The sequence below is a fragment of the Chrysemys picta genome, chromosome 15 (genome assembly GCF_011386835.1).
Source record: "Chrysemys picta bellii isolate R12L10 chromosome 15, ASM1138683v2, whole genome shotgun sequence".
Lineage (NCBI taxonomy): Eukaryota > Metazoa > Chordata > Testudines > Emydidae > Chrysemys > Chrysemys picta.
Window position 1 is genome coordinate 14,434,761 of NC_088805.1, and position 69,937 is coordinate 14,504,697.

Consider the following 69,937-nt stretch of genomic DNA (forward strand, 5'->3'; position numbering starts at 1 on the left):
CTCGGGTAGGGTAGAAAGTTGCCCCTGATTCTCTGCTCTGAGATGCTGGCAGCGGCTCAGCCCCTCTCACAGGTTTCACACAGGCAGAGCCACATTTCAGTTCTTTCCTATCTCGTTCCAGGTTCCAGCTCGCAGCCTGTGCTGACTCAGACGCTCTCGGTGTCCGTGTCCCCCGGAGAGAATGTGAGACTGGCCTGCACCATGTCCTCAGGGTACAGCATTGCCAGCTACAGGGTGCGATGGCTCCAGCAGAAGCCGGGCAGTGCCCCGCGGTCAGTGTACCACTATAAAACTAGCAGTGACCAGGGCAGGGGCACAGGGATCCCAGAGCGATTCACCGTCTCCCCTGACACCTCCAACAACCTCTGGAATTTAGTCATCTCTGGGGTCCAAGCAGAGGATGAGGCTGATTATTACTGTGCCGTATGGGATGACAGTAGTAAAACTTATCACAGTGATACAGTGAGATAGAGAACTGAGACCAAAACTCTCCATCACAGCTTGTCTGCCTGTGCCCACGTGAGGGTCAGACCATGAACTCCCTAGAGACACCGTCAGACAATAGAGGGAGAGACTCGCTGACAAACAGAGAGAGACGCCTTTGATCATTCCTTGAGGAGTCACTGTCCCCTGCACCCAGGCACTGTCTGCCTGCCCTGCCCTGGGGCCTGCTTCACATTGATCTCCACATTGCCCCTTCTCTTGCAAACCCTGTTGAGTGAGGGGCTGGTAGATGGTGACCCAGGTTGGTTCGAAGTGCTGGGGCTATGTGAGTTGTAACTCATATACGCTTTCTGTAAAGAGCGGGGAGTGCAGTGGGGGAAGGGAATCTTTCACATGTTGCTACTATTTAGTGCACCCGTGGGTGCTATGAAATGACAGCTAAATCATCGCAAATCACCGCAAGGACCCACAACCCATGGAGAAGAGAATTTAAAAATGCCCCTACACCTCAGCGATCTCCTCTCATAGCCTCCCAGAAACCTGGTGCCCTGTCTATACAGCTCTCCCCGCACTCCCCATGTTCCATGTTACAGAACTCGTTATAACTATAATCCAAGCCTCGGCAAGTAAACAAAGGACATTTTAATACTATTATTAATGAATGTCTTGTTATTTTAAATAAGAGCATAAGGTCATTGAGCCCAGGATCCTGTCTTCTGACAGTGGCCAGTGCCAGATGTTTAACGGCAAATGAACAGAACAGGACAAATATGGAGTGATCTCTCCTCTGTCATCCAGAATCAGGTTCTGGCAGTCAGAGGTTTAGGGTCACCCAGATCATGGGGTGGCATCCCTGTCTGTCTTAGCTAATAGGCATTGATGGGCCTAGCCTCCATGAACTGATCTAATTTCTTGTTTGAACCCAATTATCCTTTTGGCCTTCACAACATCCCCTGGCAACCAGTTCCACAGGTTGACTGTGCGTTGTGTGAAGAAATATTTCCTTGTGTTTGTTTTAAACCTGCTGTCTATTAATTTCATTGGGTGACCCCTGGTTCTTGTGTTATGTGAAGGGGTAAATAACATTTCCTTATTCACTTTCTCCACATCATTCCTGATTTTATTGATCTCTATCAGATCTCCCCTTAGTCGTCTCTCTTTGAAGCTGAACAGTCCCAGTCTCCGTGCGGAAGCTGTTCCATACCCCTCAGCATTTTTTGTTGCCCTTCTCTGCATCTTGTCCAATTCTAATGTGGGGTTTTTCTAGCTGGAGTGAAGTAGTTATACTGACGTAAATTGGTACTTTAGACCAAGCCTAAATCCAGCACGATCCATCTCATCCAGCAAACCTGCCAGCAGCGAAGGGCCCAATATCCCTAAAGTACCGACAGCAGGAGACTGTGAGACAATAATTGCAGCCAAGGGCTCTTTTAAAATTCTGGAACTAGCTAAAGATCCAAGGCAGCGGGACCAGGGGAGCGGAGTCTTGGCCATGTCTGTGTTTGGGGTGGGCGGGGGCAGCCTCAATCCAGATCCAGCCATGAGGAATTCTGTGTAAATCCACTATATTAATAGTCTGATTGGGAAGCACAAACCCTTTGGAGCTACGGAGACCTTCATTTCCTTATGACAGTTTTAACCCCCGCCTTCAAAGCCTGAGGAGGGTTCAATGTGAGCACTTTGGTGGACAGCTCCACTCTCCTCTCCTCCCTGGAATGTGAGCCCCAAAACCTTTTCCTCCCGAACGCGGATGGGATGACACTGGAGCAGAAAGAGGAATCCAGGACAGTGATTTGTATCCTGGCCTCCCTAAAGGTGGCTGTAGAGCACAATACCCCAAGAGAGCTTACTGCTGGGGAGAGTGGGCTGAGCAGAGGGGGATTTGGCTGAGTCAACAAACTTGTAGGGAGAGGAAAGAACTGGGGCTAGAAGGGACAGAGGCTCGAGTGTAGCGGGGAGTCTGAGAGAGCTCGGGGATGTTGTCCTTTATGTTTCCTTCATACTGCACCTTACACTGGGATCAGCCAGTTTCCCATTTGTGTTCACTAAGCACCTTCCTTCTCCTTCATACAGCTGCTAACGACCCACAGGTTCAGTGAAACATTCCAGCTGTAACACCCACCCAGCACTGTGTGTTTCTCCTGTTTCACCTTTGCTCTCTTGCACTGCCTCGTGCCTCCAGGCTGTCGCCTGTCTGGGGCAGGGCTGTGTTCTTTGTTTGCTAGATATCACTAGTGTGTGACGTCAGGTACACCAGCAGCACTGTGTGAACAAAACTAATAATACTTTAGTATGTGTATAATTATATTTCCTGCCTGCCCTTTCTTTGCCCATCCCCTACGATTTTCTGCTGAAACAAAACATGAAAAGGGCCACTTTTCCCTGTGAGGCCTTTGTTTGTGCACATGCAATGTATCACGCACCATCATTTGGACTCATATTTTTGAACACTGTCACTTACACACACAAGTGATCGGATTTTCTCACGTATGTCCAAATATTATGGAAACTGGGTCTGCAGAGATCATGCACAAAGCTAGTGGGCACACACAGAAAGTGGACTGAGCCCATTTTAATCTGGCCATTAAGAAAACAAAATCAGAAGTTCTGTGAAGCACGTTATCTAATTTGTATCCAATACTAAGCACAAGGCAGCAGGAACTAAGTCACTTACATCTCAACAGCTGGACTCTCCCTGGGGAACCTCTGTGGTCTGAGGAAGGTAAACTTGTGCAGGCCGATCAATGCACAAATTGACCAGGTGCACAAACAGGAAAGTGCAGTGAAGAAGGGAAAGAAAATACTGTTTCCGATCACTAGATGGGGCGATTGTATTAGTCTGGTGGCCAAGACCTCAAAAACTAGTTGAGGGAGAAGTGATGAAATTCTCTGTCAGAGCTGCAGGCTGGGCTAGGGCTCAACATGGGTTTTCTCGGGTCAGTTGGGGTCTTTAGTACACACCTGGGTTGGGCTTTGGAAGACAAACCCATAGTTCAGCTTTTCCCGTTTCTCCCATGCAAATCCTCTTACTGCTGGGGAAATAAGGGCCAGCAGAGTGATTAATTGGCAGAAAAAGTCAAATGTGCTAAATAATTATGACAAGATCCCAGTGAGCAGCTGGCCAGGTTGGAGAGCACCACAGCTCATTTGCATTCTAGCTTTCCCAGGCCTGCCCCCCAGGGCTCATTTGCATGTGGCCTACCTCTTATGGCTCTAAAAGCTGCTACAGGATTTCACAAAGGCAGGAACCAGTTGAAAGCCAAGGACAGGGTTGGCTCCTTCTCTCCCTCTGTCCATCTCCTCCCTGCACCATGGCCCGGTGCGCTCTGCCTCTCTGTCTCCTGGGGCTGTTCCTGGCAGGTAATTCCCCACCAGGATGACTTTTGGGGGGCAGGTAAATGAGCTAATGAGGAGTTTAGCACAAGCCGTGCAGCACTAACAGATCTGAGTTTTGTCTCTGGCAGGTTCTTGTGCCCAGCACGTGGTGACGCAGCCGCCCTCAATGTCAGCGTCTCCAGGGCAGACAGTGAAACTCTCGTGCAGCGTCAGTGGAGGATACAACATCAGCAGCTATGGAATAGGCTGGTACCAACAGACCCCCGGGAATCCTCCCAGATACCTGCTCTATTATTTCAGTGATTCTAGCACAGACAGGGGCTCTGGGGTCCCAGACTGGTTCTCTGTCTCTGCCTCCGGCAGTGTTGGCTACTTAACCATCTCTGGGCTCCAAGCCGAGGATGACGCTGATTATTACTGTCTGACTTGGGACGACAGCGCTAAGATGCTCACAGTGGTGTAATGAGAGAGGGAACCGAGACAAAAACCTTTCACATTTCACTGACCAACACCGAGTGAGATTCTGAGGAAGAGCTTTGAGGCTAGTGGGGCACAGATGTAGCCAGAGAGAGGCTCCCTTGGACGTGTTGTACCCGGCCTTTGCTGAAGGGATATCTTTTCCCTCACAGTACATCCCCCTCCTCCTAGACAGATCTCCTGGCACTGCATGGGGGAAGGTGAGGGGTGGGCGGGAGCTGCCCGCAGATTGGGAGCGCTGGGATCCTCTGCGCAATGGGGCTGTTCCAGCGTCCATGGCAGGCTGAGGACTGTCATGTTCTCTACACCCTCCCCATCTCCTGCTACACGGGCCACATGTTCCCATCTGCTCCTCCACCCCCTGCACTTCTAGAAGTGACCCAGGCGTGTCTGAAGCTGATACCTGCCACAGGAGAGCTGTGAAATCATGTGTGTGGGTGGAGGTCTGGTGCCAGTGAGCCCATCAGTGACAGGAAGGGTTTGGTAGCCAGGATCTGAATAGCCAAATCTCACACAAAGTGAACCCAGTCACTTGGATTCCGTACTATCCTGAGGGCCCAGAGGGGCCTGATCCAAGATGGCCGCTACTCTGTGTTCCTGTCTTCATCAGAGACTAAATCCAGCGTCATCCAATGAATGTGTCAGCAGGGAATGGCCCAATATCCCTAGAGTACCGACAGCAGGAGACGCTGAGAGAATAACTCCAGCCAAGGGCTCTGTATAACAGTTGGAAATAGCAAAAATCCAAGGCAGTGGAGGACGGGGAGAGGAGTCTTGGCCACGTGTGTGTGATGTGGGGTGGGTGCGACCTCAGTCCAGATCCATCCGTGTGGAATTCTGTGTAAATCCATTATCTGAATGGTATCACGGGGCTGCTCACACCCTCCTGTAGCGACGGTTTGCACGTGAGTACTTGGCTGGGCAGCTCCGCTTTCCCCTCATCCCTGCAATGTGAACCCCAAAGCCTTTTGCTCCCTAAAACTAATAGGGTGACACGGGGCAGGAAGAGGAGGCAGGACAGGTAGATGAACTGGAACTCAGTGATTTGTATCCTGGCCTCCCTAGAGGTGGCTGCAGAGCACAATGCACCGTCTCCCTGCTCCCCTAGCCCAGCCATGGCAGAGCAGACACCAGTCCAGCAGAGATACATCGCTGTGTGCAGGATTTACACACTGTCAAATCAGGGTCACAGAGCAAGTGCAGCGTGGGGCCATGGGCCCAGTAGCTCTGAGTCCGCACATGGGGCAGTTGGTATCTCCCCAAATGGAGGTAGAGTCCAAAGCCATCAGGGCGGCAGTCCAGGCAGATGAGAAGGATAAATCCTCAGCAGGGTGCTCCCCTGCCCCTGTTCCCCTTGAAATCACCATCCCCTGTTTCCCTAACACACTCTGCACATATATTGCAGTCTGAGCACGTCCCCCCAGCACTGAGTGCCCCCAGCTGGCCTGGCCACGGAGTCTGAAGCACGTTCGGCGTGCGGGGGAGGGGACACACACTGCATCTCAGCCCTGTGAATTGCTCACCCCAGGCAAGGGGGTGAATAGAGTTTTGCAGGCTGTATTGTGGGTGTTAAACTGTAAAAGGGAAATCCCCGTCCTGGAGCAGGGTCTGAGCTGCTTTGATCTAGATCCCACATGCTCTGTCTGTGGGGATGAACCTGCATTTGCTGAGCTGACAGAAGTCAGCTGATGGGGGCGGGTTTGGTGGGAGTTGAGAGGGTGGTTGGTGAGCAGGGGCAGTGAGGCAGGGGGTCTGGGAACCTTGGCAGGAGCACGTCACTGCTGTAATACAAATAATAACGATAATCATTAAAGAATTGCCAGTTTTGTTGGCGTCATTTCAGCTGTGTAATTAAGCAGCATTAGGCTCTGACTGTTTAAAGTTGAATCAGGTGTGAAGGCCAATATCCTGCATTTCCACTCTGCCATGAGTCTGGGATTGGCCAAAGGAAAAGCACATCCAGTGACTTTGCCTTTCACAGTCTTTGTTGTCAGGGTCCCTGGTGAAAGGTGGAGCAGGCAGGATACTGCGATGGCACCTCTCACCCCGAGAGATCCCAAAGTGCCTCGCAAAGGATATGTCCTGTAGACAACCTGCATGAAATGCAGTCAGCTGTGGGGGACGGGGGTGAATATGGAAAGTCACACAGCCCCATTAGTTGGGGGACGGAAGAGAGGAATTTTCACTGAGGACACTGGGGCAAACTTCTGCTGTGATGAAATGTCTGTGGGATCTGTAATGGTCCTGCAGAGCCGACAGGAGTTCTGTTTTTAAGGTCTAACCTCTGTGACGGGCTCGGTCACAGAGATCCCGCTTGGGACTGTCACCTGACGTGCTGAGACTACCTCTCTGCCAGTTCGGGTGCAGCCAGGACCAGGGGAAGGAGGGTCATTAACACTGGCTGGCCCTCAGGGTGTTAAAGGAGTCATCCAGGCGGCTTAGCCCAGTTTGTGTTTGTCTGTGTGGCCGCCTGACCTTAAACCTGCAAAATCCCTTCCAGGCCATTGGCGTGAGAGAAGCCAGAGGAGGCGGAATGGTCACATGCTGCACAAGGGCCGAGTGTGTCCCTACGGGGATTGCTCATTTCCTGTGACCAGGAGAGCAGGGTCATTATAAACTGGACACTCACATAGCAAGGCTTGTACACAGGCAGTGCTATAGCACCCAGTCCCCACTAGAGGGCAGTACATTCCAACACCTGAGTTCATGCTGCTTGCTCCTGTCTCCGCAGGTCGCTGCTGCATTCAGAGATGGGAGAGGATGATGATGAATTGCATTAGTGCCCAGAGGCCCCAGTCAGGACCAGAGCGCCCTTGTGCAGAGGAAACCCTTGAAAGCAAAGAAGGGTTTGCTTTCTCAGCGTCTCCCAGGGGGCAGAGCCAGCTCTGCCTCCCATCTGTATGGAGTTTTAGTAAAGTTATGTCACTTGGGTCTACACCAGATTACGGGGCTGGTGCAGTAGGTTGGAGAACCCTTTGGTTCGATGACTATTGCAAGCCCAGTTGACAGCATTGCTTGCCCACTAGCAGCCTCAATAACACTGTCTTTGCTTCCTGCAGACGTACAGACCCAGCCTGTCCTGACCCAGGAGCCCTCTGTGTCTATCGCATCCGGGGAATCAGTCACTCTGAAATGTGTCATGAGTGCGGCCAAGTTTAAGGATTATTGTGTAGACTGGTACCAGCAAAAATCTGGCAGTGCCCCCAGTATCATTCTGGAGTACTGTGCAAAAAGTGGTTTAAAGAGAGGAGAGGGGGTTCCGGAGAGATTCTCGGGCTCCAAAGATCACAGCCTCGACAAAGGGTATTTAAACATTTCACGGGTGCAGCCCGAGGATGAGGCTGATTATTATTGTTCAATTTGGGACAAAACCCACAAGGTGCACAGTGCTATAGTCACATAGAGAACCAGCGTGGAACCCCTTAGTAGCTTCACAGCACACAGTGTGTAGGACAGTGCTCAGCCCCTCAGCCATGACCAGCAATGGCATCTCTCCTCGTCTCATCTCATTTCACCTTCCTGTACATTTTACTCTCTCTTTTCTTTCTCTGAATCACTGTTGCAGGCTTGGAAATCCCTCCATTCCCTTCCCCAATGACACCCTCCGCAGGTGTCCCAGCACTGCGATCTCCAGAGCCGCCACTGACCCACTGCCGTTCGTTTGACGTCAAAGGTGGGATTCGATTCAATCATATCAGGAAATGGAGCTGAGCTTCCCTTCCAGCCAGGACCCATTTCTCCTCTTCACTGACCCCTGGCATTATTGCTCATTTCCACGTGCCCCTCACATGGGCAGGTCCTGTGCACACGTCCTCCTCACAACTGCACCAACGCCCCCCGATCCTGACCTATGGCATCTGCTGCTATTTCAGCCTTGGGGTCTCCTGAGGAGATGCTGACTGTGCCAAACGGTGCAGCATAAGTGACCTAGACCAGCATCTCCTTGGCAGTAGTGACGAGTGACCCCCAAAATGCTGGATGATTCAATTTTAAGTGTGGTGCTTATCCGAACCTCCAGACCTGTGAAAATCCCTCATCCCTCTGCTCTTCCCCACGAATGTCCATCAGAACCTTCTCCCATACTCCAGGGGCTACTCATCCCCAGTTAAGCTTGTTTGGTCTGGCTAAGCCAGGCCCTCTATCAAACCTTCTTCCCCTCTACATCCAGAGCCCTGGCTGGCCGGCCTGCTGTCTGCTGATGCCTCCGTTTAAAAGATTTGCAAGCCCAGGAATTTCTTTCCAGTTCCTTACCCTGCAAGTGTAGAGAGTGCGTCACTGATACTTGAGATGTGGCCTTTAAATCATTACAGGAAGCTACAGGCCAATCCTCTGAATTACCATAGGTAGCATTCCCGTATTGATTTACCTGTCCAATAACATCTGAGGGCCTGGAGCTAATTTGCCTAATGATCTCCCATGTCACTCTAAAGCCTGTTGGAGCCATGGGGCTTTGGCCTTTGACTGCTGCAGAATGTCCCTGTGGTGTCTCTCTCTGGGCCTCTCCTGGTGGTGCCAGTACCATGTAGGATGCAGGATTTCCCCTCTGGGGCCTGATGTGGCTGGGGATGTGTCTTATCATGTGTGATGTTGGCAGTCCCTTTTCTCCTCCGCTTCCAGATCCCGCAGACACTCTCCATGTCACTGTCTCCTGGGCCTGGGCGTGTCCCTAGGTGTATTTATGTGCTGCTATTATTACAGCAGCAGCCATAGCAGAGAGACCAGGTTCCTAGACCGATCCTCTGGTTCCACACACACTTGCAGCAGGGCTGCTGCAGCGCTGGCGTCCAGGCAGAAGGCCGGGCAGGTTGTTCCTGTGTTCCACGGCCGAGCAGCAGTAGCTCTTGTCACGGTGATTTAGTCTCAGGAACAGCCCCGGGTCCATCTGTGGTCTGTGTCTGTGATTAGACAGCAGCCTGGGGAAAGGCTCCTGCACTTTGACACCTAGCGCAGGGACCGGCTCTGGATGGATCTCCAGTCTCTGAAGGAAAGCGGCTTGCTCTGCCCAGAAAGGAGCCTGGTCTTAGATTCTCCTCCCGTAGCACTTTCCATCTGAGCATTTCTCAAATATGGATGAGTTCAGCCTCCCAGCTCTTGTGGGGGAGGTGGGTTGTATTATCCCTGCTTTATAAGTGGGGAAACGGAGACCCAGAGAGAGGACGTGAGCTACCTAGGGGCACATGGGAGGTCTGTGGGCAGAGCTGGAATAGAACCCGGCTCCATGTCTCATGCGCACGGCACCTGCAGGGGGGAGGGGGACAGACAAGAGGAGGAGGTTGGATTCAGCAGCAAATGCCATAGCCCAAAACACAGCCGGGTTGTCAGCCCTGAATCCGTTCTTCCCTGCGGTGACTGAAGCTTCATCCTCAAGTGTCGGCCTTGTGGCTGAATAGTGCAGAGAGCAGCCGATAGTCACCTGATCAGCTGCTGGAGTCCCTGAGCCCCAGGGCTCATTTGCATAGACCACCTGGCTTGCCTGGCGCCCCAGGGCTCTAAAGCTGCTGCAGGTTTGCACAGAGCCAGGGGCCCGGCTGCACAGCGGCTGCCGATTCCTTTCCCTCTGGCTCCCTCCAAGGCCTTCGCCATGGTGCTGCGCCTCCTGGCTCTCCTCCTCCCAGGGGTTTTGGTGCCAGGTAGGTTCCCGTGGGAGGCGGAGGCGATCAGGGAGTTCTGCAGAGGGAGGGACCCAAGGGCGAGGCTCCTGTGCTGAGCTATCGCTGCGCTGCAGACAGGGCCGGGCGGGGCAGGCAGGTGTGGTCAGGTGGGCTGCCGGAGGTGTGGCACGCGAGAGGTTAACCTATAGCTGGTGCGGAGGCGACGCCGGAGGGGATAATGTCACAGTTCAGCCACTGGGGGTGGGATTGGCACATTCCGTCCGTAACTGCGCCCTTGTTTCGTTCAGCTTCCAGGGCGCAGCCGGTGCTGACTCAGCCGGCCTCCATTTTAGTGTTGCCGGGACAAACGGTGAAACTCTCTTGTGCCCTGAATCCTGGGTACAACATCCGGGAGTTCGGGGTCTCCTGGTACCAGCAGAGACCTGGCAGCCCTCCGAGGTACCTGCTCTATTATAACTCGGAGGTGGACAAGGACAAGCCCTCTGGGATTCCGGACCGCTTCTCTGCGTCCAAAGACCCTGCCAGCAACGCCTGCGTTCTGACCATCGCCGCGGTCCAGGCCGAGGACCATGCTGACTATTACTGCGCGGTCGCGTATCCCATCTACTATCTCTAGAAATGTGGAACCAAAACCTGTGCTGGCCCCCGGGGGACTCTGAAGAGCCCCTGCTTGCAGAGCCTCGTGCCGAAGGAACCGCAGCCCTATAAGGAACGGAAAAAAGAAACGGCTCATGTTCTCCACCCTTGAATTAGCCTAGAGGTGAGGCCCCCCCCGGTCAGTTATGCTCAGAGAGCTGTGACGGATGGTGGCTTCCTGTTTGACGCATGTCACCTGGTGGAGTGCAGAATGCTATGAGACACGCAGGGCCAGATCCTGCCAGGTGCTGGCACCTGCAGCTCCCACTGCACAGAGACTCTACCTAACGGAGCTGGTCTTTCACGCCCGCAGGCCCCTGTCCATCTGCTCAGATCCCCGTCAGCTGCATGTGGGGCACCCAGTACAGCTTGACAGAAAAGCCAGATTTCTAAAGCACTAGTTCTGATGTTCAGGAGTATGTTATCTGCCTTTCCCACATACAGTGGGCCGGGTTCTCACTTACTCTGCTTCTGGGGCTTGGGACAGGAACAAAGGATGCTGATGGCCGTGGAGAGAGACAGTCCCTTTAAGCGACCTGTGCACTTCCTGTATCCGGGGCCCATTCAGGGCCCTGCCTAGTGCCTGATGTAAGTTAAAGCAGTCTTGGGGCTTCTCTGATTTATACTCAGCATAAGTGTTTGCCAGCTACTGATGCCTTCTTTCTCAGTTCTGAGGTTCTGAGGAAGTGTTTTTGTTTAAATGGGAAGACAAATAAATTCCTGGTCTCTCATCCCGGCTCTCTTCAAGGCCATTGGCCCATGGGGCTGAGAGAGAGAACTTGGTGGGGGCTTTTCCGTAAGATGATGGCAGCACATCACTGCCCACGGCCGCACTCACCATGAAACCGTGGCCATCAGCTAGCAGAATGCACATGTTCCAGGGGGTTGAACCACCAGTCCTTAGCTCAGACTCACAGGACCCAGAGGGAAGAACGAAGAGCTCCGTGAGTTGAGTTCAGCTAGGGTTACCATATTTCAGCAAGCAAAAAAGAGGACGGGAGGAGCCCCGCCCTAGCCCCTCCCACTTCCCGCCCCCCCAGAACCTCCAACCCTCCCCCCGTTCCTTGTCCCCTGACTGCCCCCTCCTGGGACCCCTGCCCCTAACTGCCCCCCAGGACTCCACTCCCTATCTAAGCCTCCCTGCCTCTTGTCCCCTGACTGCCCTAACCCTTATCCACACCCCCACCCCCAGACAGACCCCTGGGACTCCCACGCCCCATCCAACCACTCCCCACCCCCTGACAGCCCCCCCCAGAACTCCCAACCCATCTAAACCCCTCTGCTCCCTGTCCCCTGACTGCTCCGATCCCTCTCCGCACTCCTGCCCCCTGACAGCCCCCCCCAGAACTCCCAACCCATCTAAACCCCTCTGCTCCCTGTCCCCTGACTGCTCCGATCCCTCTCCGCACTCCTGCCCCCTGACAGCCCCCCCCAGAACTCCCAACCCCCCACCCCCCCGCTCCTTGTCCCCTAACTGCCCCCTCCTAAGACCCCCGCAACTGCCCCCCAGGACCCTACCCCCTACCTGTACCCTGACTGCCCAAAACTTTCTCCACTCCCCCCAAAAAGCCCCCCCCCGTTTCTTGACTGCCCCCTCCAGAACCTCCCTGCCCCTTCTCCTGCCCCCTGGCCCCCTTACCCTGCTGCTCAGAACAGGGTGTTGGGCTCTGTGCGAGCCGAGCCGGACACGTGGCTGCGCTCCCCAGCACAACAAAACCCGGTCCCTGGCCCTGCACAGTGCTGCTGGACTGGGCTGCAGGGGAGAGCTGCCTCTGGCTCAGAATGCAGGGCGGATCCGGCTCCTCTACAGCTGCTCTGGAGTCCAGCCTGGGACTTTCCTGCAGCCCTCCCAGCTGCTCGCTCTGCTCTGCCGGGGGAGGGGGGAAATCCCGGACATTTTGAGTGCTTTACAAATTCCCCCCCGACGCTATTTTTAGAACAAAAAGGAGGACATGTCCGGGTAAATCCGGATGAATGGTAACCCTAGTTCAGCCATCGCCAAGACAGCAGCTGAGATATTCAGACAGATTGTTAGAGTGGCTGGGCAGGGGGAGCGAGTGCCCTGCACACTCTGGTGCTGGGTAAATAATAAACATGAATGATAACTTTCCATCACAGCTGGCCTGGCCTTGGGGCCCTCAGCGGACCTGCCTGCCAATCTTTGGGAACAGCCGCTCTCTCTGGTGTGTACCAGGGAATGGGTGATTAGCTAACTCTGAGCACCACCACAATTGCTGAGCACGGGGCATTCCATTCAATGTATTCCCAAGTCCAAACCAGAGAAAAACAGCCCCCCAAGAGGCTCCTTTTATTGGACCAACGACACCCAGAATGAACGGCAATGGGGCTGCTCAGGAGAGGAAAGTTTTGCCTGTGTTTAAGTGAGTGCAGGTTTGGAGCCAAAATGAGCCTGTTTTGACAATCCCGGGGCCCGATTTTCAGGTCTCTGCTTGTGCTTTTGGGGCCTTACTTTGCTGTAATACATTCTTCGCTCAAGCGTTGTACACTGGAGGGGTTTGGTGTATGGGACACCCACGGAGGGTGACTCAGCTGTCACTGTTATCTAGTAACTGCGTCCTGCCCTTAGGGCATGTCCAGCAACGTTCTGATGATGTGACGCGCCTCCCTTGCGTGTCACTTGCTATGCAGAACACCCAGCGTGATGGGGGCTGGATCCTGGTTGAGGCTTTTGTGAGATTCTGCAATACAAACAATAAATGCTAATAATTAGCTGCATGTCTTGTATCCTGTGCAGCGTGGAGCTCATTGGGACACTTGGAACAGTCTCTCTTTAACCTCTCCCAATTGTTATTTTTTCTAAACTGCAGTTGGATGCGTCGCTGCCATTGGTTCAGACACAACACAGAGTTAGAGCTCTTTTACTGACGCTGCTGGTCTGAATCTCAGACTGCCTGGTTCCTGTGACGCTCCCCAGGGGCACCCGGGGTTGTGAGGCACCTCACCACGACCTGCCCTTAGCGTGAAGCCGGCGTGGCTGTGCCGGCCGTAGCTCAGCTGCCTGAAACCAACAGCCTCTGGCAACACAGCCCTGCCTCCCAGGCCCCCGCAGGCCTTGCTGGCTCTGGGCAGGCAGTGCTCGGCACACACCGACTCCCAGATCCGTGGAGCGCTCCCGGTAGTGTCCAGCCCCTGTCACTGGACACTCCCAGACCTTACCAGGCTTGCTGTCCCCAAGGGGCAGTGGACACACTGGCTTCTTTGAGTCAGCAGAGGATCAGCTCCATTATCACCTCACAGCACTGAGATAGCTGCGTAGTGACAACTATTGCACGTCTCTATCAAAGGCTCAGAGTTTTGGGTTAGTGGGTAAGGATACTAATGGAAACAGAAATGGTTACAGACAAAACAAAAGGTGTAAAACGGTTTCTAGAGTCTAAATGTAACTCTAACAGGCTAAACCCTTGTCTGAAGTAGTGTCTCAATGGAACATAAGAGCCCAGTATGATGCTGTGGCCAAAAAAGCTAATGCAATCCTGGGATGCAAAACCAGGGAAATCTTGCATTGGAGTAGAGCGGTTATTTCACCTCTGTATCTGGCACTGCTGGAATCCTGTGTCCAGCTCTGGTGCCCACAATTCATGAAGGCCGTTGATAAATTGGAGAGGGGTCAGCAATGAGAATGATTAATGGATTCGAACACCTGCCTCATAGCGATAGACTCAAGCAGTTCAATCGATTTAGCTTACCAAAACGAGACAGTTAAGGGGTGACTTGATTACAGTCTATAAGTACGTACATGGGGAACAAATATATAATAATGGGCTCTTCAGTCTAGCAAAAGTACAAGATCCACTGGCTAGAAGCTGAAGCTAGACAAATTCAGATTGGAAAAAAGGTGTACATTTTTAAGGTGAGTGTTACCGAGCTTCCTGGTGGAGTCTCCATCAGGGATGTTTTACTAAAAGCTCTGCTCTAGGAATTATTGTGGGGAACTTCTATGGCCTGAGTTCTACAGGAGACCAGACTAATGGTCACAATGGTCCCTTCTGGCCTTAGAATCTATGCACCTTCTCTACAAACGCGCCTTCTGTTGTCTACCCCTGTCATTGTCATTCACTCTCACTTAGATTCAGAAGGGCCAGAAGGGACCATCATATCATCTAGCCTGACTTCCTGTACATCACAGGCCACTAATCCCTACCCAGCACCTGCACACGGAACACAACAACCAAAACACGGAACCCAACAACCTCGGGAGGCTAGACTGGCCTGTGCCGCAGGCAGAGAACAGGAGGGACGGAGGTGCACCAGTAGCAGGGCAATGGTTAAGTGAGATGTACCCAGATACTTATCCTGCCGAGTGCCCCACACCCACACACTCAGGGGGAGGCTTCATCCGTTCCCAAGGACACATCCAGAGCAAAAAGTCATCGGGATCGTTGCAGAATTGTTCAGTAAGGGGGTGGAACTCCTTACTCTGGCCACTTCTGGAGCCAGGAAACTGTGGCTGGAGCGTTGGTCTAACCAGGGGCGGCAGGGCTGAGAACTGAGGGCTTCTGGATCATGAAAAGAGCACGATGTCTGACCTCCACCCCTGAGTCTCATTTGCATACTGGGCTGCACCAGCTTGACCCTGGAGGGCTCATTTGCATACGTGGCTGCCCTACCCCTGCCCATAAGGGCTCTAAAGGCTGCCACAGGGTTTCACAAAGGCAGGGAACAGGCTGCAAACCAGCAGAAACCCAGCTCCTGTGACCTCTCCCCATCTCCCTGCACCATGGCCCAGCCCACGCTGCCTCTCTGTCTCCTGGGGCTTTTCCTGACAGGTAACGGCTACAGCAGATTGACGTCTGACCACGCCTGGAAACCGAGGTCAGCCGAAAACGTGGCAGTAATAGCGGTGCTCACCCCCCTGCTCTTTGCTTTCTGCAGGTTGCTACGCTCAGGTGACTCAGCCGCCCTCCGAGTTCGTGTCTCCTGGGGGGAATGTCCAGCTCTCCTGCACGCTAGAGGGCAGTTACACCGTCAGCGCCAACCGTGTCATTTGGATACAGCAGAGACCCGGCAGCGTCCCCAGATACCTGATGTATTTTTACACTGAATCTAACAAAGGCATGGGCTCGGGGGTCCCCAGCCGGTTCGCTGGCTCTCGCTCTGGCTCCGACAAGATTGGCTATTTAACCATCACTGGGGCCCAGGCAGAGGACGATGCCATCTATTACTGTGTTACGTGGACTGGGAGTGCTTGCACAGTGCTACCGTCCTATGGGGAAGTGAGACAAAAACCTTCTCACTCCACTGCAGCCCTGCGGCAAGGCTGCACCTGCTCTGAGCACCAGCCTGCTTTTTACACGGGGGGCGTTGGCTCCTGCTCCCCTCACAGCTCCTCATGCGGGAGACGCACCCTCAGCACTGAAATACCCTGTGAGTTCAGGCCTGGTCACTGCTCACGGGTCTCTTGGTTTCCGATACTCGTCTTGTCACTCAAGAGCTGAGGCAGCCGTACTCCGCGGCAGGGTCCCCAGGAAACACTGTCCGTTCTCCTGCACCACAAAGAGTGAAATCCACACCCCATGTAAAAGATGGGACCCGGAAGGGCTTATCCACCACGCCTTCCGGGCCTCTGCGATACGTGCGAGGGACCCCCACAGAGCACGAACACATCACTGCCCAGTAGATGGCAGCAGAGCACAGCTACTGCAGGTCTATGGCCCTGACAGGGCTGGGGTGGATTGGAAGGGAGGCTCAGGGAAGCCCCTGATAACATGCGGCCTAATGGTGCAGGGCACCTAGGCAACAAGGAGAGTGAGCCCCTGCCAGCCCCTTCCTGCTCCCTTCGTCCCACCACCCCTCCTGGCTCTGCATCAACCTTCCTCCAGACGGGTGCCCTGGTTCCAGCGTCATTGTATGCGGGGCACATTTAGCTCTCAAAGACACCCAGAATCCTTTGCACTGACCGCAGCATGGCCAATGCAGTTCTAAGGACTGAGAGGGGTAGCCGGGAACAGTATTTACCTGCTGCTCTTGCCTGAGCAGAAACAGCCTCTCCCCTTTGGTGGGAGATGGGGGTGGGCAGAGACTGCACAGGTGGGGAAGAGCAGAAAACACAACTGCTAAGGCTGGGATACACTGAAGAATACTGAGAATCCTGTAGCACTAATATAGCACTTATCATCCACACATCTGTGACATGCCCAGGGTACAGTCCAGACTACTGAGTAGCTGTGTTATCCCTGCCCTCAACCTGAGGTGCCCTGTACAATGCCTTGCTGCTGTAGCCTCCAGCCTGGATTGCTCACAAACAGCCTCCGGCATGTAGGTCACTCCCAGTTGTGTCTCTGTGTGTGCTGCAGCCAGCCAGCCACACCTTGGCTCTTACTAGCCTGAATTATACTGCAGGGTGACCCCAACACACTCCCACTCCCTGATTTCCCCCCAGGAATGTATGTCCTGCACTGCCCAGCCCTCTCCTGGACAATACAAGCTTATATAAAGTCCGTCATTTTATCTGATGATATGTATACATCTTATTACCTTCAATGGAGTTTCCCAAACACTTCAATTCAAACACACTAGAATAAATACAACAATAAATACAACAGAATAAATACAAACACACTAGAATAAATACAACAAATAGCCAATCCGAGTCGTTCCAAGTTTATTAACTACAAAGAGAGAGATTTGAAGGGAGTATAAGTAATGAGGCACAAAAATGAGAAATGGTTACAAGGAAAATAAAGATGAAAGACAGTTAGTGCCTAACTCAATAACTATGTTAAACAGAAAACAAAGTTTTCTCATCTCAGGCTCTCAACAGACTCTTAGTGGCCACACTTCTCAGGGCAGGACCCTGTCTCCAGTTGAATGGCTGCTCCCTGTGTTCCTTCTGGGGCACTGAATCAATGGGCAGAGAGAGAGAGAGAGAGGAGAAGGGGGAGCTTTTGGGTGTCTCCCCTTTCTTTGTATAGTCCTCTTCCCCCTTTGAGAAGCATCTCCAGCTGGGAGCATGGCAACAGGCAGACTGTGTGGACAGGAACTCCATGCTGTTTCTTTGCTAAGATGTAGATTTTTCACCCATGCCCCTTTTCCTACCAATGAAGAGCCACTGAGCAGGTAATGGCCCATTGGTCTTGTTTACCCCTGGCTAAGGTGTGAGCTTGCCCTTACATACAGTGGAATCTTCTAACTTTACATACAATGGTGACACACATATTTTACCAGGACAATAATGAGGTTATTATTATGAGGTTTTAAGAGATACCTCCCAAGAAATACTTTGTAGAAAGATTAATCCATGTGTGTGTGTGTGCACGACAATAGGTTTTGCAGGTCCAAATATTAACCCTTACCTTCATGCCTTGGTTTTGAGAACATGACCTATGAAGGAAGGCTGAAAGAATTGGGTTTGTTTAGTTTGGAAAAGAGAAGACTGAGAGGGGACATGATAGCAGTTTTCAGGTATCTAAAAGGGTGTCATAAGGAGGAGGGAGAGAACTTGTTCACCTTAGCCTCTAAGGATAGAACCAGAAACAATGGGTTTAAATTGCAGCAAGGGAGGTCTAGGTTGGACATTAGGAAAAAGTTCCTAACTGTCAGGGTGGTTAAACACTGGAACAAATTGCCTAGGGAGGTTGTGGAATCTCCGTCTCTGGAGATATTTAAGAGTAGGTTAGATAAATGTCTATCAGGGATGGTCTAGACAGTATTTGGTCCTGCCATGCGGGCAGGGGACTGGACTCGATGACCTCTCGAGGTCCCTTCCAGTCCTATAATCTATGAATCTATGAATCCATGCAGGCGTTAAGCTATTTAAAGAGTGTGTGCAAGTGTTAGAATTAGTAGCAGGGGTCCAGAAGTGCCCAAGTGTTTTTGCCGACACACCAGTCAGGTGTTTATAGAGAATTTGTCTCTCTACAATGAAGCTCTCATTGGATGAGAAACCATCTCTTCATGTTTGACCCCTTAGTTGCCCAGTCCCTGCTCCCTCTCCAGCCACACTGGGGTGTGTGTTTGGGTGGATGCTTGTAAAAGGCGCGTCTCTGATTCCTTTTGGTTTTCCCATGGTGCAATGGTGCCACGTGACAATTCTTACCCGTAAGCACGCGCGAGCTCTGGCCACTGGGAGACTCAGTCCGAGTCGTTCCAGTTCTCTTTACTCCTCCTCTCCTTTTGTTCCCGGTTTTCAATACGCTGTGATTCTAGACAAGGTGGTCGTGCTGCTGCAATACAGATGGCGCAACAGCTCTGCAGCATTTCAGTTACCATCTGTGCTGCCGTTAGTCCCTTCTCTGCATTTGAATTTTCAAATTGGACGTTTCTAACCTTTGCCTAACTGGGGCAGGTCCGACAGGGAGATGCTGTGACCCTGGGGAAGGACGGGGGATCAGGTCTTCACGCAGGGCCGTATGACTGATTTGCATTGCAAGATGTAATGGGAATAACCAGAGATCAGTGCATCCAATAGACTGACGGAGCCCCACCCTTGGGGTTCATTTGCATACGAGCCAGTCTCAGCCCTGCCCCTCATGGTTTTAAAGGTGCCTGGAGGGTTGCCCAGAGCCAGGGCTCAAGCTGCAAACAGGCATAAGCAGAGCTGCCAAATCGGGCTCCTTCCTGTCCACCTCCATCTCCTCCCTGCACCATGGCCCAGTCCACCCTGACTCTCTGTGTCCTGGGGCTTTTCCTGGCAGGTGAGTGGTCAGGGGTGTGTAATGCCCAACGCGCCCCCACCCGGCTGATAACACTCCGGGTGGGACTCTGCCTTTCAACGGGCCTCGAAGTCACGTAGGTGCTTTTGAAAATATCCTTTTGTGTTCAAGCCGAGGGTCCCCCAGCCCTTTACAAACGCCGGGACTATTATCCCCAGTGTACCAAGGGGAAATGGAGGCACAGAAGTGACTTCTCCAAGATCCCAAAGGAGCCTTTGGAAGGGCAGGGAGCAGGACCTAAAAGTCCTGACCACCCGACCCCTGTTTTAGCCACTGAGCTTTGCTAATTTCTGGTTTGGTCACAGCTCACTTGGGTCTTTGTTTCTGACAGTTGCCAGCGCGCAGCCAACCCTGACTCAGCCTGCCTCAGAGTCAGTGCCCCCAGGAGGCACCATCAAACTCTCCTGCACTATGAGTAGTGGAACGAGCATCAGTGGCTACTACATTCGCTGGTTTCAGCAAACAGCCGGGACCCCTCCGAGATATCTGCTGTCTTACAAAGACGAATCTAGCAAGCACCAGGGTTCTGGGGTCCCTGCTCGGTTCTCTGCTTCCAAAGACACCTCCAGCAACATTTGCTATTTAACCATCATGGGGATCCAAGCAGAGGATGATGCTGATTATTACTGTGCCACATGGGATGAGAGTAGTAAAACTTATCACAGTGATACAGTGAGATAGAGAACTGAGACCAAAACTCTGCATCACAGCCTGTCTGCCTGTGTCCATGTGAGGGTCAGACCATGAACTCCCTAGAGACACCGTCACAGACAATAGAGAGAGAGACTCGCTGACAAAGATAGAGAGATGCCTTTGATCATTCGTTGGGGATTCACTGTCCCCTGCACCCAGGCACTGTCTGCCTGCCTGCCCATGTTGATCTCCACATTGCCCCTTCTCTTGCAAACCCTGTTGAGTGAGGGGCTGGTAGATGGTGACCCAGGTTGGTTCGTACTGCTGGGGATATGTGAGTTGGAACTCAACTCTTTACAGAAAGCGTATCTGAGAGTGCAGTCAGTGAGTGGGGGAAGGGAATCTTTCGCATGTGGCTACAATCTAGTGCACCCGTGGGTGCTACGAAATGACAGCTAAATCATTGCAAATCACCGCAAGGACCCACAAGCCACAGAGAAGCCAATTTAAAAATGCCCCTACACCTCAGCGATCTCCTCTCATAGCCTCTCAGAAACCTGGTGCCCTGTCTATACAGCTCTCCCCGCATGCCCCATGTTCTGTGTTTCAGACCTTGTTATAACTATAATCCAAGCTTCGGCAAGTATGCAAAGGACATTTTAATACTATTTTTAATGAATGTTTTGTTATTTTTAATAAGAACATGAGATCATTGAGCCCAGGATCCTGTCTTCTGACAGTGGCCAGTGCCAGAAGCTTAACGGGAAATGAACAGAACAGGAGGAATATCGAGTGATCTCTCCCCTGCCGTCTAGATTCAGGTTCTGGCAGTCAGAGGTTTAGGGGCACCCGGAGCATGGGGTGGAATCCCTGTCTGTCTTAGCTAAGAGGCATTGATGGACCTTGCCTCCATGAACTGATCTAAATTCTTGTTTGAACCCAATTTATCCTTTTGGCTTTCACAACATCCCCTGGCAATGAGTTCCACAGGTTGATCTCTATCAGATCTCCCCTTAGTCGTCTCTTTTTGAAGCTGAACAGTCCCAGTCTTCTTGCAAAAGCTGTTCCATACCCCTCAGCATTTTTGTTGCCCTTCTCTGCACCTTGTCCAACTCTAATATAGGTTTTTTTTCTAGCTGGAGTGAAGTAGTTATACTGACATAAATTGGTACTTCAGACCAAGCCTAAAACCAGCACGATCCATCTCATCCAGCAAACCTGCCAGCCGTGAAGGGCCCAATATCCCTAAAGTACCGACAGCAGGAGACTGTAAGACAATAATTGCAGCCAAGGGCTCTTTTAAAATTCTGGAACTAGCTAAAGATCCAAGGCAGCGAGGACGAGGGGAGAGGAGTCTTGGCCATGTCTGTGTTTGGGGTGGGCGGGGGCAGCCTCAATCCAGATCCAGCCATGAGGAATTCTGTGTAAATCCACTATATTAATAGTCTGATTGGGAAGCACAAACCCTTTGGAGCTACGGAGACCTTGATTTCCTTATGACAGTTTTAACCCCCAGCTTCAAAGCCTGGGAGGGATCAATGTGAACACTTCGCTGGACAGCTCCACTCTCCTCTCCTCCCTGGAATGTGAGCCCCAAAGCCTTTTCCTCCCGAACGCGGATGGGATGACACTGGAGCAGAAAGAGGAATCCAGGACAGTGATTTGTATCCTGGCCTCCCTATAGGTGGCTGTAGAGCACAATACCCCAAGAGAGCTTACTGCTGGGGAGAGTGGGCTGAGCAGAGGGGGATTTAGCAGGGGCAAAAACATGTAGAGGGTTGAGAGAACTGGGGCTGGAGGGGACAGAGGCTCGAGTGGAGCGGGGAGGCTGAGAGAGCTCAGGGATGTTGTCCTTTATGTTTCCTTCATACTTCACCTTACATTGGGATCAGCCAGTTCCCCATTTGTGTTCGTCAAGTACCTTACTTCTCCTTCATACAGCTGCCGACAACCCACGGCTTCAGTGAAACATTCCAGCTGTAAAACCCACCCAGCACTGTGTGTTTGTCCTGTTTCACCTTTGCTCTCTTGCACTGCCTCGTGCCTCCCAGCTGTAGCCTGTCTGGGGCAGGGCTGTGTTCTTTGTTTGCTAGATATCACTATTGTCTGACGTCAGGTACACCAGCAGCACTGTGTGAACAAAACTAATAATACTTTAGTATGTGTATAATTATATTTCCTGCCTGCCCTTTCTTTGCCCATCCCCTATGTTTTTCTGCTGAAACAAAACATGAAAAGGGCCACTTTTCCCTGTATGGCCTTTGTTTGTGCACATGCAATGTATCACGCACCATCATTTGGACTCATATTTATGAACACTGTCACTTACACACACAAGTGATTGCATTTCCTCATGTATGTCCAAATATTAAAAAAACTGGGTTTGCAGAGATCATGCACAAAGCTAGTGAGAACACACAGAAACTGGACAGAGTCCATTTTAATCTGGCCATTGAGAAAACAAAATCAGAAGAAGTTCTGTGAAGCACATTACTTAATTTGCATCCAATACTAAGCACAAGGCAGCAGGAACTAAGTCACTTACATCTCAACAGCTGGACTCTCCCTGGGGAACCTCTGTGGTCTGAGGAAGGTAAACTTGTGCAGGCCGATCAATGCACAAATGGGCCAGGTGCACAAACAGGAAAGTGCAGTGAAGAAGGGAAAGAAAATACTGTTTCCGATCTCTAGATGGGGCGATTGTATTAGTCTGGTGGCCAAGACCGCAAAAACTAGTTGAGGGAGAAGTGATGAAATTCTCTGTCAGAGCTGCAGGCTGGACTAGGGCTCAACATGGGTTTTCTCGGGTTGGTTGGGTTCTTTAGTACACACCTGGGTTGGGCTTTGGAAGACAATTCCATAGTTCAGCTTTTCCCTTTTCTCCCATGCAAATCCTCTTACTGCTGGGGAAATAAGGGCCAGCAGAGTGATTAATCGGCAGAAAAAGTCAAATGTGCTAAATAATGATGACAAGATGTCTCTGAGCAGCAGGCCAGGTCAGAGAACACCACAGCTCATTTGCATTCTAGCTTTCCCCAGCCTGGCCCCCAGGGCTCATTTCCATGTGGCCTGCCCCTTACAGCTTAAAAGCTGCTACAGGATTTCACAAAGGCAGGAACCAGTTGAAACCCAAGGTCAGGGTTGGCTCCTTCTCTCCCTCTGTCCATCTCCTCCCTGCGCCATGGCCCTGTGCGCTCTGCCTCTCTGTCTCCTGGGGCTGTTCCTGGCAGGTAATTCCCCACCAGGATGACTTTTGGGGGGCAGGTAAATTAGGTAATTAGGGGTTTAGCACAAGTCGTGCAGCACTAACAGATCTGAGTTTTGTCTCTGGTAGGTTCTTGTGCCCAGCACGTGGTGACGCAGCCGCCCTCAATGTCAGGGTCTCCAGGGCAGACAGTGAAACTCTCGTCAGTGGAGGATACGACATCAGTAGCTATGGAGTGAGGTGGTACCAACAGACCCCCGGGAATCCTCCCAGATACCTGCTCTATTATTTCAGTGATTCTAGCACAGACAGGGGCTCTGGGATCCCAGACCGGTTCTCTGGCTCTGCCTCTGGCAGTGTTGGCTACTTAACCATCTCTGGGCTCCAAGCCGAGGATGACGCTGATTATTACTGTGCGACTTGGGACGACAGCGCTGAGATGCTCACAGTGGTGTAATCAGAGAGGGAACTGAGACAAAACCCTTTCAGATTTCACTGCCCAACACCGAGCGAGACTCTGGTGAAGAGTTTTGACGCTAGCAGGGCAGAGCTGAGGCCAGAGAGAGGTTCCAAGGCCGTGTTGTACCCGGTCTTTGTTTAAAGGATTTCTTTTCCCTCACACTACATCCTCCTCCTCCTAGACTAATCTCCTGGCACTGCATGGCGGGGGCGGGGTGGCTGTTCGCAGATTGGCAGCTCTGGGATCCTCTGCACAGGCTGAGGACTGTCATGTTCTCTACACCCTCCCCATCTCCTACTACACGAGCCACATGTTCCCATCTGCTCCTCCATCCCCTGCACTTCTAGAAGTGACCCAGGCGTGTCTGAAGCTGATACCTGCCACAGGAGAGCTGTGAAATCACGTGTGTGGGTGGAGGTCTGGTGCCAGTGAGCCCATCAGTGACAGGATGGGTTTGGGAGCCAGGATCTGAATAGCCCAATCTCACACAGAGTGAACCCAGTCACTTGGATTCCGTACTATCCTGAGGGCCCAGAGGGGCCTGATCCAAGATGGCCGCTACTCTGTGTTCCAGTCTCCACCAGAGACTAAATCCAGCGTCATCCATCTCATCCAATGAATGTGTCAGCAGGGAATGGCCCAATATCCCTAGAGTACTGAGAGCAGGAGACTCTGAGAGAATAACTCCAGCCAAGGGCTCTTTATACCAGTTGGAAATAGCAAAAATCCAAGGCAGTGGAGGACGGGGAGAGGAGTCTTGGCCATGTGTGTGTGATGGGGGGTGGGTGCAACGTCAGTCCAGATCCATCCGTGTGGAATTCGGTGTAAATCCATTATCTGAATGGTATCACGGGGCTCCTCACACCCTCCTGTAGCGACGGTTTGCACGTGAGTACTTGGCTGGGCAGCTCCGCTCTCCCCTCATCCCTGCAATGTGAGCCCCAAAGCCTTTTGCTCCCTAAAACGAATAGGGTGACACGGGGCAAGAAGAGGAGGCAGGACAGGTAGATGAACTGGAACTCAGTGATCTGTAGCCTGGCCTCCCTAGAGGTGGCTGCAGAGCACAATGCACCGTCTCCCTGCTCCCCTAGCCCAGCCATGGCAGAGCAGACACCAGTCCAGCAGTGATACATCGCTGTGTGCAGGATTTACACACTGTCAAATCAGGGTCACAGAGCAAGTGCAGCGTGGGGCCATGGGCCCAGTAGCTGTGAGGCAGCACATGGGGCAGTTGGTATCTCCCCAAATGGAGGTAGAGTCCAAAGCCATCAGGGCAGCAGTCCAGGCAGATGAGAAGGGTGCTCCCTTGCCCCTGTTCCCCTTGAAATCACCATCCCCTGATTCCCTAACACACTCTGCACATATATTGCAGTCTGAGCACGTCCCCCCAGCACTGAGTGCCCCCAGCTGGCCTGGCCACGGAGTCTGAAGCACGTTCTGGGTGCGGGGGAGGGGACACACTGCATCTCAGCCCTGTGAATTTCTCACCCCAGGCAAGGGGGTGAATAGAGTTTTGCAGGCTGTATTGTGGGTGTTAAATTGGAAAAGGAAAATCCCCGTCCTGGAGCAGGGTCTGAGCTGCTTTGATCTAGAGTCCACATGGCCTGTCTGTGGGGATGAACCTGCATTTGCTGAGCAGAGAGAAATCAGCTGATGGGGGCGGGTTTGGTGGGAGTTGAGAGGGTGGTTGGTGAGCAGGGGCAGTGAGGAACCTTGGCAGGAGCACGTCGCTGCTGTAATACAAATAATAATTACAAGAATAATTAAAGAATTGCCAATTTTGTATAACGTGGTGTCATTTCAGCTGTGTAATTAAGCAGCATTAGGCTCTGACTGTTCAAAGTTGAATCAGGTGTGAAGGCCAATATCCTGCATTTCCACTCTGCAGTGAGTCTGTGATTGGCCAAAAGGAAAAGCACATCCAGTAACTTTCCCTTTCACCGCCTTTGTTGTCAGGGTCCCTGGTGAAAGGTGGAGCAGGCAGGATACTCCGATGGGTGACTCTAGTCACATGAGCCACTACTTCTGCCAGCCAGGGGACACTATTGACCCTCCCAGCACGTGTTGTAATGAGGTGCGGCTCTGGGGATCGTTAGGAGCCTGGGATGAAGTTAGACAGTTTCTGTGGAGTGCTCCAAGCCTGGCATAAAACCCAAAAGACGAGTGAGAAGGGAAACCATATCAGAAAGCGCATTGGAGAGCAGGCCCAGTGAGGCTTGGAGCATTGGCGATGTGTAGAGATGGTTTAATAATATAGCACCTCTCACCCCGAGAGATCCCAAAGTGCCTCACAAAGGATATGTCCTGTAGACAACGTGCATGAAATGCAGCCAGCTCTGGGGGAGGGGGTGAATATGGAAAGTGACACAGCCCATTAGTAGGGGGTGGGGGAAGAGGAATTTTCGCTAAGGACACTGGGGCAAACTTCTGCTGTGATGCAATTGCTGTGGGATCTGTGATGGTCCTGCAGAGAGCAGAGCGGCAGTTAGGGCCTGTGGTGTCTCTCTCACTGTCTAGAAATTCTCTTATGGAACCCGTCCCCTCGGTATCTGAGCGCCTCTCGTTGTGTTGTGTCACTTGTCCCTGCAGAGAGACCCCTTGGACCGAGCCCCCTTTAGAAATCTGTGCTTTGCACCACTTTACAGCAATGCAAAAGGGGAAATTACAGAGCCTGGCTCAGACAGTCCAGCCCGGCCGGCAGCTGCAGGAGCATCTGGTCGTGGCACAGCCAACACTAGCGTCTTGGCTGCATTCTGGAGGGTGGCTGTAGAGGAGGGGCTCCCTTGGGATGCAATGCACAGTTCTCTTTCCAAGGCAAATTGGGAGCTGAAATCCCCTGTCAGCCACAGCAAAGACCAAACCATTCTGCCCCAGAGCTAATCTGTGCAGGGAGAGGTCACTGCAGTCAGGGGGCGGGGACAGAGCCGCGTTTCTGTCCCCGGTAACTCTCCATTCTGCTCTAAGCCGCAAAACCCAGCAGTGTGTGACTGTGACTCTCGCTCGGGCACCTGGAAACCCAAGTCAGTTAATTCTCTGCAGCTGGGCTGCCCCCATGGGAGACCATGTGACCTAATGACTTGTGCAAACTGAGAGAGCAGGACACCCGGGAGAGCAAGAGGGGTGATTTCGGTCTGACTCCACTGGATGGGGCTCGTGTATGCTTTATCCTCCTGACGCCGACGGGGAACAGCAGCCACGTTCCTTCTCCCCTGGAGCTGGAGGCCTGAGCCAAACTGGGCTTTATGTGTTTGTCGGGGTAACTTAGTGCTCAGTGGATGCTGTGTGCAGGAGGGGAAAAGGCTAAAGAGGAGGCCACTCGCCGACACAACCTTTCCCCTCTATCCCACCCGCTATTTTTGAGCCCTAGCCCAAGCTGCAACTTCAAAGCGCTGTGTATACAGCTGGTTTTAAAGCATTAGCGTGAGTTCCACTCGCCTGAGTCTGTCCAAACGCTGTGAGGACATACTGAATAAGACTCTGTTTTGCTCAGAAGGGAAGTTTCTTCATGGCCTGAATTCCTCCATAATTCGGAGCTGTCTGCCTGGCCACAGGAACTTTATATGGGTTGTAATCCTGGCACAGCCCCCTGCTACTCCAAACATCCACATGGGGAGGGGCGCTTTGTTAAAGGGGCTGCGAGCTCGGTGGGTGTTGGGACAACAGTGGAAAGAAGTGTGCCTTGGAATAAGAAATCGGGAATAATGAACCAACTTCAGCCTCGTTGCGTTATTTGAGGCGACACCTTCCGATTTTGTCCTTCGCTCCCTTTAGAAGAGCTCTGACTGCCCCTCAGCCCCTGACTCCCAGAACAACCCTCCTGACTGCTCTGCTTCTGTGCTTCCTGCTGCCCTGCCACTGACACTGGAACAGAGACCATTCAGCTTCCCCTGCTCCTCACCACAACCCCCATTCCCTGCCTCACCACAGTGCCTGAGAGAAGGGTGGAGGTTCTCACCAGGCAGGTCGCAGAGGGAGAGACAGGCTGGAGCCAGGGAGCTTGGAACTGGAATCACAGACATCCAAACTCTGCTAGCGTGCTCTATGGTGGGATCAGATCTGATAGGTGCTTAATTTGTGCCAGGCCTTGCCAGGGTTCAGCCCCAGCGCCTCTGGGCTCGGCAGTTTATAGCCCTGGCATCTCTGAGCTTGGCAGTTCATAGCCCCAGCGCCTCTGGACTTACCACGTCAGTTATGAAAGTAAAAAATGGCTTGAGCCCCGGCTCGTCTCTCCTTACAAATGAAGCACTGGATCGGATATTCTGGTTCAGGCTCAGGCCCATCTGCACATGCAGCCTCACTCTGGCAGAGAACCAGTCGTGCCAGGGCTTCGCACAGGGGCTCTAATAGTGCACAGAGGGGCCACACACCACGGTCAGCTTCTGGCCAAGTGGGCTGCTGATAAATGTCCAAGTGCTCTGAGGGACTCCACTAGATGAAACCTGTCTACCGACGTACGGTCCAAACCTGTGCGATGCTGAGGGTCTCCCGGAGGGCCAAAAACCCTCGTCTCCCACCTGAAGCCAGTGAGAACTGGGATGTTCCACATGTCACCGGGAAAGGCCCACACGCCCTGCTGATCTGAACCGAGGGCTGAGTGGGGGGAGCAACAACCCATACCGGGGCAGAAGGACACACACTAAAGCAGAGCAAGGCACAGAAGGCCGATGCGACGCATGTGCCCATGTAACTGAACACAGACATCATCAGTCTGTTCTCTGGGCTTTGCACCATTAAATATGGACTCCCTGCTGTTGCCATGGCAGCAGTGCATCAGCAGCCCTTCTGTGTTCCAGTTGTAGAGGGTAGCGTTTTGTACACTCGCTCGCTCTCGAGTGCATGCATTCTCTCCCGGAGACTTGGCATTTCTTCTTTCTTTGCTGTTTTCCTTGAAATAAGTCGTCTAGACTGTCTACTACGTGTTTGGCTTTGTGTGTGTGTGGAAACGTCAAAGCAGCCCGCGCGAGAGCCCCAGAATAATCCAAAGTGGCTCCAGGGTGAGAACAGAACAGGACCATCCCAGTGAGACTGGCCGACTGCAGCCGAGAATGGAGCAAATCAGATCATTACAGTTCTGCTTCCTGTCTTTGGACACGGTCACCCTCAGCAGAGCTGAACACGTCACTGGGCTCAGGGAGGTACTGCTCAGGGAAAGGCAGTGTGAGGATCATCCCTTCTGTATTGCATCACAAACGAACTCATCAGCAAACCCGGGGTACCAACATGGGACTGGGAATAGCCCTGAAGCTGGGGGAGGGGGCGAGGCAGGGCTCCTCCTAATCCAGCAGATTCCTGGAGTTTGTTAATATTTCCCCCGTATAGTTCAGTACTTTACAGTCACAGCAAATCTAAGAAAGATCCCCTGTATGTCTCTGCCCTGTCTTGGGGTGACGCAGGTGCCCAGAGCAGCAGCCAGTGAGCAGGGAGCAGATTTGCATGAAGGGGCCGTTCTCCAGCGCTGGGGGTTTAAGAGAGAATCGGAGGGTCCCAGCCACAGACCCGTTTGCCTCCCGAAGCCGAGCTCGTCTGGATTCCCACCATGGCCTGGGCCCCTCTGCTCCTCACGCTGCTCACTTACTGCTCAGGTGAGAGAGGGGCCCATGGCGCTAGGGCAGCCCTTGACTGGGTTTCACCTTCCCCCTCCCTCTTGGGAATTTCACACAAACGTGTCACGCCGCAGGGCGGGTCTCATAGCTTTGTTTGTCCTGTGCTTTCCAGGTACCAGCTCCCAGTACGTGGTGACGCAGGAGCCCTCCTTGTTGGTGTCTCCTGAAGGGACTGTCAAACTCTCCTGTAGCGTGAGCATCGTATCTGACATCACCAGCATCTACCCGTACTGGTTCCAGCAGCGGGGGGGTGGGGTGCCTCGCCTCCTCATCTACAACGCTAACGTGAAAGTGTCAGGGACCCCCGAGCGGTTCTCTGGGTCCAGCTCCGGTAACACGGCCTATTTAACCATCAAGGGGGCCCTGGCAGAGGACGAGGCTGATTATTACTGCCTCACTCACTACTATCAAGGAGGGGCTTTTAAGGCTACACAGTGAGACACTCAGATGGGGAACTGAGACTCAAACCTGCCTCCCCTCTGCTCTGCTCTGCAGTCTGTGCTCTGCTGGGACCTGCCCAGGCTGCAGTTTGGCCTCAGACTTCCCCCTGCAGCCTGAGTGATCCTCAGTGGGTTTGTGCCCCTCACTCCCTGCAAAGCGGAACGCGGGTGTGCGTGTGTAGGGGAAAAACAGCTACTCCCCCTTACCCCTCCATCACTCTGGCCTGTTGGAGGGGCAGAGATTGAGCTGTGCACTTGGCCTCCTCTCCTAGTTTGGGATTGACCAGCTTCCCCTCCAGTCAAACCAGTCTGGGCAACTCATCCCCCGTCTCCATTCGGGAGTGACGTCCTTTTCTCCCTGTGAGAGTCCATCAGCCGGTTCGCCAACTCCTCCCACCAGCCTGCCCCACAGAGAGAGGGGTGGGAGGTGGGGGATTAGGAGAGGTGTCTGCAGGGCCAGTTCCAGGCACCAGCCCACCAAGCTTGTGCTTGGGGTGGCACCTAGAGGGGGGCGGTGCGGTGCTCCGGCTCCGGCCGCTGGGGAGAGCGGGGCCACGGCCGGGGCTCGCCGCCCTCCCCCCGGCGCTCTGGCCGCTGGGGACAGCGGAGCCGCGGTGGGCTCGCCGCCTTCCCCCCGGCGCTCTGGCCACCGGGGACAGCGGAGCCCCGGTCGGGGCTCGCTGCCCTCCCCCCCGGGGCTCCGGCCGCCCTCCCGTGCCGCGCTGGGGCGGCAAAAAAGCCAGAGCCGGCCCTGGGTGTCTGTCCCCATCCCAGGAGGTGAAGTGCATCACATGGGTCAGGATCCCCTGGTCAGACACGTGGCTTCCAGTGGTTTGATTTGGCCAATTTACGATTTAGAAAATAGGTCTCAGGCCCATGCAGTGGTTTGTGTGACAGGACAATGCTCCTCTCTGCAGAATCTCCCGCATTCCCCCGGAGCGGTGCACGAGACATGAGTGAGTGCAGAGAAATTCCTCATCCCACAGGGGCTCTCCTTGCAATCGTGTGGCTTTGTGCACAGTGTGCCCCAGTACTGAATAGATTATCGGCACATGGCCTGACCACACTCAGTGAGGCATGGAGGTGTCCTTAAGTGGGGAAGCCAGCGACAAAGCGCTGGATCCATTGTTGTGAGCGGTGGGGACCAGTCACTTCTAAGGGAGCTCTTGGACAGCATCAGCTCAAATCACCCCATCTGTGCACTGACAGTCTTGATAGCTATTGACCTGAATCCAATCTGCCTTTTTAGGGGCAGTGGAGAGGCTTGGGTGGGGGAGAAGCTCTGGCCATACCTGGAGAGAGTTAAAACCCTCTCCCTGAGCAGGGAATCTTCAGCAGGTGTCTGGCTTCTCTGCAGCGATTGCTGGGGAGCCCAGTCAGGGGCTGGATTCAGCTGGAGCTAATTGCTCGTTACTGGGGAAACCAGGCACTATAAGAAGGGGGAGCAGGGGCAGGTCACTCTGTTATGAGGGTTAGGCTGAGTTAGGGGCCCTGTGCATTCTGGGATGGGGGAGAGCTAGAACAGTAGGGAGCCTTTTGGCTTGGTTTAGCGGGGCCAGCTCTCTGATCTCAGAGGTGAGGCTGCCCCTGTGCCAGAGCTTGGCTTACCTGACCTGTCAGGTATGTTTGAGACAATCCACTATAGGGCTAAACCCCCACCAGAGCAATCCCAGATAGGTAACTGAGCGAGTGGGTTTGTGAGTTCACAGACAGGAACATTCAGACACCACAATGAGTGGGAAATATTTCCAGATGAGGAGTTTACTCTAGTTCTGGTCTAGTCCCAGCTGCTAGTAGCTGAGCCCAGAGCAGGGGCTGCTGCTCTCCCACTCTGTGTTTTGTTTGTAAGTTGGTATTTTGGCTTCTCCACCAATGAGAACTTTCCCCCAGGTGGACTCTGCCTCCCTATTACACGGCATTTCATCTTCTCTGCTCTTCCTTCACTTGAAGGAAACCAGCACCAGGGCAGCAACAAGAAAAATTGCTTGCAAAAGGAAAAAGCAGAATCAGTGGTGAACAGGCAGCAAAACATTAAAGGGATTAGTGTGTTCCTGGGAGTGAGTCTGTGCCGTGTAAAGTGATTGATCATCCTACACCTTTACACACCCACGGAGTTGATTTTCTTACCTATCTCCTTAGAAACAATCCACATCTAGTCTATTGTTTCGAGACAGCAGCGTTCCTGTGTGTGCAACTATCAGAACGGGGGCAGCTCCCTGGGCAGGAATTCGACCACAAACTATAAATCCAGAGTAGCCAGCTCAGCAATCGGAGGATTTGCCCCCAAACTGCACAGACCTGATCTTAGTCTCAGCAGCAAAGGACGTGTCTAGATTTCCATCTCCACCTCTCCATGCAGCCAGGAGAGGCAGCAGCCTGCTAATGAAGTAATGCTGGAGGAGGAAGAGAATTCACAACAGTGGCCTGTTCCATTCAGCTAGTCCCAGCGTTTTCCTGGGGTTCAGCACATTCTGTTTAAGAGAAATGGGGCCATACCATCCAGTCCATAGGGGGTGTTAAAAACAAATCTCTGTCCAAGCCCAGCACTCTCTTCTCCTGGCGGTAAATGGAGGGGAGAGAAGGGAAAACGACCTGCCGAGCGAAAGGGGCTTTGCTGCAACAGCCTCAGAGCAGAGGGGAAGCAGAACGGCCTCAATGGTCAGTCACCCAACTTACTGCCACCCTCCCCCCCCCCACTCTAATGGCAAATATACCAGAGCATGTTACCCCCAGTGGTAACTTCCTTACTGCCTGGGAAGCCCCTGGGAGTAGGTGCTGTTCTCCTTGCATGCACCGTACACGCCATGCCCTGGCACTTGGCTTACTCCTGGTTTCAAATCAAATTGCAGGATGCATATTGTCCTGCACTGGGATGGAGGCTCATAAACCTTGGGCTGAATTATTAGTTCATTGATCTAGTGTCATTGCTTACGGTGCTTTTTTTCCTGATTCAGTGAGATGAGCCCCACGGTAACAATAAATAACAGAGAAACAGTTTAATGAGCTTTTTTTTCAGACTGTCCTTAGGAATGCAGTAAGATTAGTCAAAGTATGTCATCAGTTCCCATAGCAGAAGTGGTTCTTTTTTGAAGGATTGCTATGTTAGGGCATTGATAAAATTAAAATATTGGACACATGCAGATGAAATAAAAATAAAGGAGTGCAATCGTTACAAAAAGCATAAAGTCCAGTGTTGTCACCATCTCATGATTTTATTGCAAATCTCATGATATTTGGAGTTTTCCTTGAAGACCAAGCTTCTGGAGACAGCTGATCACATGAGAATCTCCGCTTTTATTTTATTTAAAATAATTTTCTAGCCCTCATGGTTTGGACAAAAGCTAGCAAATGGGAACCTTAAAGGCTCAGGAACCACAAGGCAAATAGAAAGCACCCCACATTGGCTTAAAAATCATGAGGTTTTTTAAAAAAATCAATTTCAGGATTTTTAATGTCTGACTACTGATTTTTGAACACTTGAGGTTGGCAGTACTGAAAGGTACAGACACTGGAAAGATTGTATCTGTGCACGTCAGAAAAGTAATGAAAGCAGTTGTTAGAAATTTCAGGAACACAAGACAGTACATCAAATAAGTAGGTTTGGAAGAATTCGATTTTTAGTGGTAAATGTTGATTTCACAGCGTACACAAAATACAACAACAAATATTTCCATGAGTAATGGCTTTCCCAAGGTCCTTAACAACCACCCTTTCTCCATTCCATGCAGCGCAAGGTGCTGAGCTTCTGGCACATGGGAGATAATGCAGACAACCCAGCCCTCCAATTGGAGACCAGAGCCATAAATAAACTCTGTCAGGGAATGACCTTGACCACACTGGAACAGATTATCGCCCCAATGGGCTGGTGTCCTGCCTTCAGCAGTGAGGGGGATCTATTGTCCGACCCTCCCACTGTACAGTGCAACAAACCAATTGAACAGCTGTGGGGAATCTGGTGGAAAAAAATTTCAAGGGTGTCCTCATGGGATAAAAATACCTGAGGCCGTCATCACTTACTCCTAGCCCAGCAACACACCGACTGTCCCCGCATGCTTCTGGGGTGGGTGCCAGTGAGTTGAGGATAACTTGGAGCCTATCAGAGGCATCCAGATTTGCATTCAGGATGTCCGCTCACATCACAGGGTTTAAGAAGCAAGCGGAGAAGGCATCACTGAATTCAGAGAGCCCTGTGGCTGGGTGTGCTGTTCCTAGGATGGCTTGGGTCACCACACTGCTGGTTCTGGTAGCCTGTTGGGCAGGTAAATATAACTGCATACTTGATCTCAGAAGCTAGGTCAGGAGTGTGCCCGGTGCATGGCACACCCACATTTACAGATACTTTGGTGACCTGTGGTTCTGTGTTGTTTCAGGTTCCAGCTACCAGTTCACTTTGACTCAGCCACTCAGTATGTCAGTGACTCCAGGAGAAACTGCCCAACTCGCATGTGTTCCGAGCAGCGGAGAAAGCATCAGCAGTAGATACATACGCTGGTACCAGCAGAAGCAAGGGGAGAAACCAAGATACCTGCTGTATTACAAGGATGACTCTACCCAGGGTAAAGGCTCTGGTGTCCCTGACAGGTTCACTGCCTCTAAAGACACTTCCAGGAACACCTGCTTTTTAACGATCAGCAGGGCTCAAGTGGAGGACGAAGCTGATTACTATTGCTTAGACTGGGACGGCACATCTAAGCAGCACACAGTGATACAGCTGCATGGAGAAGAGGAGCAAAAACCCCTCTCACCCGCAGTGACACAGCACCGGGAGCCCACCTGCGTGTCTCTTGTTCCTATGAGATGGCCCGGTGGATTGGCTCCTGGCTAAGTGTGATCTCCAATTCCTGTCAGTCCTCGTTGCCTTTCAAAGCTACGGGCTTTTCTGGCTGAAGAACTCACCTGTATTCTGACACAACATCACTGCTCTGATGCACAGACTGAGTTAAAGGCAGTAAGGGACTCAATCCAGGGCACTAGGGATCACAGCCCCAAGGATACCAACGAGAACCATTCCGCAGAAGGCATTATGCTGTGATATTGGACCAGCTGAAGCGTTTTTTGAAGAGGTCTTCCTGGCTAATGGTGGTACAGTTAGCACACTTCTAGCTCTGGATCATAGTTTCAGAGAATTTCAGCCTAGAAGGGACCATTGTGATCATCCAATCTGACCTCCTGTGTGAGACAGGCCAGAGAACTTCACCCCGTAATTCCTGCCTCACGCCCAAAAACATGTGGTGGAACTCGCCCATCTCCTTTAGAAAGCCCCCAGGCTTCATGTACCACAGCCCTTTGTATTCTGCTCCAGTGCTTAATTACTGTGCATGTCATTTCCAGTTTGAATTTTTCTAACTGCATCTCCCAGGCGTAGGATCTTGGTCTGCCTTGGTCTACTAGATTAAACAGCCCCTGAGTACCTGCTCTTCCGCCGTGATCAAGTCACCTCTTAACCTTCTCTTTGACAAGCTAAATAGTGAGATAGAAAATAATTCAGCCGACGATTAGTGTTTGCCAGACCTTGAAATATTCACGTAGCTCTTCTCTGAACCCTTCCTAACTTGTCAACGGCCTTTTAAAATTGCAGACCCCAGAACTGGACACACTGTTCCAGTTGTGGTCTCTTGAGTTACACAGACAAGAGTAATCTCACCTTCCTTCTCCTCCAGCACACACACAGATGCTGGTGCTGATGTAACTATTTGCATGGAGTTGTCCTCTTGCAAACAGAGAGATTGAGCCTACGTCTCAGGTGCTGAGGGCTCCCAGCTCCCAATGACTTCCACCAGAGCGCCACGTGCTCAGCACTTCCCAGGATCGGGCCCAGTGGGTGCCCAAGCTCCATGTACACCATGTTTGTAAAGCAAAGCCAGTACAGACAAGGGCACCTAGAGCTGCTGCCATTGGAGTCCTTTGCCCAGGTGCAACTTCTCTCCAGCTGAGCAGCAAAGTTCTAACTTGGTCTTTGTTCCTTTGAAACAATGCCAAGGCTGGGAGACCAGTGGGCTCTGCCGCTCTTTTCTTATGCCTGTTTGTAAAGATCATTTAATGCTTCGCTTTCGATTTTCAGAATAATCCTCAATATTCTTTAAAACATTCCTTTGAGAAAGCCGTCCTTCCCGAGCAACCCTACAATACCAAACCAGTGTGAGCAGTAACGGATTGGATTTCTGGTTTTGCCCTTTAATTGCCTGCAGGGCACGTGGTATCTGGGCTCATGGAGCTTGGGTGGGTGGGATGCTGCGGACAATGAGCAAGGGGATCATTGCTGTAGATTTGCCCCAATGTGCCTGGGCCCTGAAGTGTGGGACCGTCTAACGGGGACTCCTCATACAAGGGATCAGACTTTCCAAACCTGTGAAACGACGCTGCCCACGTCCTTCTCAGTACAATTCAGGTCTCTGCCGAGTGCCGGGCCTCTGAGCTGTGATTGAAGCAATAACAGGAAGCATGTCTGGGAGTCAGTGAGGCTGAGAGCACTGGGGCTGTTTAGAGACCCAGGAGTTGGGGCTTGACTGAGGTCAATTAAGGGGCAGTCAGGACCTCATATGATCTAAGCCCTCAGAGACTCTATACAGACCAGCAGGTGGCAGTATAAGACCGCCCAATAGCATTAGCAACACCCCCCTCTGTAACTCGAGTCCCAAGGGAAGGGCTTTGGGAAGCCTTAAGGACGTAGAACTTGAGACTATGTAGATCTCTCTAGAGCAGGGGTCGGCAACCTGCGGCATGCGTGCCAAAGACAGCACGCAAGCCGATTTTTGATGACACGCTGCAGCCTGCCGAGGTCCTGGCCCCACTCAGCCCCCCCTCCACCCACCGATTTCTCCTGCGGGGGCAGGAGGCAGAAGCTTGGTCATGCCGGCAACCAAGCTCCCTCCTCCCCTGCTTCTTCCCCCAGCGTGGTGCTTTCCTGCCCCTCCCCCTCCCTCTCCCTCTCCCTTCCGCTGATGAGCTGATCGCCCTTGCGAGGGGAACAGAGCCAAGCCGAGTTGCAGTGTGCTCGATGTTCCTCGATGTTCCGGGGAGGAAGCAGAGAGGAGGTGGGGGTGGGGACGGGGCCCTGGGGAAAGGGGTGGGAAAGGGGCATATCCCCTCCAGCCCCCTGTCGTGAGTACCCCCACGAGCCAAGAACCCCAGCCCTCTGCCCTAACCCATTTCCTCCCCCCCCACACACACCCAGGCTTCTGCCCTGACCCTTGCACCCTCCCCCACACACCCAGCCCTCTGCCCTGACCCCTGCAACCTCTCCACAAACCCAGCCCTCTGCTCTGACCCCTGCATCCCCCCCACACCCCATGTCCTGACTCTTGCACCCCCCCACATCCCCAACCTGAGCACCAAATGGGAGCTCCTGCACCCCCCCCATTCCCACCTACACCCCTGCTATGGGGTCCCTGCCCTGACCCCTGCACCCGCTCACACACACCCAGCCCTCTGCCCTGACCTCTGAACCCCCCCACACACCCAGCCCTCTACCCTGACCCCTGAACCCACACACACACACACCCCCAGCCTTCTGCCCTGACCCCTGCAACCTCTCCACAAACCCAGCCCTCTGCTCTGACCCCTGCACCTCCTCCAAACACCCAGCCCTCTGCCCTGACCCCTGCATCCCCTCACACACCTCCAGCCCCCATTCTGACTCCTGCACCCCCACACACACCCAGCCCCCCCACGCCCCATGCCCTGACTCTTGCACCCCCCCACATCCCCACCCCCACCCTGAGCACCAAACAGGAGCTCCTGCACCCACCCCCCATATTCCCACCTGCACCCCCAGTCTGGGGTCCCGGCTGCCGGCCCCTTGCCAGCCGGGGTCCCACAGGCCCTGCTCAGCCCGCTGCCGAACTAGTTGAACGGAACCCCTGGCCGGCAGTGGGCTGAGTGGGCTGGCGGTGTAAGATCAGCATTTTAATTTAATTTTAAATTAAGCTTCTTAAACATTTTGAAAATCTTGTTTACTTTGCATACAAGAATAGTTTAGTTATATATAATATAGACTTATAGAGAGAGACCTTCTAAAAAACGTTAAAATGTATTACTGGCACGCGAAACCTTAAGTTAAAGTGAATAAGTGAAGACTTGGCACCCCACTTCTGAAAGGTTGCCGACCCCTGCTCTAAACTATCTGGAGGAAGGGTCGGCCCTAGATAAATTGGTGCCCCCAGCGAGGGGAGTCTTCGGTGCCCCATCCCCCCATATGTTAAAGTTTTGATTACTGTATTTTTATTGCATTTTCAGCCCATTTCACGACTTTGATGCACGATTTGCAAACATGATTTATCCCTGTCATAAAAGATGATAAATTTGCATGCTAGGATCTGTAAATCTGTATTTATTGATGCCATATATAAGCAAATGGGTTCAAAAGAGATCTCTGGCATCTCATTAATTATGTCCTTGTTTAGTCAATACTTACACTCTTCAGGTATTAAAACACAAGCACACTTTCACAATTACACAATAAAACAAGGTACACAATATCGCAGTTGGGTTCCAACTTCACCTCAACCAGACTGGTGCCACCAGACTCTTTGTTGTTTTTGTAGATACAGACTAACACGGCTACCCCCTGATACTTAACTTCACCTCACTTTGTTCTTATATCTCACTGACTGACTGGTGAGGCCCTGCCCCTTATATACCTAAGAGGACATAGCTGAAAACACTCTTAGTTCTCAGAAAGTCTGGAAGGTTCCATGAAATTTGAATTCCCATCAAATTGCGGCCACACTAACCCTAATTTGAAATGACAATATCGATTTTGGCACTACTCCGCTCGTTGGGGAGGAGTACAGAAATCGATTTTAAGAGCCCTTTATTTCGAAAGAAATGGCTTCATTGTGTGGATGGGTGCAGGGTTAATTCGATTTAACGCTGCTAAATTCGAATTAAACTCATAGTGTAGACCAGGCCTAGGACACGAGGGGGCTGTCCCTTGGGAAAGTAACTAACCCCCCCTCCTCTTAACCAGGAGTGGGACCCAGCATGCAAGGAACAAAACACTATAATACAAACCCCAACACATGAAAGGTCCCACCCAAAAGTAATAATGTGACTAAGGGGACTTTAATGGGACAGGAAACAGAGGCTCAAGGGAAGGAAAGGGTTGAAGTTAACTGATAAATGCTAAAGCAGTAATGATACAACCAGATCTCCACCTCCCCCTGTTCACAACTGTACCACAACCCCCAGCTGCCTCCGGCACCTTCCCAGGCAGACGGAAGGTCTAGGCTGATTCTGGAGATGGGTGTAGCAGTGCTGCAAACACTGGCCGGTTAACAAACACCCTCTTACAGTGTTTTCATCCCTGGGTCTGGCATGGTCCTCTCTGGGGTCCCTGGCTCGGTCCTGGCAGGTTCTCGGCTGGTTCTAGTAGTTGGCACCAGTTTGTTTCTCTGCCTCCCTGGATGCTGGTCTCTGCAGGACTGGAACTGCCTGGCCACGCACTGCCTGGCCATGCTCCCACAGCCGTACAAAGACCCCCGTGTGGGGAGTGGGAGTAACCAGAGGCTCCCTCAGTTGTTCTGCTTCTCTGAGCTCCAAACCCGAACAGCCAAAGTGAAACTCAGGGCATGTCTACAGTGCCCTGCGCTTGGACTCTGGGGGTATGAACAGCAGGGTGCACCAACGTGCTGTGACTCCCCTGCGCTGACGCTGCGGGCGTGAACTTACTGGCCCCGAGTTCACACTAATGTAGTTCTCTGAAGCTGAGGGAGGGGGGTGGGCTTCAGAGCCCAAGCTCCAGCCTGAGCCACGACTTCAAAGCGCTGTCTACACAGCTATTGTTAGAGCGCTAGGGCAAGCCTGGCTCCCAAGTCTATCAGCCTGGGCTGGGAGGCTCCGAATTGCTTCAAAATGCCATGTGGACACACCCCTAGCGGGTCAGTCCAGTGTTCCAGGACCTGGCAAACCCCGAAGGGAGTTACACGTCCATTTTCAGCAAGGAAATGTTCCCTCTCTGGGGAACCTGGGCATCTATGAGAGCCACGTCGCTCAAAGCAGATAGAAAATGGGCAGCATGAAATCATTGCCCCGGGCTGAGTTTGTCATCTCCCAGGGGAAGGAACTGAGTGGAGAAGGGGGCGGAGTGGGCTCAGCAGAGCTAGGCAGAGAAGGAGGAGTCTGATGGGATGGAGAATCCACCTGAGAAATGCTCACAACTGGCTGCATGCTGGGCGAAAGGGGAGGGGTCCACACAGGGCAGTATTTGCAGATATTTGTATTGGTTGAATCTCCACTCAGGTCCTGCCCATCCAGTCAGTTTTGCAGTTCTCTTTCCTTCCTCCGCGACCTGCCAACCCACCACTGATGGGATAATTCAGCCCCAGAAGTTCAAGCCCCAACACCGGTTCTAAATCCTCCAGGCCAGGCTGCTTCCATTAATAAACTTGTGGGTCTGTTCGTGCTACTGCTGGGAAAACTTAGTTGCACACAGAGCTGCAGATATGTTTTTGTACAGCACCCGGCACAGTGCTACCACCATCCTGATCAGGGCCTCTGGGAGTCACTGTAATACACACACTGATAATCTGACAATTTTTCTTTTACCCCTGGAGACATGCGTTCAAATCCTGATTATGTCACAATTGAAACCCTGTGTGGTGGTTCCACCGGTGTTCCCAGTTACACCCAATACAAAGTGATCACAGGGTTAGAAAGGCTGAGGACTGTTGGAGCAGAGCTGTTCCAGACTGGGGACGGTAAAACAGGGCAGAGGCCTGTGGCTGGGATAACTGATGCCTCCCAGGTTAGGATTGGAATGGGAGGCTCTTGTACAGAACAGCCCTACGCCCTGTCTCGCTGCAGCTGGAGTGACCGGTGATGGAACGGAGCGCAGAGCTCATTCCCAGTGGCCCTGTGCCATGGGAGCTGAACGGATGACAGCGAGGGCATCTCTGTGTTACAACATTTGCTGCTGCTGGACGGGAAATGTGTCCTAGTGATCTGCTGAGAGTCACAGCTGGAACCAAGGGAATCCACCAGCTCCTCAGACAGGTGGGAAGCTTGTCACTCTCTAAAGCAGGGCCCCCAGTGACCCCAAGAGCGCACAGAGGGGAACTTGGCCTGCTCTGTGCTCTCAGCCCAGTGAAACAACCTCTCTTGGGTTGGCTCGGCCGCTTTAGGACAGAGCTCTAAGCAGGGGGAGCCACTGAGTGAGCAACAGATTTGCATGAAGGGGCCGTTCTTCAGCTCTGGGGATTTAAGAGAGAATCGGAGGGTTCCTGGAAGAGAGACGTGATCCTCTGGATTCCCACCATGGCCTGGGCCCCTCTGCTCCTCACGCTGCTCACTTACTGCATTGGTAAGGGGGGGGGTTGATCTGGTGAATGAAGCAAATTAAGAATTTATAACAAGCTGTAGCGCTGCTCTCTCTGCAGGCAGCGCTGAGAACGTCGGTTCTGCTCCGTGCTAGGGGGAGTTCTGATGAGCTTGTTTCTCATGTTTCAGGTTTCAGTTCCCAGCAGCTCCAGTCGCTGAAGGCATCTGAGTTCGTGTCTCCTGGAGGGACCGTGACCCTCTCCTGCAGCCTGAGCAGTGGGGCCCTCACTGATAATAACTACCCACTCTGGGTTCAACACAGACTGGGGAATGTTCCGCGGCTGATCATGCACCATACTAGTACCAGGCCCTCGGGGATCCCAGAGCGTTTCACTGGCTCCAGATCGGGTAACACCATGTCCTTGACCATCAAGGGGGCCCTGGCGGAGGATGATGCTGATTATTACTGTTGTGTGTGGACTGGCAGTGCTCATCACAGTGATACAGTCAGATGGGGAAGTGATACAAAAACCTCCCTCCCCCCTGTGCCCTGCTGGGAGCCGTGGTGGCTGCAGAGCCCAGGGTATAAGTGAGGTATTTCGCAAAGCTGAGCATCTCTCCCTGTGAATTCCATCTCTTCCCCCCTCTGCGCAGGGTTGCCCAGCATCATCCCAGCTGATTGCCACAGTCAGATAGAACAGATAAGATATTGTCTCATCCACCTTGTCTCCCTAATATCCTGGGACCAATATGGCTGCAACACGGCAAACAACAGTTAGAAGAAGCAGCCAGGCAGACTGACAGAGAGGAAAGAGAAACCTAAAAGGAAAGAGAAGAAACAAGGAGCAGGAGTCGTTAGATGAAATTACATCTCTGGGGCAGTTCCAGTTTCTCCATTCCCCACCCTTCTCCTCCTTCTCCTCCTCCACTTGGCTGTCGACCTACACAGCAGCTGTCTGGGGCGCTGGTTAGCTGGCAGCATCCCGCTCCCTCTTGTTGTCCATTCTTTCTTCATGAAGAAGCCAGGCAGTGAGTGATACCCTGACTCCCCTCTCAGCTCTCTCTGGTTGGGGCTGGGTTTGTGACCCTGGGTGGCCAAGTCCCACTTTGAAGTTGGCTTTCACTCATTGAAGGGATGATTCTTCGTCACCCCCAGAGGGGTGCAGAGTCCTGACAGGAGACCCAGAGAGACCCTGTTTCATGGAGGTGGCAGGGTGCAGGGAGCCTGCACAGATACATTCCCCACACCCCCTGTGTACCTCCATCCCAGCATGCAGGGGAGTTTCAGGTACAGGAGGAAGCCAGTGGATCCGTGGCTCTGTGTGACAGAATGTACCCCTGTATTCACAGCCTGCACACTACTGTGAGAATCTTTGTACAAGGTATGTCTTGGGAGGTGTCATTAAAAATCTCATAATTTGCTGCTCATTATTGTCTTGGAAAAATATGTGTGGCAACATTATACGTGAAGTTATAAGATTCCACTATATGGTGGTATTAACAGGTGTCCCAAACAGAAGTTGGCAAACAGGTCTGTCCTCAAACCAAGGAATACGTGCCCTGCTTAATTTGCATTTAAGCAGTAAACAGAGGAGGACAGGAAACAAAGGAAGCTCAAACCGGTGAGAAAAAAGCAGCAGGGAACATCCTTCCCCCTAGACTGTTTCTCTCCTGGTACCCAGCTGGAAATGCTTCTCAAAGAGGTGAAACTATAAAACGGAGGGGCAAACGCCCCTAGTCACCCGTCCCTCTCTCTCTGCCCATCGATTTCCTGCACCTGCAGGGACAAAGGAAGCAGCCTTTGGACTGGGGGAGGGCTCCTGACCTAAGAAGTTTGGCCAGTAAGGCAGCTGAAAGCCTGTGATGACAGAACTTTGCTTTGAATGTAACAGTTTGCTGAGTGAGGCACCAGTAGCATTTTATCTTTATTTTCCTTGTAACCATTTCTGACTTTTAGGCCTCATTACTTGTACTCACTTCAAATCTGTCTCTTTGTCGTTCATAAACTTGATTTATTGTTATATCTAGACAAGTGTGTTTAACTGAAGTGTCTGGGAAACTCCATTTGGGGCGGCAAGTTGTGTCCATATTATTCCTTTTAAAGAAATATTGGACCCAGTACAGCTTGTACAGTGCAGGAGAGGGCTGGCAGTACAGGACATACGTTTCCTGGGGGAAATCTAAGACCGGGGATGTGTTGCGGTCACCCTGCAGGATAACCCAGGCTGGGGAGAGACCGAGTGTAACCTGGGCATGGCTGGCAGGCTGCAGTTATACACAGACACTCAGGGTGCGGCTGGCAGGCTGGAAGGCTGTTTGTGAGCGGCCCAGCTGGGAGCTCCTTCAGCGAGGCATTGCCAGACACCCAGGACTGCAGGGCAGGGGTGACAGCTGCTCATCACTCTGGATTGTACCCGGGTATGTCAGGCTATGCAGAGCGGGGGGGCAGAGAGCCATTGAACCAAACTGCAAACCCTGCATGGAATGGAACCACTTCAAGCCAGGGGTTGCGGCAGCCCCGCCAGCCGCCCTAGCTCCAGCACCTCTGCCTCTCAGTGCACAGACCAGCACAGAGTTCAGTGGCTTTCGGTTGACTCTGAACACACCTAAGTCACCTCTTAACCTTCTCTTTGACAAGCTAAATAGTGAGGGATAAAGTAACTCAGCTGACGATTAGTGCTTGCCAGACATTGAAATATCCATGTAGCTCTTCTCTAGACCCTCTAACTTGTCAACGGCCTTTTAAAATTGCAGACCCCAGAACTGGACACACTATCGAGTGGTCTCTTGAATAACACAGACAAGGGAAATCTCACCTCAGACTCTGCTCAGAAACCAATGGGCAGCCAGTGCAGAGCCTGGTTTAAAGGTTTTGTAAATGGATATAAAATGGGAGTTGGCTCAGTCTGGGGGGTCATTCTGTGGAAGGAGCAGGTCTCCAGGAGGGGCTGGAGTGAGGCGAGTGGATGGCTTTGCAGCCCAGAATTGCCAGGGCATTCCCTGCATAGGGGGAACTTGGCAGACGGCACAGAGACGGTTGTGGGAGGAGTGGACAGAGGGGTCACTGAGGCGGTACCACTGGTAGAGTGGAGCTGCTGGGAGGGAGACACAAGAGAGTAGGGCAGATATTGAGGCTGGGAGAGGTTCTGTAGTGCTTTGTGGGCAAGAACAAATAGATTACACTTGAAGAGGCAGAGAAGAGGGATACCAAGAGGGAGGTAGTGTCAGGATGGGAGGCAGGGATTTGACTTTAGTTTCAGGGTTTTGTGTGGATTGGATGGGGCAATGAGGAAGAGTTGGAGGCTGACTCCTACCCGGAGACCCTGACAATCTCAGCGGGGTAATTAGACTTTTTTATAAGTATGTTGAGAACCCTTCCAATTTATGGAGTCTCTGCCTTTCTCCCATGGGCTGTGGTGCATTTAGCAGCCAGTGAGCAGGGAGCTGATTTGCATGGAGGGGCCGTTTTTGAGCTCTGTGGGTTTAAGAAGGAATCGGAGGGCCCCAGCCACAGACCCGTTTGCCTCAGGACGCCGAGCTCGTCTGGATTCCCACCATGGCCTGGGCCCCTCTGCTCCTCGCGCTGCTCACGTACTGCTCGGGTAGGGTAGAATGTTGCCCCTGATTCTCTGCTCTGAGATGCTGGCAGCGGCCACATTTCAGTTCTTTCCTGTCTCGTTCCAGGTTCCAGCTCGCAGCCTGTGCTGACTCAGACGCCCTCGGTGTCCGTGTCCCCCGGAGAGAATGTGAGACTGGCCTGCACCATGTCCTCAGGATACAACATTGACAGCTACAGGGTGCGATGGTACCAGCAGAAGCCGGGCAGTGCCCCGCAGTTTGTGTACCACTATAAAACTAGCAGTGACCAGGGCAGGGGCACAGGGATCCCAGCGCGATTCACCGTCTCCTCTGACACCTCCAACAACCTCTGGAATTTAGTCATCTCTGGGGTCCAAGCAGAGGATGATGCAGATTATTACTGTGCTGTATGGGATGGTAGTAGTAACGTTCATCACAGTGATACAGTGAGATAGAGAACCGAGACCTAAACTCTCCGTCACAGCTCTCTGCAGCCCTGAAGCTCAGAGCATGACATCCCTAAACACACACCGACAAACAGAGAGAGAAGCCATTGGTGGTTTCTTGAACAATGACTGTCCCCTACACCCAGGCACCATCTGTCTGTTCTGCTCTGGGACCTGCTGCACTTTGCTCTTGAAAATCCATATCACCTCCCTTCCCTCCCAAGGGAGAGGCCGGTGGACAATGCTGCAGATTTGCTTTAAATGCTGGAGTTGGCGAGTTACGACCGGAATCCGAACAGAAAAAGCATCTGAGAGCTGGGTCAGTGTCTTCTATCACTGACAGGCCTGACCTTTGCCAGCACCACGTCTCATCATGTCTCCTGTGCTCACAGCACTGCCAGCCCCAGATGGTCAAAACTCATGAGTCAGGCCCCCCAAAATTATGAGACTGGTTTAGAAGTAGGAAGATTTGCCGTGGATCCCAGCCATGATCTGGTCTGTGACAGAGGCCTGCAGCAGTAGGGTCGGCAGAAGTTCCTCCTTCTCCAGCTTTTCAAGGGTGAAGGGAAACGAGAGTTTCCTAGTGACCCTGCGATCCAGCCAGGTCGGCTCAGTAGCCTGAAAGAGCTCAGTTCTACGTGGAAGAGGCCTCTCCCCGGTCAGCAGGAAAGCAGGGGGCCTGGCTGGAGGGGATCCCAGGGCTAGAGGCCCTTTAAAATAGGGGGTTGAGCCTCTGCTTCTCTGTGAGTTTGTTTGTGGTGGTGGTGAAATGGTGGAAGGAAATCCCTGTCCTGGAGCAGGGGCTGGGCTGATCTGATCTCGATTCCACATGGCCTGGCAGTGGGGATGAACCTGCCCACGCTGAGCAGCCCGAGGGGCTGCCGGGGAGGAGGTTCTGTGGGCGTTGGGTGTGTGAACAGGGGGCCAGTGAGGCAGGGAGTCGGGGGCCCCTAAGTGGGGAGGGGGGAGTATGTCACTGCTATAATACAAATCATCATCAGTAAAGACTTGTCAGGTCTGTATCCAGTGGGTCTCATTTCAGCCGGTAACTAGCGTTCTTGGGTGGCATTAGATTCCGAAGTCAAGTCAGGTGTGGAGGGGAATATCCTGCAGTTCCACTGTAAACCGGTTCTGTGATCTGCCGAAAGGAAAAGCACATCCACTAACTTTGTGTTTCACGTTCTTTGTGGGGTGAAATGGAGCAGCAGGCAGGATGCGGGGAATAAGGGCCATTCAGGTGGGTGACTATTTAAATGATCCACGACTTCAGGCCAATAAAGTGACTCCATTGAGCCCTCCCATGTCATGTGCATTAACGAGCCAATGGAAGTGGGACAGTTCAGAGCGGGGGGAACAATATTTACATTCCTTGTGGGTTGTTATAGGTCTGGATTAATTACCCTTTGGGCTGCACAGGTCTGGTGCACATAAATCCTCTTGGAATTGACCAGGGCAGGCTGGGTGGAGGGTGAGAATCTCTTTCTGTTGGGTGCAGTCTAGCAGATTGGTGGGTAGTGCAAGGTGATAAGTGCTGGTACTAAATGGTGAAAGCAGCAGTAATGAACACAGAATAACTTCAAGGACCCCAAGACACCAGTTAGAATGAGGGGGCAGGGATTTCTAGTGCACTGCTGGTGCTATGCAGTAATACATAAATCATAGCAAACGCTTCAAGGACCCAGATGCCCTGGACTCTGGAGAAAGTGATTTCAAATGGCAGAAAATAATTAAATAAAAAATTCTTACATCTCAGCGATCTCTTCTCATAGCCTTCCGGACCCTTGGTGCCCTGTCTGTAGAGCTCTCTCCACATTCCCGATGTTCTGTGGTACAGAGCATGTTATAATTATAATCCTGATTTGCCTTCTAATCCTATTTTTCATTAACTTCTTCTTATTTTAATTGAACTTTCTTCGCTTTTCAATTAAAAAAAACATTTAAGAACAGAAGGCTGCTGTAGTAGCTCTATTGGTCTTTGTCCTGAGCTCCCGGTTTTTCCTTGTCAATCACCGGAGTAGTAAACACAGCTGTATCCGAGCCTACCGAATAGCAGAGATGTGGGATGCAGAAGAGTTCCACACTCTGCTAGTGCCTGGCCTGGGAACGAGGGGGCAGGGATTTCTCTGCACACACCCAGCCGGCATCGCTCTGAAAGCTACATGGACACAATGCCTCAGCCCCTCCCGTTAAGCTGTACAAATCTATTTATTTGCAAGGAAACAATTTGTAACAGTGAAAAATAAGCAAAACAAGTAACTGCTTCCCAGAGTGGCTAAGAAGAGGTCGGCTATTGTTACAAATCTCAATTTCACGAGAAAAGGAAAGGAACGAGATCACACCATGAAAGAACTCTACAGCGATCTAGGCCCAGGGGAGACCCCCAAAGAGCATGGGGCAGCACCACTGGAGTTAGTGGGTGTTTTGCCATTGATTTCAAAGGACAAGGACAAGTGTATCTTTGCACCCACCCAGAGCTGGGCAAAAGTAATTTGTCATATTTCCCTGATTTCACCCAAATGGTGGCCATTTGCATTGCAGGCAATTTCACAGCCCCCAGTTTCTTTCTTTTAGGAGTATTTTTCAAAATGCTCCTTCCCACAGCCACTGGGAAAGAGTGGATTTTCCATGGTGTCACCCCCAATCCAAGTGTGCCGGAAACAATGAGCCCATTTCACTAATAAATAGTGTTAGTCATAATAACAATAACAACCTACAGATACAAAACATAGAAGCTGGGAGGGGCGAAAGCTTACTGCTGGGGAGAGTTGGCTGAGCAGAGCGGGATTTGGTTAGGGGCACCAAGGGCGTGGTGGGAGGAGAAAACTGGGGCTGGAAGGGACAGAGGCTCGAGTGCGGCTGAGAGAGCTCGGGGATGTTGTTCTTTATGTTTCCTTCATACTGCACCTTACATTGGGATCAGCCAGTTTCCCATTTGTGTTCACCAAGCATCTTCCCTCTACTCCTTCAAACAGCTCCCAACGACCCACAGGTTCAGTGAAAAATTCCAGCTGTAAAACCCGCCTGGCACCGTGTGTTTGTCCTGTTTCATCTTTGCTCTCTTGCACTGCCTTGTGCCTCCAGGCTGTAGCCTGTCTGGGGCAGGGCTGTGTCAGTTGTTTGACATATGTAACTGTTGTCTGACATCAGCTAAGCCAGCATCACTATGTGAATAAAAAGTCATTATTATTTTAGGGTGTATATAGTTATGTTTTCTGCCAGCCATTCCTTTGCTCTTCTCCTACTATATTCTGCTGAAATCAATCCCAACAGGGGCCACTTTTCCCAATGAGACCTTAATTTGTGCATGTGCAATGTATCACACACCATCATTTGCACTCACTGTTTCTGAACACTATCCGATACACATACAAGTGATTGGATTTCCTCACACATGTGCATATACTGTGAAAACTGGGTGTGCAAAGATCATGCACAAAACTAGTGAGCATACACTGAAACTGGACTGAGCCCACTTTAATCTGGCCATAAAAGAACAAAATCAGAGGACGTTCTGTGATGCACGTGATCTAGTTTATATTGATGACTGAGCACAAGGCAGCAGGAACTCAGTCAGTCAGATCTGGACAGCTGGACTCTTCCCGGGCAGCCCCTGTGGTCTGAGGAATGTAAACGCATGCAGGCTGATCACTGCACAAATAGAGCAGGTGCACAGAAGGGAAAGTGCAGTGAAGAAGGGGAAACAAACCCCCTTGCGACCACTAGATGGGGGCATTTTATTAACCTTGTGGCCAAGACCTGAAAAGCCAGTTTGTGCTGAAGGGTATCTGGGGACTGAGGGAGAAGTGATGAAAGTCTCGACATGGGCTTGCTCGGGTCGGTTGGGTTCTTTAGTACACACCTGGGTTGGGCTTTGGAAGACAAATCCATAGTTCAGCTTTTCCCCCTTTCTCCCATGCAAATCCTCTGCTGGGGAAATCAGGGCCAGCAGAGTGATTACAGGGCAGGAGTAAGGCAAATGTGCTAAATGCCGACCAGAAGATGTCTCTGAGCAGTCGGGTACATCAGAGAGCACCACAGCTTATTTGCATGCTGGCTCGATCCAGCCTGGCCCCCAGGGCTCATTTGCCTGTGACCTGCCCCTTAGGGCTCTAAAAGATGCTACAGGATTTCACAAAGGCAGGAACCAGTTGAAACCCAAGGTCAGGGTTGGCTCCTTCTCTCCCTCTGTCCATCTCCTCCCTGCACCATGGCCCTGTGCGCTCTGCCTCTCTGTCTCCTGGGGCTGTTCCTGGCAGGTAATTCCCCACCAGGATGACTTTTGGGGGCAGGTAAATGAGCTAATTGGGGGTTTAGCACAAGCCGTGCAGCACTAACAGATCTGAGTTTTGTCTCTGGCAGGTTCCGGTGCCCAGCACGTGGTGACACAGCCGCCCTCAGTGTCAGGGTCTCCAGGGCAGACAGTGAAACTCTCGTGCAGCGTCAGTGGAGGATACGACATCAGTAGCTATGGAATAGGCTGGTACCAACAGACCCCTGGGAATCCTCCCAGATACCTGCTCTATTACCTCAGTGATTCTAACACAGGCAGGGGCTCTGGGGTCCCAGACCGGTTCTCTGGCTCTGCCTCCGGCAGTGTTGGCTACTTAACCATCTCTGGGCTCCAAGCTGAGGATGACGCTGATTATTACTGTGCGACTTGGGACAACAGCGCTAAGATGCTCACAGTGGTGTAATCAGAGAGGGAACCGAGACAAAAACCTTTCACATTTCACTGCCCAACACCGAGCGAGACTCTGAGGAAGAGCTTTGACGCTAGTGGGGCACAGACGTAGCCAGAGAGAGGCTTCCTTGGCTGCGTTGTACCCGGCCTTTGTTTAAGGGATTGCTTTTCCCTCACACTAGATCCCTCTCCCCCTAGAATGATCTCCTGGCACTGCATGGGGGGTGGGGGGGTTGCCCACAGATCTGGAGCTCTGGGATCCTCTGCACAGAGGGGCTGTTCCAGCGTCCATGGCAGGCTGAGGACTGTCATGTTCTCTACAACCTCCCCATCTCCTACTACACGGGCCACATATTCCCATCTGCTTCTCCACCCCCTGCACTTCTAGAAGTGACCCAGGCATGTCTGAAGCTGATACCTGCCACAGGAGAGCTGGGAAATCACGTGTGTGGGTGGAGGACTGGTGCCAGTCAGCCCGTCAGTGACAGGAAGGGTTTGGTAGCCGGGATCTGAATAGCCCAATCTCACACAGAGCGAACCCAGTCACTTGGATTCTGTACTATCCTGAGGGCCCAGAGGGGCCTGATCCAAGATGGCCGCTACTCTGTGTTCCTGTCTTCACCAGAGACTAAATCCAGTGTCATCCATCTCATCCAATAATGTGTCAGCAGGGAATGGCCCAATATCCCTAGAGTACTGAGAGCAGGAGACGCTGAGAGAATAACTCCAACCAAGGGCTCTTTATACCAGTTAGAAATAGCAAAAATCCAAGGCAGTGGAGGACGGGGAGAGGAGTCTTGGCCATGTGTGTGTGATGGGGGGTGGGTGCGACCTCAGTCCAGATCCATCCATGTGGAATTCTGTGTAAATCCATTATCTGAATGGTATCACGGGGCTGCTCACACCCTCCTGGTAGCGACGGTTTGCACGTGAGCACTTGGCTGGGCAGCTCCATTCTCCCCTTATCCCTGCAATGTGAGCCCCAAAGCCTTTTGCTCCCTAAAACGAATAGGGTGACACGGGGCAGGAAAAGGAGTCAGGAGAGGTAGATGAACTGGAACTCAGTGATCTGTATCCTGGCCTCTGCACATAGAATCCAGTGCTGAGCACGTCCCCCCAGCACTGAGTGCCCCCAGCTGGCCTGGCCTCGGAGTCTGGAGCACGTTCGGGGTGCGGGGGAGGGGACACACTGCATCTCAGCCCTGTGAATTGCTCACCCCAGGCAAGGGGGTGAATAGAGTTTTGCAGGCTGCATTGTGGGTATTAAATTGGAAAAGGGAAATCCCCGTCCTGGAGCAGGGTCTGAGCTGCTTTGATCTAGATTCCACATGGCCTGTCTGTGGGGATGAACCTGCATTTGCTGAGCAGAGAGAAGTCAGCTGATGGGGGCGGGTTTGGTGGGAGTTGAGAGGGTGGTTGGTGAGCAGGGGCAGTGAGGCAGGGGGTCTGGGAACCTTGGCAGGAGCATGTCGCTGCTGTAATACAAATAATAATAATAATGATAATCATTAAAGAATTGCCAGTTTTGTATAACGTGGTGTCATTTCAGCTGTGTAATTAAGCAGCATTAGGCTCTGACTGTTTAAAGTTGAATCAGGTGTGAAGGCCAATATCCTGCATTTCCACTCTGCAGTGAGTCTGGGATTGGCCAAAGGAAAAGCACATCCAGTGACTTTCCCTTTCACAGCCTTTGTTGTCAGGGTCCCTGGTGAAAGGTGGAGCAGGCAGGATACTCCGATGGGTGACTCTAGTCACATGATCCACTACTTCTCCCAGCCAGGGGACACTATTGACCCTCCCAGCACGTGTTGTAATGCGGTGCGGCTCTGGGGATCGTTAGGAGCCTGGGATGAAGTTAGACAGTTTCTGTGGAGTGCTCCAAGCCTGGCATAAAACCCAAAAGACGAGTGAGAAGGGAAACCATATCAGAAAGCGCATTGGAGAGCAGGCCCAATGAGGCTTGGAGCACTGGCAATGTGTAGAGATACAGTGAAACCCCACTATAACGTGCCCCGCGATAATGCAAATTTGGATATAACGCGATCATAAGGTGGCTCCGGCTGCACCAAACAAAAAAAAACAGTCGGCCAGTGCCGCTGAAGCAAAAAAAAAAAAGAAAAAAAAGAAATGTGCCTTCCCTACTGCCTCTTCCCCCCTACTCCCGCTTCTCCTTTTGGCGAGAAGAGCCATTCTCCTCCCCAGCTGCTCCTCACTCTTCCTCTGCCCCTTGCACGTCTCCCCTGCTCTCCCCAAGTGTTTTCCTCTCTCGCTGCATGGCTGAGAGCCCCGCTGCTGGAGCTGCACCCTTTCAGTTACTGTTATGGGCAGTTTGCAAACACAAGTTGTTTTCTGCCCAAGAGAAATTGACTGGCTTGAAACTGACCGGCTTGAAATGGTAAATTTTTGTAATCCCGCTATACCGCAACCCCACATTTATCGCGATCGAATTTTTTGGACCCCAATCATCGCGTTATAGCGGGGTTTCACTGTAGTTTAATAATATAGCACCTCTCACCCCAAGAGATCCCAAAGTGCCTTGCAAAGGATATGTCCTTAGACAATGTTCATGAAATGCAGCCAGCTCTGGGGGAGGGGGTGAATATGGAAAGTGACACAGCCCCATTAGTTGGGGGTGGGGGGAGACGAATTTTCGCTAAGGACACTGGGGCAACCTTCTGCTGTGATGCAATTGCTGTGGGATCTGTGATGGTCCTGCAGAGAGCAGAGCGGCAATTAGGGCCTGTGGTGTCTCTCTCACTGTCTAGAGATTCTCTTATAGAACCCGTCCCCATGGTATCTGAGCGCCTCTCATTGTGTTGTGTCACTTGTCTCTACAGAGAGACCCCTTGGAACGAGCCCCCTTTAGAAATCTGTTCTTTGCACCACTTTACAGCAATGCAAAAGGGGAAATTACAGAGCCTGGCTCAGACAGTCTTGCCCGGCCGGCAGCTGCAGGAGCATCTGGTCGTGGCACAGCCAACACTAGCGTCTTGGCTGCATTCTGGAGGGTGGCTGTAGAGGAGGGACTCCCCTGGGATGCAATGCACAGTTCTCTTTCCAAGGCAAATTGGGAGCTGAAATCCCCTGTCAGCCACAGCAAAGACCAAACCATTCTACCCCAGAGCTAATCTGTGCAGGGAGAGGTCACTGCAGTCAGGGGCGGGGGACAGAGCCGCGTTTCTGTCCCCGGTAACTCTCCATTCTGCTCTAAGCCGCAAAACCCAGCAGTGTGTGACTGTGACTCTAGCTCGGGCACCTAGAAACCCAAGTCAGTTAATTCTCTGCAGCTGGGCTGCCCCCATGGGAGACCATGTGACCTAATGACTTGTGCAAACTGAGAGAGCAGGACACCGCGGCAAGCAAGAGGGGTGATTTCGGTCTGACTCCACTGGATGGGGCTCGTGTATGCTTTATCCTCCTGACGCCGACGGGGAACAGCAGCCACGTTCCTTCTCCCCTGGAGCTGGAGGCCTGAGCCAAACTGGGCTTTATGTGTTTGTCGGGGTAACTTAGTGCTCAGTGGATGCTGTGTGCAGGAGGGGAAAAGGCTAAAGAGGAGGCCACTCGCCGACACAACCTTTCCCCTCTATCCCACCCGCTATTTTTGAGCCCTAGCCCAAGCTGCAACTTCAAAGCGCTGTGTATACAGCTGGTTTTAAAGCATTAGCGTGAGTTCCACTCGCCTGAGTCGGTCCAAACGCTGTGAGGACATACTGAATAAGACTCTGTTTTGCTCAGAAGGGAAGTTTCTTCATGGCCTGGAATTCCTCCATAATTTGGAGCTGTCTGCCTGGCCACAGGAACTTTATATGGGTTGTAATCCTGGCACAGCCCCCTGCTACTCCAAACATCCACATGGGGAGGGGCGCTTTGTTAAAGGGGCTGCGAGCTCGGTGCGTGTTGGGACAACAGTGGAAAGAAGTGTGCCTTGGAATAAGAAATCGGGAATAATGAACCAACTTCAGCCTCGTTGCGTATTTGAGGCGACACCTTCCGATTTTGTCCTTCGCTCCCTTTAGAAGAGCTCTGACTGCCCCTCAGCCCCTGACTCCCAGAACAACCCTCCTGACTGCTCTGCTTCTGTGCTTCCTGCTGCCCTGCCACTGACACTGGAACAGAGACCATTCAGCTTCCCCTGCTCCTCACCACAGCCCCCATTCCCTGCCTCACCACAGTGCCTGAGAGAAGGGTGGAGGTTCTCACCAGGCAGGTCGCAGAGGGAGAGACAGGCTGGAGCCAGGGAGCTTGGAACTGGAATCACAGACATCCAAACTCTGCTAGCGTGCTCTATGGTGGGATCAGATCTGATAGGTGCTTAATTTGTGCCAGGCCTTGCCAGGGTTCAGCCCCAGCGCCTCTGGGCTCGGCAGTTTATAGCCCTGGCACCTCTGAGCTTGGCAGTTCATAGCCCCAGCGCCTCTGGACTTACCACGTCAGTTATGAAAGTAAAAAATGGCTTGAGCCCCGGCTCGTCTCTCCTTACAAATGAAGCACTGGATCCGATATTCTGGTTCAGGCTCAGGCTCATCTGCACATGCAGCCTCACTCTGGCAGAGAACCAGTCGTGCCAGGGCTTCGCACAGGGGCTCTAATAGTGCACAGAGGGGCCACACACCACGGTCAGCTTCTGGCCAAGTGGGCTGCTGATAAATGTCCGAGTGCTCTGAGGGACTCCACTAGATGAAACCTGTCTACCGACGTACGGTCCAAACCTGTGCGATGCTGAGGGTCTCCCGGAGGGCCAAACACCCTCGTCTCCCACCTGAAGCCAGTGAGAACTGGGGATGTTCCACATGTCACCGGGAAAGGCCCACACGCCCTGCTGATCTGAACCGAGGGCTGAGTGGAGGGAGCAACAACCCATACCGGGGCAGAAGGACACACACTAAAGCAGAGCAAGGCACAGAAGGCCGATGCGACACATGTGCCCATGTAACTGAACACAGACATCATCAGTCTGTTCTCTGGGCTTTGCACCATTAAATATGGACTCCCTGCTGTTGCCATGGCAGCAGTGCATCAGCAGCCCTTCTGTGTTCCAGTTGTAGAGGGTAGCGTTTTGTACACTCGCTCGCTCTCGAGTGCATGCATTCTCTCCCGGAGACTTGGCATTTCTTCTTTCTTTGCTGTTTTCCTTGAAATAAGTCGTCTAGACTGTCTAATACGTGTTTGGCTTTGTGTGTGTGTGGAAACGTCAAAGCAGCCCGCGCGAGAGCCCCAGAATAATCCAAAGTGGCTCCAGGGTGAGAACAGAACAGGACCATCCCAGTGAGACTGGCCGACTGCAGCCGAGAATGGAGCAAATCAGCTCATTACAGTTCTGCTTCCTGTCTTTGGACACGGTCACCCTCAGCAGAGCTGAACACGTCACTGGGCTCAGGGAGGTACTGCTCAGGGGAAGGCAGTGTGAGGATCATCCCTTCTGTATTGCATCACAAACGAACTCATCAGCAAACCCAGGGTACCAACATGGGACTGGGAATAGCCCTGAAGCTGGGGGAGGGGGCGAGGCAGGGCTCCTCCTAATCCAGCAGATTCCTGGAGTTTGTTAATATTTCCCCCGTATAGTTCAGTACTTTACAGTCACAGCAAATCTAAGAAAGATCCCCTGTATGTCTCTGCCCTGTCTTGGGGTGACGCAGGTGCCCAGAGCAGCAGCCAGTGAGCATGGAGCAGATTTGCATGAAGGGGCCGTTCTCCAGCGCTGGGGGTTTAAGAGAGAATCGGAGGGTCCCAGCCACAGACCCGTTTGCCTCCCGAAGCCGAGCTCGTCTGGATTCCCACCATGGCCTGGGCCCCTCTGCTCCTCACGCTGCTCACTTACTGCTCAGGTGAGAGAGGGGCCCATGGCGCTAGGGCAGCCCTTGACTGGGTTTCACCTTCCCCCTCCCTCTTGGGAATTTCACACAAACGTGTCATGCCGCAGGGCGGGTCTCATAGCTTTGTTTGTACTGTGCTTTCCAGGTACCAGCTCCCAGTATGTGGTGACTCAGGAGCCCTCCTTGTTGGTGTCTCCTGAAGGGACTGTCAAACTCTCCTGTAGCGTGAGCATCGTATCTGACATCACCAGCATCTACCCGTACTGGTTCCAGCAGCGGGGGGGTGGGGTGCCTCGCCTCCTCATCTACAACGCTAACGTGAAAGTGTCAGGGACCCCCGAGCGGTTCTCTGGGTCCAGCTCCGGTAACACAGCCTATTTAACCATCAAGGGGGCCCTGGCAGAGGACGAGGCTGATTATTACTGCCTCACTCACTACTATCAAGGAGGGGCTTTTAAGGCTACACAGTGAGACACTCAGATGGGGAACTGAGACTCAAACCTGCCTCCCCTCTGCTCTGCTCTGCAGTCTGTGCTCTGCTGGGACCTGCCCAGGCTGCAGTTTGGCCTCAGACTTCCCCCTGCAGCCTGAGTGATCCTCAGTGGGTTTGTGCCCCTCACTCCCTGCAAAGCGGAACGCGGGTGTGCGTGTGTAGGGGAAAAACAGCTACTCCCCCTTACCCCTCCATCACTCTGGCCTGTTGGAGGGGCAGAGATTGAGCTGTGCACTTGGCCTCCTCTCCTAGTTTGGGATTGACCAGCTTCCCCTCCAGTCAAACCAGTCTGGGCAACTCATCCCCCGTCTCCATTCGGGAGTGACGTCCTTTTCTCCCTGTGAGAGTCCATCAGCCGGTTCGCCAACTCCTCCCACCAGCCTGCCCCACAGAGAGAGGGGTGGGAGGTGGGGGATTAGGAGAGGTGTCTGCAGGGCCAGTTCCAGGCACCAGCCCACCAAGCTTGTGCTTGGGGTGGCACCTAGAGGGGGGCGGTGCGGTGCTCCGGCCGCCGGGGAGAGCGGGGCCACGGCCGGGGCTCGCCGCCCTCCCCCCGGCGCTCTGGCCGCCGGGGACAGCGGAGCCGCGGCGGGCTCGCCGCCTTCCCCCCGGCGCTCTGGCCGCCGGGGACAGCGGAGCCCCGATCGGGGCTCGCTGCCCTCCCCCCGGGGCTCCGGCCGCCCTCCCGTGCCGGGCTGGGGCGGCAAAAAAGCCAGAGCCGGCCCTGGGTGTCTGTCCCCATCCCAGGAGGTGAAGTGCATCACATGGGTCAGGATCCCCTGCTCAGACACGTGGCTTCCAGTGGTTTGATTTGGCCAATTTACGATTTAGAAAATAGGTCTCAGGCCCATGCAGTGGTTTGTGTGACAGGACAATGCTCCTCTCTGCAGAATCTCCCGCATTCCCCCGGAGCGGTGCACGAGACATGAGTGAGTGCAGAGAAATTCCTCATCCCACAGGGGCTCTCCTTGCAATCGTGTGGCTTTGTGCACAGTTGTGCCCCAGTACTGAATAGATTATCGGCACACGGCCTGACCACACTCAGTGAGGCTTGGAGGTGTCCTTAAGTGGGGAAGCCAGCGACAAAGCGCTGGATCCATTGTTGTGAGCGGTGGGGACCAGTCACTTCTAAGGGAGCTCTTGGACAGCATCAGCTCAAATCACCCCATCTGTGCACTGACAGTCTTGATAGCTATTGACCTGTGTCCAATCTGCCTTTTTAGGGGCAGTGGAGAGGCTTGGGTGGGGGAGAAGCACTGGCCATACTTGGAGAGACTTAAAACCCTCTCCCTGAGCAGGGAATCTTCAGCAGGTGTCTGGCTTCACTGCAGCGATTGCTGGGGAGCCCAGTCAGGGGCTGGATTCAGCTGGAGCTAATTGCTCGTTACTGGGGAAACCAGGCACTATAAGAAGGGGGAGCAGGGGCAGGTCACTCTGTTATGGGAGTTAGGCCGAGTTAGGGGCCCTGTGCATTCTGGGATGGGGGAGAGCTAGAACAGTAGGGAGCCCTTTGGCTTGGTTTAGCGGGGCCAGCTCTCTGATCTCAGAGGTGAGGCTGTCCCTGTGCCAGAGCCTGGCTTACCTGACCTGTCAGGTATGTTTGAGACAATCCACTATAGGGCTAAACCCCCACCAGAGCAATCCCAGATAGGTAACTGAGCGAGCGGGTTTGTGAGTTCACAGACAGGAACATTCCGACACCACAATGAGTGGGAAATATTTCCAGATGAGGAGTTGATTCTAGTTCTGGTCTAGTCCCAGCTGCTAGTAGCTGAGCCCAGAGCAGGGGCTGCTGCTCTCCCACTCTGTGTTTTGTTTGTAAGTTGGTATTTTGGGTTCTCCACCAATGAGAACTTTCCCCCAGGTGCACTCTGCCTCCCTATTACACGGCATTTCATCTTCTCTGCTCTTCCTTCACTTGAAGGAAACCAGCACCAGGGCAGCAACAACAAGAAAAATTGCTTGCAAAAGGAAAAATCAGAATCAGTGGTGAACAGGCAGCAAAACATTAAAGGGATTAGTGTGTTCCTGGGAGTGAGTCTGTGCCGTGTAAAGCAATTGATCATCCTACACCTTTACACACCCACAGAGTTGATTTTCTTACCTATCTCCTTAGAAACAATCCACATCTAGTCTATTGTTTCGAGACAGCAGCGTTCCTGTGTGTGCAACTATCAGAAGGGGGGCAGCTCCCTGGGCAGGAATTCGACCACAAACTATAAATCCAGAGTAGCCAGCTCAGAAATCGGAGGATTTGCCCCCAAACTGCACAGACCTGATCTTAGCCTCAGCAGCAAAGGCCGTGTCTAGATTTCCATCTCCACCTCTCCCTGCAGCCAGGAGAGGCAGCAGCCTGCTCATGAAGTAATGCTGGAGGAGGAAGAGAATTCACAACAGTGGCCTGTTCCATTCAGCTAGTCCCAGCGTTTGCCTGGGGTTCAGCACATTCTGTTTATGAGAAATGGGGTCATACCATCCAGTCCATAGGGGGGTGTTAAAAACAAATCTCTGTCCAAGCCCAGCACTCTCTTCTCCTGGCGGTGAATGGAGGGGAGAGAAGGGAAAACGACCTGCCGAGCGAAAGGGGCTTTGCTGCAACAGCCTCAGAGCAGAGGGGAAGCAGAACGGCCTCAATGGTCAGTCACCCAACTTACTGCCACCCTCCCCCTCCACTCTAATGGCAAATCTACCAGAGCAGGTTACCCCCAGTGGTAACTTCCTTACTGCCTGGGAAGCCCCTGGGAGTAGGTGCTGTTCTCCTTGCATGCACCGTACACGCCACGCCCTGGCTCTTGGCGTACTCCTGGTTTCAAATCAAATTGCAGGATGCATATTGTCCTGCACTGGGATGGAGGCCCATAAACCTCAGGCTGAATTATTAGTTCATTGATCTAGTGTCATTGCTTACGGTGCTTTTTTTCCAGATTCAGTGAGATGAGCCCCACGGTAACAATAAATAACAGAGAAACAGTTTAAGGAGATTTTTTTTCAGACTGTCCTTAGGAATGCAGTAAGATTAGACAAAGTATGTGATCAGTTCCCATAGCAGAAGTGGTTCTTTTTTGAAGGACTGCTATGTTAGGGCATTGATAAAATTAAAATATTGGACACATTATGCAGATGAAATAAAAATAAAGGAGTGAAATCATTACAAAAAGCATAAAGACCAGTGTTGCCACCATCTCATGATTTTATTGCAAATCTCATGATATTTGGAGTTTTCCTTGAAGACCAAGCTTCTGGAGACAGCTGATCACATGAGAATCTCCGCTTTTATTTTATTTAAAATAATTTTCTAGCCCTCATGGTTTGGACAAAAGCTAGCAAATGGGAACCTTAAAGGCTCAGGAACCACAAGGCAAATAGAAAGCACCCCACATTGGCTTAAAAATCATGAGGTTTTTAAAAAAAAATCAATTTCAGGATTTTTAATGTCTGACTACTGATTTTTGAACACTTGAGGTTGGCAGTACTGAAAGGTACAGACACTGGAAAGATTGTATCTGTGCACATCAGAAAAGTAATGAAAGCAGTTGTTAGAAATTTCAGGAACATAAGACAGTACATCAAATAAGTAGGTTTGGAAGAATTCGATTTTTAGTGGTAAATGTTTCACAGCGTACACAAAATACAACAACAAATATTTCCATGAGTAATGGCTTTCCCAAGGTCCTTAACAACCACCCTTTCTCCATTCCATGCAGCGCAAGGTGCTGAGCTTCTGGCACATGGGAGATAATGCAGACAACCCAGCCCTCCAATTGGAGACCAGAGCCATAAATAAACTCTGTCAGGGAATGACCCTGACCACACTGGAACAGATTATCGCCCCAATGGGCTGGTGTCCTGCCTTCAGCAGTGAGGGGGATCTATTGTCCGACCCTCCCACTGTACAGTGCAACAAACCAATTGAACAGCTGTGGGGAATCTGGTGGAAAAAATTTTCAAGGGTGTCCTCATGGGATAAAAATACCTGAGGCCGTCATCACTTACTCCTAGCCCAGCAACACACCGACTGTCCCCGCATGCTTCTGGGGTGGGTGCCAGTGAGTTGAGGATAACTTGGAGCCTATCAGAGGCATCCAGATTTGCATTCAGGATGTCCGCTCACATCACAGGGTTTAAGAAGCAAGCGGAGAAGGCATCACTGAATTCAGAGAGCCCTGTGGCTGGGTGTGCTGTTCCTAGGATGGCTTGGGTCACCACACTGCTGGTTCTGGTAGCCTGTTGGGCAGGTAAATATAACTGCATACTTGATCTCAGAAGCTAGGTCAGGAGTGTGCCCGGTGCATGGCACACCCACATTTACAGATACTTTGGTGACCTGTGGTTCTGTGTTGTTTCAGGTTCCAGCTACCAGTTCACTTTGACTCAGCCACTCAGTATGTCAGTGACTCCAGGAGAAAGTGTCCAACTCGCATGTGTTCCTAGCAGCGGAGAAAGCATCAGCAGTAGATACATACGCTGGTACCAGCAGAAGCAAGGGGAGAAACCAAGATACCTGCTGTATTACAAGGATGACTCTACACAATATAAAGCCTCTGGTGTCCCTGACAGGTTCACTGCCTCTAAAGACACTTACCGGAACACCTGCTTTTTAACGATCAGCAGGGCTCAAGTGGAGGATGATGCTGATTACTATTGCTTAGACTGGGACGGCACATCTAAGCAGCACACAGTGATACAGCTGCATGGAGAAGAGGAACAAAAACGCCTCTCACCCGCAGTGACACAGCACCGGGAGCCCACCTGCGTGTCTCTTGTTCCTATGAGATGGCCTGGTGGATTGGCTCCTGGCTAAGTGTGATCTCCAATTCCTGTCAGTCCTCGTTGCCTTTCAAAACTACGGGCTTTTCTGGCTGAAGAACTCACCTGTATTCTGACACAACATCACTGCTCTGATGCACAGACTGAGTTAAAGGCAGTAAGGGACTCAATCCAGGGCACTAGGGATCACAGCCCCAAGGATACCAACGAGAACCATTCCGCAGAAGGCATTATGCTGTGATATTGGACCAGCTGAAGCGGTTTTTGAAGAGGTCTTCCTGGCTAATGGTGGTACAGTTAGCACACTTCTAGCTCTGGATCATAGTTTCAGAGAATTTCAGCCTAGAAGGGACCATTGTGATCATCCAATCTGACCTCCTGTGTGAGACAGGCCAGAGAACTTCACCCCGTAATTCCTGCCTCACGCCCAAAAACATGTGGTGGAACTCGCCCATCTCCTTTAGAAAGCCCCCAGGCTTCATGTACCACAGCCCTTTGTATTCTGCTCCAGTGCTTAATTACTGTGCATGTCATTTCCAGTTTGAATTTTTCTAACTGCGGCTCCCAGGCATTGGATCTTGGTCTGCCTTGGTCTACTAGATTAAACAGCCCCTGAGTACCTGCTCTTCCGCCGTGATCAAGTCACCTCTTAACCTTCTCTTTGACAAGCTAAATAGTGAGATAGAAAGTAACTCAGCCGACGATTAGTGTTTGCCAGACCTTGAAATATTCACGTAGCTCTTCTCTGAACCCTTCCTAACTTGTCAACGGCCTTTTAAAATTGCAGACCCCAGAACTGGACACACTGTTCCAGTTGTGGTCTCTTGAGTTACACAGACATGAGTAATCTCACCTTCCTTCTCCTCCAGCACACACACAGATGCTGGTGCTGATGTAACTATTTGCATGGAGTTGTCCTCTTGCAAACAGAGAGATTGAGCCTACGTCTCAGGTGCTGAGGGCTCCCAGCTCCCACTGACTTCCACCAGAGCGCCATGTGCTCAGCACTTCCCAGGATCGGGCCCAGTGGGTGCCCAAGCTCCATGTACTCCACGTTTGTAAAGCAAAGCCAGTACAGACAAGGGCACCTAGAGCTGCTGCCATTGGAGTCCTTTGCCCAGGTGCAACTTCTCTCCAGCTGAGCAGCAAAGTTCTAACTTGGTCTTTGTTCCTTTGAAACAATGCCAAGGCTGGGAGACCAGTGGGCTCTGCCGCTCTTTTCTTATGCCTGTTTGTAAAGATCATTTAATGCTTCGCTTTCGATTTTCAGAATAATCCTCAATATTCTTTAAAACATTCCTTTGAGAAAGCCGTCCTTCCCGAGCAACCCTACAATACCAAACCAGTGTGAGCAGTAACGGATTGGATTTCTGGTTTTGCCCTTTAATTGCCTGCAGGGCACGTGGTATCTGGGCTCATGGAGCTTGGGTGGGTGGGATGCTGCGGACAATGACCAAGGGGATCATTGCTGTAGATTTGCCCCAATGTGCCTGGGCCCTAAAGTGTGGGACCGTCTAACGGGGACTCCTCATACAAGGGATCAGACTTTCCAAACCTGTGAAACGACGCTGCCCACGTCCTTCTCAGTACAAACCAGGTCTCTGCCGAGTGCCGGGCCTCTGAGCTGTGATTGAAGCAATAACAGGAAGCGTGTCTGGGAGTCAGTGAGGCTGAGAGCACTGGGGCTGTTTAGAGACCCAGGAGTTGGGGCTTGACTGAGGTCAATTAAGGGGCAGTCAGGACCTCATATGATCTAAGCCCTCAGAGACTCTATACAGACCAGCAGGTGGCAGTATAAGACCGCCCAATAGCATTAGCAACACCCCCCTCTGTAACTTGAGTCCCAAGGGAAGGGCTTTGGGAAGCCTTAAGGACGCAGAACTTGAGACTATGTAGATCTCTCTAGAGCAGGGGTCGGCAACCTGCGGCATGCGTGCCAAAGACAGCACGCAAGCCGATTTTTGATGACACGCTGCAGCCTGCCGAGGTCCTGGCCCCACTCAGCCCCCCCTCCACCCACCGATTTCTCCTGCGGGGGCAGGAGGCAGAAGCTTGGTCATGCCGGCAACCAAGCTCCCTCCTCCCCTGCTTCTTCCCCCAGCGTGGTGCTTTCCTGCCCCTCCCCCTCCCTCTCCCTGCCGCCGATGAGCTGATCGCCCTTGGGAGGGGGAACAGAGCCAAGCCGAGTTGCAGTGTGCTCGATGTTCCGGGGAGGAAGCAGAGAGGAGGTGGGGGTGGGGACGGGGCCCTGGGGAAAGGGGTGGGAAAGGGGCATATCCCCTCCAGCCCCCTGCCGTGAGTACCCCCACGAGCCGAGAACCCCAGCCCTCTGCCCTAACCCATTTCCTCCCCCTACACACACACCCAGGCTTCTGCCCTGACCCTTGCACCCTCCCCCACACACCCAGCCCTCTGCCCTGACCCCTGAACCCCCCCACACACACCCAGCCCTCTGCCCTGACCCCTGCACCTGCTCCACACACCCAGCCCTCTGCCCTGACCCCTGCACCCCCTCACACACCTCCAGCCCCCATTCTGACTCCTGCACCCCCACACATACCCAGCCCTCTGCCCTGACCCCTGCATCCCCCCCACACCCCATGTCCTGACTCTTGCACCCCCCCACATCCCCACCCTGAGCACCAAATGGGAGCTCCTGCACCCCCCCATTCCCACCTGCACCCCTGGTCTGGGGTCCCTGCCCTGACCCCTGAACCCCCCTCCACACACCGAGCCCTCTGCCCTGACCCCTTCACTCCCTCCACATACCCAGCCCTCTGCCCTGACCCCTGAACCCACACACACACACACACACACACACACACACACACCCTTCTGCCCTGACCCCTGCAACCTCTCCACACATCCAGCCCTCTGCTCTGACCCCTGCACCTCCTCCAAAGACCCAGCCCTCTGCCCTTACCCCTGCACTCCCTCTCACACATCTCCAGCCCCAGTTCTGACTCCTGTACCCCCCCCACACCCAGCCCCCCCACACCTCATGCCCTGACTCTTGCACCCCCCACATCCCCACCCCCAACCTGAGCACCAAATGGGAGCTCCTGCACCCCCCCCATTCCCACCTACACCCCTGCTATGGGGTCCCTGCCCTGACCCCTGCACCCGCTCACACACACCCAGCCCTCTGCCCTGACCTCTGAACCCCCCCACACACCCAGCCCTCTGCCCTGACCCCTGAACCCACACACACACACACACACACCCAGCCTTCTGCCCTGACCCCTGCAACCTCTCCACAAACCCAGCCCTCTGCTCTGACCCCTGCATCCCCTCACACACCTCCAGCCCCCATTCTGACTCCTGCACCCCCACACACACCCAGCCCCCCCACACCCTGACTCTTGCACCCCCCCACATCCCCACCCCCACCCTGAGCACCAAACAGGAGCTCCTGCACCCACCCCCCATATTCCCACCTGCACCCCCAGTCTGGGGTCCCGGCTGCCGGCCCCTTGCCAGCCGGGGTCCCACAGGCCCTGCTCAGCCCGCTGCCGAACTAGTTGAACGGAACCCCTGGCCGGCAGTGGGCTGAGTGGGCTGGCGGTGTAAGATCAGCATTTTAATTTAATTTTAAATTAAGCTTCTTAAACATTTTGAAAACCTTGTTTACTTTGCATACAAGAATAGTTTAGTTATATATAATATAGACTTATAGAGAGAGACCTTCTAAAAAACGTTAAAATGTATTACTGGCACGCGAAACCTTAAGTTAAAGTGAATAAGTGAAGACTTGGCACCCCACTTCTGAAAGGTTGCCGACCCCTGCTCTAGACTATCTGGAGGAAGGGTCGGCCCTAGATCAATTGGTGCCCCCCAGCGAGGGGAGTCTTCGGTGCCCCATCCCCCCATTTGTTAAAGTTTTGATTACTGTATTTTTATTGCATTTTCAGCCCATTTCACGACTTTGATGCACGATTTGCAAACATGATTTATCCCTGTCATAAAAGATGATAAATTTGCATGCTAGGATCTGTAAATCTGTATTTATTGATGCCATATATAAGCAAATGGGTTCAAAAGAGATCTCTGGCGTCTCATTAATTATGTCCTTGATAGTCACTACTTACACTCTTCAGGTATTAAAACACAAGCACACTTTCACAATTACACAATAAAACAAGGTACACAATATCGCAGTTGGGTTCCAACTTCACCTCACTTTGTTCTTATATCTCACTGACTGACTGGTGAGGCCCTGCCCCTTATATACCTAAGAGGACATAGCTGAAAACATTCTTAGTTCTCAGAAAGTCTGGAAGGTTCCATGAAATTCGAATTCCCATCAAATTGCGGCCACACTAACCCTAATTTGAAATGACAATATCGATTTTGGCACTACTCCGCTCGTTGGGGAGGAGTACAGAAATCGATTTTAAGAGCCCTTTATTTCGAAAGAAATGGCTTCATTGTGTGGATGGGTGCAGGGTTAATTCGATTTAAAGCTGCTAAATTCGAATTAAACTCATAGTGTAGACCAGGCCTAGGACACGAGGGGGCTGTCCCTTGGGAAAGTAACTAACCCCCCTCCTCTTAACCAGGAGTGGGACCCAGCATGCAAGGAACAAAACACTATAATACAAACCCCAACACATGAAAGGTCCCACCCAAAAGTAATAATGTGACTAAGGGGACTTTAATGGGACAGGAAACAGAGGCTCAAGGGAAGGAAAGGGTTGAAGTTAACTGATAAATGCTAAAGCAGTAATGATACAACCAGATCTCCACCTCCCCCTGTTCACAACTGTACCACAACCCCCAGCTGCCTCCGGCACCTTCCCAGGCAGACGGAAGTTCTAGGCTGATTCTGGAGATGGGTGTAGCAGTGCTGCAAACACTGGCCGGTTAACAAACACCCTCTTACAGTGTTTTCATCCCTGGGTCTGGCATGGTCCTCTCTGGGGTCCCTGGCTCGGTCCTGGCAGGTTCTCAGCTGGTTCTAGTAGTTGGCACCAGTTTGTTTCTCTGCCTCCCTGGATGCTGGTCTCTGCAGGACTGGAACTGCCTGGCCACGCACTGCCTGGCCATGCTCCCACAGCCGTACAAAGACCCCCGTGTGGGGAGTGGGAGTAACCAGAGGCTCCCTCAGTTGTTCTGCTTCTCTGAGCTCCAAACCCGAACAGCCAAAGTGAAACTCAGGGCATGTCTACAGTGTCCGGTGCTCGGACTCTGGGGGTATGAACAGCAGGGCTCACCAACGTGCTGTGACTCCCCTGCGCTGATGCTGCGGGCGTGAACTTACTGGCCCCGAGTTCACACTAATGTAGTTCTCTGAAGCCAAGGGAGGGGGGTGGGCTTCAGAGCCTGAGCTCCAGCCTGAGCCACGACTTCAAAGCGCTGTCTACACAGCTATTGTTAGAGCACTAGGGCAAGCCTGGCTCCCAAGTCTATCGACCTGGGCTGGGAGGCTCCGAATTGCTTCAAAATGCCATGTGGATACACCCCTAGTGGGTCAGTCCAGTGTTCCAGGAGCAGGCAAACCCCAAAGGGAGTTACACGTCCATTTTCAGCAAGGAAATGTTCCCTCTCCGGGGAACCTGGGCATCTATGAGAGCCACGTCGCTCAAAGCAGATAGAAAATGGGCAGCATGAAATCATTGCCCCGGGCTGAGTTTGTCATCTTCCAGGGGAACGAACTGAGTGGAGAAGGGGGCGGAGTGGGCTCAGCAGAGCTAGGCAGAGAAGGAGGAGTCTGATGGGATGGAGAATCCACCTGAGAAATGCTCACAACTGGCTGCATGCTAGGCGAAAGGGGAGGGGTCCACACAGGGCAATATTTGCAGATATTTGTATTGGTTGAATCTCCACTCAGGACCTGCCCATCCAGTCAGTTTTGCAGTTCTCTTTCCTTCCTCCGGGACCTGCCAACCCACCACTGATGGGATAATCCTGCCCCAGAAGTTCCCGGCTCCAACACCAGTTCTAAATCCTCCAGGCCAGGCTGCTTTCATTAATAAACTTGTGGGTCTGTTCGTGCTACTGCTGGGAAAACTTAGTTGCACAGAGAGCTGCAGATATGTTTTTGTACAGCACCTGGCACAATGCTACCACCATCCTGATCAGGGCCTCTGGGAGTCACTGTAATACACACACTGATAATCTGACAATTTTTCTTTCACCCCTGGAGACATGAGTTCAAATCCTGATTATGTCACAATTGAAACCCTGTTTGGTGGTTCCACCGGTGTTCCCAGTTACACCCAATACAAAGTGATCACAGGGTTAGAAAGGCTGAGGACTGTTGGAGCAGAGCTGTTCCAGATTGGGGACGGTAAAACAGGGCCGAGGCCAGCGACTGGGATAACTGATGCCTCCCAGGTCAGGATTGGAATGGGAGACTCTTGTACAGAACAGCCCTACGCCCTGTCTCGCTGCAGCCAGAGTGACCGGTGATGGAACGGAGCGCAGAGCTCATTCCCAGTGGCCCTGTGCCATGGGGGCTGAACGGATGACAGCGAGGGTGTCTCTGTGTTACAACATTTGCTGCTGCTGGACGGGGAATGTGTCCTAGTGATCTGCTGTGAGTCATAGCTGGAACCAAGGGAATCCACCAGATCCTCAGACAGGTGGGAAGCTTGTCACTCTCTCAAGCAGGGCCCCCAGTAACCCCAAGAGCGCACTGAGGGAAACTTGGCCTGCTCTGTGCTCTCAGCTCAGTGAAACAACCTCTCTTGGGTTGGCTCGGCCCCTTTAGGACAGAGCTATAAGGAGGGGGAGCCGCTGAGTGAGCAAGAGATTTGCATGAAGGGGCCGTTCTTCAGCTCTGGGGATTTAAGAGCGAATTGGAGGGTTCCTGGAAGAGAGACGTGATCCTCTGGATTCCCACCATGGCCTGGGCCCCTCTGCTCCTCACGCTGCTCACTTACTGCATTGGTAAGGGGGGGTTGATCCGGTGAATGAAGCAAATTAAGAATTTATAACAAGCTGTAGCGCTGCTCTCTCTGCAGGCAGCGCTGAGAACGTCGGTTCTGCTCCGTGCTAGGGGGAGTTCTGATGAGCTTGTTTCTCGTTTCAGGTTTCAGTTCCCAGCAACTCCAGTCGCTGAAGGCGTCTGAGTTCGTGTCTCCTGGAGGGACCGTGACCCTCTCCTGCAGCCTGAGCAGTGGGGCCCTCACTGATAATAACTACCCACTCTGGGTTCAACAGAGACTGGGGAATGTTCCTCGGCTGATCATGCACACTACGAGTACCAGGCCCTCGGGGATCCCAGAGCGTTTCACTGGCTCCAGATCGGGTAACACCATGTCCTTGACCATCAAGGGGGCCCTGGCGGAGGATGATGCTGATTATTACTGTTGTGTGTGGACTGGCAGTGCTCATCACAGTGATACAGTCAGATGGGGAAGTGATACAAAAACCTCCCTCCCCCCTGTGCCCTGCTGGGAGCTGTGGTGGCTGCAGAGCCCAGGGTATAAGTGAGGTATTTTGCAAAGCTGAGCATCTCTCCCTGTGAATTCCATCTCTTCCCCCCTCTGCGCAGGGTTGCCCAGCATCATCCCAGCTGATTGCCACAGTCAGATAGAACAGATAAGATATTGTCTCATCCACCTTGTCTCCCTAATATCCTGGGACCAATATGGCTGCAACACGGCAAACAACAGTTAGAAGAAGCAGCCAGGCAGACTGACAGAGAGGAAAGAGAAACCTAAAAGGAAAGAGAAGAAACAAGGAGCAGGAGTCGTTAGCTGAAATTCCATCTCTGGGGCAGTTCCAGTTTCTCCATTCCCCACCCTTCTCCTCCTTCTCCTCCTCCACTTGGCTGTCGACCTACACAGCAGCTGTCTGGGGCGCTGGCTAGCTGGCAGCATCCCGCTCCCTCTTGTTGTCCATTCTTTCTCCATGAAGAAGCCAGGCAGTGAGTGATACCCTGACTCCCCTCTCAGCTCTCTCTGGTTGGGGCTGGGTTTGTGACCCTGGGTGGCCAAGTCCCACTTTGAAGTTGGCTTTCACTCATTGAAGGGATGATTCTTCGTCACCCCCAGAGGGGTGCAGAGTCCTGACAGGAGACCCAGAGAGACCCTGTTTCATGGAGGTGGCAGGGTGCAGGGAGCCTGCACAGATACATTGTGTCCATTGGGGGGAGGGATAGCTCAGTGGTTTGAGCATTGGCCTGCTAAACCCAGGGTTGTGAGTTCAATCCTTGAGGGGGCCACTTAGGGATCTGGGGCAAAATCAGTACTTGGTCCTGCTAGTGAAGGCAGGGGGCTGGACTTGATGACCTTTCAAGGTCCCTTCCAGTTCTAGGAGATGGGATATCTCCATTCCCCACAACCCCTGTGTACCTCCATCCCAGCATGCAGGGGAGTTTCAGGTACAGGAGGAAGCCAGTGGATCCGTGGCTCTGTGTGACAGAATGTACCCCTGTATTCACAGCCTGCACACTACTGTGAGAATCTTTGTACAAGGTATGTCTTGGGAGGTGTCATTAAAAATCTCATAATTTGCTGCTCATTATTGTCTTGGAAAAATATGTGTGGCAACATTATACGTGAAGTTATAAGATTCCACTATATGGTGGTATTAACAGGTGTCCCAAACAGAAGTTGGCAAACAGGTCTGTCCTCAAATCAAGGAATACGTGCCCTGCTTAATTTGCATTTAAGCAGTAAACAGAGGAGGGCAGGAAACAAAGGAAGCTCAAACCGGTGAGAAAAAAGCAGCAGGGAACATCCTTCCCCCTAGACTGTTTGTCTCCTGGTACCCAGCTGGAAATGCTTCTCAAAGAGGTGAAACTATAAAACGGAGGGGCAAACGCCCCTAGTCACCCGTCCCTCTCTCTCTGCCCATCGATTTCCTGCACCTGCAGGGACAAAGGAAGCAGCCTTTGGACTGGGGGAGGGCTCCTGACCTAAGAAGTTTGGCGAGTAAGGCAGCTGAAAGCCTGTGATGACAGAACTTTGCTTTGAATGTAACAGTTTGCTGAGTGAGGCACCAGTAGCATTTTATCTTTATTTTCCTTGTAACCATTTCTGACTTTTAGGCCTCATTACTTGTACTCACTTCAAATCTGTCTCTTTGTCGTTCATAAACTTGATTTATTGTTATATCTAGACAAGTGTGTTTAACTGAAGTGTCTGGGAAACTCCATTTGGGGTGGCAAGTTGTGTCCATATTATTCCTTTTAAAGAAATAATGGACCCAGTACAGCTTGTACAGTGCAGGAGAGGGCTGGGCCGTACAGGACATATGTTTCCTGGGGGAAATCTAAGACAGGGGGTGTGTTGCGGTCACCCTGCAGGATAACCCAGGCTGGGGAGAGACCGAGTGTAACCTGGGCATGGCTGGCAGGCTGCAGTTATACACAGACACTCAGGGTGCGGCTGGCAGGCTGGAAGGCTGTTTGTGAGCGGCCCAGCTGGG

General features: G+C 52.4%; 2 protein-coding genes, 2 long non-coding RNA genes and 2 gene segments (V, D, J or C); all 6 read left to right on the plus strand.

The window, feature by feature from the left end:
• The first annotated feature begins 9,838 nt into the window (after positions 1–9,838).
• On the plus strand, positions 9,839–10,485 carry LOC101943556 (pre-B lymphocyte protein 3-like). Its single transcript, XM_005314146.5, has 2 exons — positions 9,839–9,887; positions 10,157–10,485. The coding sequence occupies exons 1-2, from the start codon at positions 9,839–9,841 to the stop codon at positions 10,483–10,485; spliced, it is 378 nt and encodes a 125-aa protein (XP_005314203.3).
• An 8,625-nt stretch (positions 10,486–19,110) lies between these two features.
• Positions 19,111–19,858, plus strand: LOC101939919 (immunoglobulin lambda variable 5-52-like). The segment is given in 2 exon segments: positions 19,111–19,159; positions 19,509–19,858. Coding segments are annotated over 2 exon segments (399 nt in total).
• Positions 19,859–22,905: 3,047 nt separating this feature from the next.
• On the plus strand, positions 22,906–25,260 carry LOC135975811 (uncharacterized). Its single transcript, XR_010592860.1, has 2 exons — positions 22,906–23,040; positions 23,145–25,260. It is a non-coding gene; the product is annotated as an uncharacterized LOC135975811 (long non-coding RNA).
• Positions 25,261–28,982: 3,722 nt separating this feature from the next.
• LOC101934887 (immunoglobulin lambda variable 8-61-like) lies at positions 28,983–30,068 on the plus strand. The segment is given in 2 exon segments: positions 28,983–29,057; positions 29,191–30,068. Coding segments are annotated over 2 exon segments (372 nt in total).
• Positions 30,069–33,410: 3,342 nt separating this feature from the next.
• LOC112061364 (uncharacterized) lies at positions 33,411–42,783 on the plus strand. Its single transcript, XM_065568523.1, has 4 exons — positions 33,411–33,777; positions 33,889–34,338; positions 40,692–40,817; positions 40,964–42,783. Exons 1-4 carry the CDS (start codon positions 33,642–33,644, stop codon positions 41,365–41,367), a joined length of 1,116 nt encoding a protein of 371 aa, XP_065424595.1. The 5' UTR covers positions 33,411–33,641; the 3' UTR covers positions 41,368–42,783.
• A 24,337-nt stretch (positions 42,784–67,120) lies between these two features.
• Positions 67,121–67,885, plus strand: LOC135975812 (uncharacterized). The gene is made up of 2 exons (XR_010592861.1): positions 67,121–67,450; positions 67,593–67,885. It is a non-coding gene; the product is annotated as an uncharacterized LOC135975812 (long non-coding RNA).
• Positions 67,886–69,937: the final 2,052 nt, after the last annotated feature.

Bases quoted from the DNA above. Each gene is read 5' to 3' on its own strand.
- LOC101943556 (XM_005314146.5), top strand. From the start codon at position 9,839: ATGGTGCTGCGCCTCCTGGCTCTCCTCCTCCCAGGGGTTTTGGTGCCA. The intron at 9,888-10,156 runs GTAGGTTCCCGT...TGTTTCGTTCAG, and splicing joins CCCAGGGGTTTTGGTGCCAG to CTTCCAGGGCGCAGCCGGTG.
- LOC112061364 (XM_065568523.1), top strand. From the start codon at position 33,642: ATGTCCGCTCACATCACAGGGTTTAAGAAGCAAGCGGAGAAGGCATCA. The intron at 34,339-40,691 runs GCTAAGTGTGAT...ATTTGCATGAAG, and splicing joins GCCCGGTGGATTGGCTCCTG to GGGCCGTTCTTCAGCTCTGG. The intron at 40,818-40,963 runs GTAAGGGGGGGG...CTCATGTTTCAG, and splicing joins GCTGCTCACTTACTGCATTG to GTTTCAGTTCCCAGCAGCTC.